General features: G+C 40.7%; 1 protein-coding gene across 1 annotated transcript; it reads right to left on the bottom strand.

Annotated features, from left to right (window-relative positions):
* Nucleotides 1–30,728: 30,728 nt before the first annotated feature.
* On the bottom strand, nt 30,729–69,666 carry LOC143718442 (membrane-spanning 4-domains subfamily A member 15-like). The gene is made up of 4 exons (XM_077209503.1): nt 69,481–69,666; nt 31,408–31,518; nt 31,245–31,322; nt 30,729–30,806 (listed from the first exon to the last, which is right to left on the bottom strand). The coding sequence occupies exons 1-4, from the start codon at nt 69,664–69,666 to the stop codon at nt 30,729–30,731; spliced, it is 453 nt and encodes a 150-aa protein (XP_077065618.1).
* Nucleotides 69,667–72,089: the final 2,423 nt, after the last annotated feature.

The raw sequence follows: 72,089 nt of genomic DNA, 5'->3' as shown, positions 1-72,089 counted from the left end.
ACTTGTCATGTGTGTCAACTCACTGGTAAGCCAAACCAGAAAATCCCTGTTGCTCCTCTCCAACCTATCCCAGCTATCTCGAAACCATTTGAGTATTTGCTGGTTGATTGTGTAGGTCCTTTACCTAGATCAAAGACAATGTGTTTATCTACAAGGTATCGAGACGCATATCCTGTCCGGTCCATTACTACAAAATCTATTCTAAGAGCATTAACCTCCTTCATGTCAATATTTGGCATTCCAAGAGTTATCCAGTCTGACCAGGGCTCTAATTTTATGAGCCGTCAGTTTGCTAAGGCCTTACGTCAATTTAAGATCAGTCACAACGTTTCTAGTGCATATCACCCTCAGAGTCAAGGGGCCCTCGAAAGATTTCATCAGACCTTAGAGTCATTGCTGCGATCCTACTGTGTGGAGCTTGGTTCTGATTGGGAGGAGGGGCTGCCTTGGTTGCTTATGGGAGTGAGAGAGGTTACTCAGGAAAGCATTGGATTTAGTCCAAATGATCTGGTATTCGGTCATGAAGTGCGTGGTCCTATTGCGGTTTTAGCTGACAATTGGAGTCCTTCTGAACCCTCCAAAAATGTTTTGGACTTTGTGAGCGGTTTCCGATATCGGTTACATGAGGCTCGAGCAATTGCTCAGAGGAAATTGGGGAAGTCACAGAGTAAGATGGAGAGGTTGTTTAACAAACGAGCAGTGGCTCGGAAATTTAAGGTTGGGGACCAGGTACTAGCTTTGTTGCCGCTTGTAAGTAATCCTTTTCAAGCCCGTTTTGCAGGTCCCTATCCGGTTCTCAAATGTCTTTCTGGACAGAATTATCTTTTGAAAACCCCAGAACAACGTAAGGGAGTACAGGTTTGCCACATAAACCTTTTGAAGCCTTACTTTCCTTCTGGATCGTCTGTGGGATTAGTGGCCATTGTGCCTGCTGATTCTTCACAGTTGAGCGTGGAAGGAACTCCATTTTCAGAGACATCCTCCTTGAATTGCATGAGGGATGATTCCATACATTTTCCTTCTCGAGGGGTTGTCGAGGGACGGTTGAATAACTCTAAGATGTATTCAAACCTGGTTTTTCATTTACCTCATCTATCTCCCTCTGAGAAACGCGACATTCTTCAGCTAGTGGAGTTTTTTCCTCAGTTGTTTTCGGATGTGCCCACTTGCACTACAGTGATTGAACATGATATTGATGTGGGTTCTGCTCCACCAATTAAGCAGCATGCGTATATGGTAAATACTGTGAAACGGGACTTGTTGAAAAAGGAAGTGACTTACTTATTAGATCACAACTTGGATGAGCCCAGCTTTAGTGCCTGGAGATCCCCCTTTCTTCTTGTAAATAAGCCTGACGGATCCTACCGATTTTGCACCGACTATCGTAAGTTTAATTCCATAAGTAAGCCTGACTGTTATCATTTACTCCGCATCGATGATTGCGTGGATAGAGTGGGGTCTGCAAAATTTGTGAGCAAGTTCGATCTCTTTAAAGGATATTGGCAGGTTCCATTAACTGATAGAGCAAGGGAACTGTCTGCATTCGTAACACCTGATAACTTCCTGCAATATCGTGTGATGCCGTTTGGGGTTCGAAATGCTCCCGCTACCTTCATACGCCTCATAAATAAGGTGTTTTGTTTGGATTACCTGACTGTGACGCTTATTTGGATGATGTGGTTCTGTACAGTTCCTCTTGGTCGGATCACCTAGTCCAAATAAGGGAGTTGTTTGTGCGCTTGTCCGACGCTTCTTTAACTTTAAACTTAGCAAAGTGCGAATTTGGGAAAGCTACGGTTACCTATTTAGGGAAAATAGTAGGAAACGGACATGTTCGCCCCATCGAAGCTAAGATTGAGTCCATCTGTGCTTTTCCAGTGCCTACAAATCGCAAGGAATTGCGCAGGTTTCTGGGAACGGTCGGATATTATCGGGGGTTTTGCCCAAATTTTGCCTCTATTGTATCACCTTTGACTGATCTCATAAGCCGAAAGGTATCCTTTAATTGGACTACAGCTGCCCAACAGGCATTTGAGGGAGCCAAAGCACTGTTGGCTAGTGCTCCTGTGCTTGTTGCACCCGATTTCTCCCAGCCTTTTTGTTTAGCTGTTGATGCCAGTGATACTGGAGCCGGAGCTGTTCTCCTACAGAGAAGTCAAGATGAAATAGACCACCCAGTCTGTTATTTTTCAAAAAAGTTCAACGTCCATCAGCGAGTTTACTCTGTGGTTGAAAGGAGACACTTGCTCTTATCTTGGCCATCCAACATTTTGAAATTTATCTGGGATCGTCCACAAGTCCAATTGTGGTTTACACCGATCATAATCCTTTGGTGTTTTTACACAGAATGAAGGGTCGTAATCAAAGGTTAATGCGGTGGAGTCTCTTCTTACAGCCATTTTTTCCTTGACATTAAACACATCCGGGGCACGGAAAATGTCATCACTGATGCCTTATCTCGAGCATGAGTATATAATGTATTGCGTTTTTCCCTTTTTCTCCCTTCTCTTTCTATCCTGTTTTCCTAGGGCCCAGGAAGCAGGAACCGAGTGGAGTGGGATAAACTGTGCAGTTTTTGTTGTTTTTTGTTGCATTCCTTAGCTTACTTAGAGGAATACTTTTTGTGAGGGAGGTGTTACGCCCGCCTGGTTGCCTCTACTGGCTCTGCTACACAGTGCAGGCGTTAGTTGAGCAACAGGTGTATTCCATCCCTATATAACTCCTTATATGGAGTAGTATAAAGATCTGTGATTGGGGAGTGAGCGGTCTCTCTTAGTCTCAGCTCTTAGTCTCAGCTCGCAGCTCTGAGGCTCGGTCTCTCTCGGGAGCTGAGTCTCTTTCACGTTTTTTTTTGTTTTCTCTCCCACCTTATTTCTCCTGGGTATTTGTTTGTTCTCCCATCTTTATTGTTAGTGCCAGATATTGTTTATATTGTGTAGAAACGCGCGTGTATTTACTTTTTCCCTAGACATCGATTTTTCTGATTAGTTAATAATTGTTTTGTTTGGTTTGTCAATAAATTGGTTTATTGTTCAAGTATTTGTGGTTTGCCTCTTTTATGTTGCGGTTTACGAGCCAGCCGTAAAAGCAGGAGACAGATTCCACCTGTAATTATACATTAGACATTAAAATCTAACATGTGAGCACAATACACAGTTTATGGATTAGTTAGTGCCATAGCAATAACAGTAAATTATGCACAATTAAATGCAAAAAACACTCAACCAAATCATAATCCTACCCTAAATACTATAAGTACATTAATTACTTAATATTACACAGTACGTATATAATTACACTGCAACTATGACACCTCAAAATAAAGTGTAACATTTTTTTTATTAAAATGTATTTATTTATTTTTCTCTCTGTGTGAATGTGTGAGAATTAAATCTTTTTTTTTTTTACAATTACTTATTTTTCTGTGTGTGTGTGTATGTGTGTGTCTGTGTGTGTGTGTGTGTGTGTGTGTGTGTGTGTGTATGTGCACGCGTGACATTTAAATGTATCTCTTCTTTTCACTAACCTCTTGTTTACTTCTCCTGTTCCCCAGGGGTGTATTCCAAAAAGCAAGGTTAACTTACCGTCAGATAAACCTTGAACTCTTGGTTGGTTAACCCCAAACTTGCTTACTCTGGGTATGTCGGTTCCAAAACACCTATGTTGAGTTAGTTTAATCAACCTCCTATTGGTAACCCAGAGTTAATGCGCGCGCACGGCCAGTACATAAAGACATTTTCAATGGATCGCCGATTTCAGGAGTCACCCTGGAAACCAAGGGAGAAAAAAAGCGAGCTACATACAATACTTCGGTGAAACTGAGTTGGAGGTTTTAATGCTTTCTTATGAAGACTATAAGCCCATTATAACATAAAACCCCCAAAAAAGCAATACTGCTGCATCAGCAAAAGAAAGTTGGCTTGGCAAATAATAATGGACCGAGTAAATGCGTGAGTTTAGAAAATTATAAATTGGGTATTTTCCCCTTGTGAGTCACAAAAATATGGGATAATACCCCATTTATAATTTGTGATGCAAAAATTCTTTGGGGGCATGTAGTAAAAATAGACAAGTATTTACTTGTTGGCCTCCATACATTCTTAATATTACAATAGTAATGTGCATAATTGGCTAGTTATATGTTGGCTTCTTGTTTTATCAGGTGTAATCCTTCTGGAGCCAGAAGAAGTGTAAACCAAGTAAAAATGAAACACAAAAATATTCTCCAGCAAGGTAATATTTTCTAAACTTACTAAACTTGTTACTGACGCCATGTAATTTAGTATTAAATGTAATTTAGTTTTCTATGTAGCCAATAGAAAGAAGGCTGAGACCAGTAAAACAGGTGGGGGTCCACCTCCCCCTCCCCCTCCCCTCACCCCAGCTGAGGAGCTGGCACTGTCTCTTAATAAAGGGCGACCTGTGGTCGATGGGATTCCAGGGGGCAGTTCGTCAGACTCAGCTACCAAGACAAGTAGCTTAGTAAAATGTAGGTGTACCATTTTAATAATTATTTTTATTGATAATACTTATGTTTACCTACTGTTTTTGTCAGTGTTTTAATAAAGAAAATCATCAACACTGTCACCATTTTAAAAAGGCATATTGAATTCATTTTACAGTCATTGATTCACTTGTGCAGTATGCATGCTGCTTTGACTGCATATGCTGTATACTTTAATCTTATTACTAGTACTTTGATGTTCCTAATGTCCTTCTTTATTAGTTGTATTTGTTTAAGAATATACATTGAGTATTGAATATGCATGATTATCTTATTAGTTTAATTATCTTGCAGTTGCTGATGGCCACATTGTATTGTTGGATCCACCTGCAACACCACACTCTGTCACAGTTGTAAGTGATTATTGTCTTTAGGTTTCTGTTTGCTAGACCAAGCATCCTTCCTTATTTTCACTGTAGGATGACGATGAAGAGAACACTTCTGCTGTGACAGAAACAGAAAATATGGGGAGGCCCATAGAGGTATATGATGCATAGAATGCATTCCCCCTTTTTTACATAAGAGAATAAATACATTGTCATTTTACAGAATATGGCAGGAGATTTTAATACAGATTAGGGTCCATCTACCTCCACACAGAATCTTAGCAGTGTAAGAAATGTTCTGCAGTTCTCCTTCCTCATTTAAATATTTGGTCTGTGTTTGTATTAAAGACTTTTTCAGTATTTCTAGTTGCCTGCCATAAAACTGTATAAGGTCCACCTTCAAAAGCAAATCAGAAAAAGTGACATGGAGATGGACCTTATACAGCTTCAAATGGCGGAGAAAAGGCTTAACCTAGAAAAGGCCAGACTTGAAATTGAATTGCTGGAGCACCAGCTTAAGGTGGGAAACATATGTGAACATTAATCTGTCATTTGTTGTTGAATGAAATCTAAAGCAATAAATACAAATGTCTTTTGTTACAGGAAATAAAGAAACAATGAACAACACTTGACTGTTAACTGGTCTTAATTAAAGTGATTTTGGCAAATCATGACTCATACCACCCTGCCATCTCTTTGGTCTACCGGGTTCACTGGGTTCCTCTTGGCCACATATTACCTAGTTAGTGGGGACCAGTATGGAGGGTGATTTAATGGTTTAAACACCCAAATATTTAGCACCCAAAAAATCTATTGTCACCTGCACATTGATGCTATGGATTGACTGACTTCCTATTAACAGTCTCCTTCATTGACTGAAGGAGCTTTAATGGGAATGTGGGTTCCATCAATGCACCCAATCACATTTGGGAACCCTGAAATTGAAAGTTATATAATTAGAAACATTTAAAATTATTGTGACTGTATAAAGTAGGGTTAGATTAAGTAGTGCTATGTAACTAAAATGGTCAGGGCACGCCATGTTCTGTCACCTCTCTGAAACAAACTAACTCTGGAACATAACCTGCTCCGTAGCAGGTTAAGTTCAGAGAGTGAGTTGCTATGACTACTAACATACCCTGAAAGTTACCTCCGTTTTTGGAACCGAAAGTTGAGGTTATCCGCTTACTTACTCTTAAACATACCCGGGTATGTCACATAACCTGCTTTCTGGAATAGACCCCAGGTCCACTCTCAGGAAATGGAAGAATCCCTGGAGAAGTGGATGGTCGATTGAGTGCTTCCTGTAGAGGCCTTTCCTTTTCATTTCCACGCCTACATCAGAGGTCCACCTCGGTCCCCCAGTGCTGAAATGAAATAAAACGGGTGGTCAAATGATTGTGTATGTGTTCAAGAGAAATCATGTCCAATCTCTGCATCTGCTCTCTGTGAATGTGATGATTCGAAACTGTACCTCTGATAGTACTCCTCAGAGCTGGTCTCAGACGCAGCGTCCAGTTCTGCGTCAGGTTCTGGCTCAGGATCTGGTGCGCTCTCTGCATCCCTCGTGGAGCTGTGAGGAACCGACGATGGCGCAGGAATGAATGGAGGTATGTTCCTCACCACCAATCCCTTCCTGTCCATTTCCTCCAACAAGCTAAGAAACGAAAAACAGTTAATACCCACACATTTGATGGAATATTGAGTATGGTACTGCAACAGGACAAAGCGGTTAGGCATAAAGGTAAGCTACAAACCTGGAAAGAGGATCAGCCGCTCCTAAAATGTCTCTAATCCTCTGGTACTCCCAGAAGCGGCCGGTGTGGGTGAACTCGGCCATCTCTTTCTTCGCCTGGATGACAGTATCACTGATGTCCCTCTCAGAGCATCCCTGCATGCACACCGTGCGAAGATGGCCTGGAAGGGTCCGTGGAGCCTTCTTGCAGTGAGGGCAGAGGAAGTAAATTCTGCTGTGGAACTTTCTGTATGGACAAAGAAAAGGTTATTTTACCACATACAAGTTAAATGAATTGTAGTCTGCAGCGTGGTAAAAAGCACCACCAAAAACAACCTTTCAGAGGCAAAAAACAAGACATAGTATCTTATTTAATTTTAGGACTTTAGTAAATGGATCTTGAATAAATGTTTGATATGTGGACTGTAAATAAGACTTTAAAACAAGTAAAATGATCTACCAATGGGGTAAGAAAAAAAATCTTGTTTCTGTTTGAATTGACATTATTTTTCTTACCCCATTGGTAGATCATTTTGCTTGTCTTAAGCATCAACTCACTTCATTTTGATTAATTCCCATGGAAAACAGGACAAAATATCTAACATTATTTTACTTCTTAAGTAAATGGATCTTGATTTAAGAAATGTTTCATATTTGGACTTGGAAACAAGACAAAAATACTAAGTAGGAAAAGCACCATCCCCAAATGGCAAAAGGAAATTTGAAATGTTATTTATCCCTTTTTTCAGAAAACAACAAGATACATAATGCTTATCTAGTAAATGGTTATTGATTTGTAAGACTTTTTAAATATCTGGATGGAAACAACATTAACAGACTCCACAAAATGAATGTTAAAGGTACATATGTGAAAATTCAGCTTTTCAGTCTTTTAACAATCAAAATCAAGTCAGCTTCACCCAACTAATGTAATAATAGTTAGAAATGACTCACCCTTCAGAAGCCATATCAGGTTTTGAGATTAAACTTCAGTTTTTTAGAAGGAAAAAACAGTGTTTTTGTCTCTAACAATTCAGGATCTTCAGATGAACAGTTAACTGTTGAAAGTGATGACCTGCAATGACCCTCTGATTCAAACTAACCTTACCTGAGCTGCATCCAAAGTAGCCAATCAGAACTCGCCTTGCCCCAGCCCACCCCAGGCCCCCACCAGCCCCCCTGGAGAGGGGGTGGGAATTCTGCCCTAAACGGTGTGAAATGCCTGAGAAAAACAACTGATGTCAAAAGGTCAACAGGTTGCAGTTCCAGGTAACACTATACACTATCATTACTAGGCAAGAAAATGTTAAATGGATATAAAAAGTGACAGTAAAGATTTATATTGTTGGAAAATGCAGTTTTCATTTCATTTATTTGTTTATTTTACAGGGACAGTGCTCATTAATTTACAGTAAAATAACTAAATGAGCCAGAGTTAGCTCAACAGGCTAATTTTCATCTGTTGTCCCAGTAAAAGAACGATAAGTGAACGACAGTTCTTTTTATTTTGCATTCATTTGGTCAAAAACACAGGACATCCTGATCAAGTAAATACAGGCGTGATGATCATAAGAGTCTTCTTTCAAATTGTTTTCTTTGTTTCATTGTAAAGATGAGCAGTGACAGCACTGTGAGCGACAGCGGTGTTGTCACATCAGGAGTGAGTGATGTGGTAAGTAGAAATAAGTATTGATAGAAAATGCTTAGTCGTTTAGCCAAATCTTAACCTTTATTAACTTGATTTATAACAAATTAAAAGCTTGTAGTAATCATTCAGATTTCATCAATTTTTTCAACGTTTTTTTTTCTTTCCCCAAGGCAACCACTGTGATCATTAGTCGCACTGTGAGTACACTTTAAACATTAAACAGTGCATCTGTTTTAGACTGATGTGCATGGGGACAGATGTTGTATTGTGTTTTTGTGCAGGATAGCGAGCACACGTCCTCCTCCTCCCAACAGCCCCAATTTGCCCCGCCATCAGCCGCCATCTCCTCCACGACCTCTTCCCCATCAGGAGGGTTTAAAAGTGTCCATGGACATGCAGGTATTCATTGAGGCTGTCAAACTCTCAGTTGCAATTGTGCCACTCTCATTTGCAATTGTGGTGTTAATTTTTCGTTTGATTTTTATTTCTCTCCAGTATTTTGCAGACGATGAAGAGGAGGAGGAGGATGACTGATTTATTTTAAATAAAAATGAATATTTTATATATATCATTCTGGTCTTCTCTTCTCAGTTTTTAAATATATTTCCAAACCAGTATACATTACAAGTCTTAAACCCCCACCAGCTTTATTTTGGTACAGCTATTTTCTGTTTGCATCTAAAAAAGACATTGAAATTCTAATGAGTTGGGCCCTGCGAAAGCTGCTGCTAGTTAAACTTGATACCAACTGTGTTTTATGGAAAAAAATGTTTAGATACCAACAGAAAATACCTTATAAACTTACTATAAGAGCTTCTGTGTGTAAATGAAATGAGTTTTTTTGTTGTTAAACGAACACGCCTGTATTTTATGAAAAATGTATAAAATGTATTAAAGTGGACAACAGAAATACACAAAACTCACTCCGTCGTGTGCTTGTCCACCCTGTCGTGGGCTCGTCCACCCTGTCATCTTGGTTTTTTAAAATAATATTTAAAATAATAATTTAATTATACCTTTATAATCCATTGTGCTAGTTGTGGGGGCAATAACATGCAAACTTACACAAACAATATAACAGCAGAAGAGGCTGAGGATCTACAAATCAGTTTTAATGACTCACCTGGTCCACTGTTGACATGGTTTTGCAGGACGGGGTCACTGCTCTCTACTGAGACCAGTAGCGTGTTCACCACACGGACTTGTGCGCCTCCTCTTTCTTCTGTGGCTCTGGGCAACTGGAATACCATTGAACAGTTGTGGAGTCTAGAGCACAGATGGTCGATATAGGTTAAATCCAAATCGAACCCATCCTCCTGGTACCTCCTCTTATTCCGAATGACTATGCAGTGGCACTCACACAGGATGGAGTCCTTCCCGAAGGCCTCCAGCTCTAGGACATAGATGTAATTTATTCAGACGTTACAGTTAAAGACTCAGAATTAATCAGACTGTAATAAATATCTATATGTTTGCCTAAAAATCCTAATAACTATATGATGTATTTCAGATAGTTCTGTATTTCCTGCTGTACACCACACAAACAACACAACACACTGATGTACACACCATTAAGTATGCAAAGTTATATTATTTGTGAGAACATTTATTTGTATTTAACATTTGTTCTCTTTAACTATATGCAAAGCATGCTGGGAATCTCGGGTTCAGGCGTGCGGCTTTCTAGGTGATATTTCTGTTTGCTAACAATATATGATTCATGATTTTGACTGGTGTTTTCGCGGAGATCAGTGGGGGGGCGGTGACGATCTCAGAAGAAATTTGGTGAAAACTGCTTTCAGCGCCAAACACAAGTGATTGTATGTGTTTAGGGAGAAGGTGACTACCTTTTTTCATTTGTAATGAACATTAATAACTGAAAACAGCTAGGTGATACAGATGATGATGACAATAACAGTGAAGCATATATAGACATGCAATATGTGTGTGTGTGTGTGTGTGTGTGAGTGAGTGTGTGAGTGAGTGTGTGAGTGCGTGTGTGTGTGTGTGTGTGTGTGTATGTGTGTGTATGTGTGTGAGTGTGAGTGTCTGTGAGTGAGTGTGTGAGTGTGTGTGTGTGTGTGTGTGTGTGTGTGTGTGTGTGTGTGTGTGTGTGTGTGTGTGTGTGTGTGTGTGTGTGTGTGTGTGTGTGTGTGTGTTGACCGCGTGGAGCAGTCTGTGAAGCGGCGCAAATTCAGGGCCGGGAAAAGAGTTTGGAGACTTGGCGTGGGGTTTAAAAGATGATGGACATCAAGTCCAATACCTGAGGCAGGTGAACCAGGCTGGATTGTGTTGCACCAGGCAATCGAACCATGCAGAGCTCAACGTCACAGCACATGCACAGAGATTCCAGCAAAGACTAGCAGTGACGTCCTTCAGCTAGCTTGTGTCCCACTCCGATAACCTACACGTTTGTTTGTTGTTGTTTTTTTATGCTCCCCCTCTTCCGTTTCTAGCCCTCTTTTATATTAAATTTTCTGATTGGTTTCCGCCCATTTAGGAAATTTGAAAAGCTGGTATGGATTTCTTCCATATCGCCACAAAATGGATTTAACAAAACATTCTAAAAACTTTTAAAAAGTCAAACTAAAAACCCAGTGAGTGGAAAGAGTGAAAATAGCATTCTAACCTCTTTGACGTGTCTTTGTTTCCATTTTCTTTGACTTCTTCCCATACTTTTTCCTTTTCCCCTTCTTTTCCGTCCTCTTCTTCTTCTTGTCCCCCTCTGATGAGGATGTAGAGGAGGAGTCAGACATGGAGGCGCCGCGATCACTTGCATTCTCCTATAAACAACAGTGGAAACAACTTAAAATACTCCATAATATCTGGTCATACAGAAAAGAATAATAAATCATTCGCATCCACTTTTATGTGTGTAAACTCACAATAACAAGAAAATGTTGTGCTTTTGTAAAATAAAATAAAACAATCAGGGCGCGTTTCATGGTCTTCCGAAAATTAAGGAACCCCTGAACCGCAACGTAAAATAATAAATATTAATCTAGCATTTCGACTTTATTTTCGAAATATTTCGACTTTATTTATTTTTTTACAGATTTTGTTAAATATAGTTACCAAAGTTATTGTTATTATAATGTATCAGTTTATGTCTGTGTTTGTTGTGTTTTTTCTCCATTAGTCTGGTAGAGGAAGAATGGCTGGTGGGTGTAAAAGACAAAAAAAGTAGGTCTTTGGGATGTTAGGTGTGAGGCATCATCAGCAGGAAAGATCTGGAAAACCTATTCTACGTCTTCTGGAGAGAAGATCTCGAAGTCATCTAGTCCCCTTGATTTTGCATCATGTGAGGTCTGGGTCATCAATTATTACTGACGAGTGGCGTGCCTATCGCATACACAAGGGTACAGCCATCACACTGTCAACCACAGCAGGTGGTATGTAGATCCCCACACTGGCGCCCATACACAGCATAGAGAGAGAGCCTGGAGATCCTACAAGGAGCAGATCTGGAGGCTTAGGGGAAACCGGACTGAGAGTTTGGTTACGGACCACCTTGCAGTGATTGAGTGGAAAGAATGGCTGGCAAAGAAACACTATGATGGTGCATTTGGCAGATTGATTCATGACATTTCTAGAAAGTACAAGTATATTAGAAGTCCAAGTCATATTCAGTCACTGTCACCAGTGTAAGAGCACTGAGATGGTATTTATAGAATTTTTGGCACTACTTTGTGACTTACTGTTTGAAATTAATTTTCACTCAGCCAGGGGCGAAAATGTCATCAAAATGTTGGGGAGGACAATAAACATAACAATTCTCAAGAGCAATTTTTGAAGGGGACACCAATAATACAGGCAAAATTGTACTTGCAAGGATACGTGTACACAGAGGAAAGCCTTACTACTATTATTAGTGTAGCATGGAGACGTTCCATTATCCTTCTTAAAATTTCTTTCTGGTTTAATGAAAAAGCGTACTAAATTGACCAAAAAATTCTTCAAAACCATATTTTTTTTGTAAATAAGTTTACACAATCAAGCCGACAAAATACAATGGAAATTGAACTTAACTTCAACTTTTATTTATTTATACATCACATTTAATAGCAACGTTGTTGCTTCACAGTTATAATTAAAACACACATAAAAACATTTACCATGCCTAGCAAATTAAGGCATGACTACAGTCTTAGACATATACCCTCACACAACTGTATAGTGAGATCAGTATAGATGACAAAGAGGGGGAAAAAATAAATAAAAATAAGTTACTTCAATTAACAAACACCCTTAACTAAAAGCTAAGTTAAAAAGATAAGTTTTCAACTTAAATTTAAAAGTAATGAAAAACATCAATATTGTGAAAGAGTGACCCCACTCCCCATATAAAATAAATAAAATGATTTTGTAACGTAAAAATATGATGTATAGTCACTGCTCTATATTAAGTAATAAAAAATTGCTGTAATTTAAATCAAACTTGCATGACAGGACAGGCACTAAATAAAAGAACCAAATGTATTTTTCCTGGTATCACTGGGCCCCACAAACTCTTGGCATATCTTGTTTATGTTAAGGCTGTCCAGCCTGTCTTTGTGAACATTGCAGACTAACAGACTGTTAAGTCTGTCTTGGCCCATTGTAGCCCTTAGCCACGTCTTCAGTCTCCGCGATGCACTGAAGCTCCGCTCAGCTTCACACGAGGACACTGGCACCACCAACAAAATTCTGACAAGAACCTAAACTTGGTCAAACAACCCCCGTACCTCCACTGGCATTCCCCTGAGGACCTCTGCTGCCTCTCCACTGCTGCTACAGGGGCATTTCTGGCGAAAGAGGGCTAACTGTACTGAGAGAGAACCTCTATGCAACTCAGGGTACTCAACTATCGCATCAGTTAACACCCCGGTCAGAAGGACACTCTCTATATTTTGCAGAGTCTTTAGACTGTTTTGATTGAAACGGTCACCAAACTGAACCTCCACACAATCCAATACTTTAAAGAACTCTCCCCTGTAATGATCCACTGCTCTGCCAGCAAAGCGCCTTGAATTTGTTGTCTCAATAGAGTCAACTGTTTCAGTGGAGTTAACCAATGCTGTAGCTTTCTCATACAGTTCAAGATAGCTCTTGTCATTTCTCTTTCCCTGAAGAGAGGATCGGACACAATCTACTGCAGCCTTCATACCAGAGACAGTCTGGGTCTTCTTCTGCAGTGAAATGTTTAGGCACTCAAGCTCTCCAACAACAGCAGAAGCAAGTGTGAGGCCCAACACAGTCTTACCTTTGCTGAAGTGCTCAAATAAGCCACTGGCAGTTGAAGCTGTCCTCGATGTACTTTTTGCCATCTCCTCTAGGCTGCCAAGTACCCGCTCATACTGCCCTAGCACAGCTATTATAGCAGAATTGCGCACAGTCCACCTGGTTGGACATAGCGGTTTCAGTGTAGTGATGGGTACATTTTCAGAGGTAACTATGTTTTCAAACATTCTCTTAAATTTTCCTGACTGACTAAAAAGGATGCCTAACTGGTGGACCCAAGAAAGGCAGTCCCGGATCATTGGGGAGGCTGAGCAGCCAGCCTGTGTGATCAGACTGACACAGTGTGCGCCACAATGCACATAGAGGGCTAATGGCTGCTGCTCTCTCACTATTGCCTGTGCACCGCTGTACTTTCCTGCCATGTTTGAGGCACCGTCGTAACTCTGCCCACGTAAAGCAGACATGGGCAGATTGAGCCTCAACAGCACATCAATTACCATCTTGGCAATGCCCTGGCCTGTTGTCTCTGACAAACTGTATAATCCAATAAATTCCTCATGTGGAACAAGGTCATGGTCCACATAGCGCAGACAGACACTTTCCTGCTCAACACCAGAAATATCCTGGGTACCATCAACTACTACAGAAAACTGAACAAGGGCTGGAGACCTAATCTCACTTGCAATGCCTCGGATTATTGTATTCGCCATAATTTTCAGGATTTCATTCTGTCATTTAGAGCTTGTGTATGCAATGGTGCGATCTGTTAACCATTTCAATAAAATGGGATCATCCTCTTCTGCCCTAAGTTTCAGGAGCTGATACAGATTCCCACTTTCATCAGTATGGCCTCTTAAAGATTGTCCCTGCCTTGCCACATGCCGTACAGAGCTAACAATTCTCTTCAAGCAATGTCTTGCCACCTTCTGCTGTTTACCCCATGCACTGGACAACTGGGCACTGACTGGGTTTGACTGATATGCACTCACAGTCACATAATGTCGGTGGGCTTGGGAGGTCTGGTGTGCTGTACATTTTTCAATGGCTTTTTTCCAATTTCTAAAGCCTGTACTAATGAAAGCAGCGTCAGGTCTATGACCTAAAGAGCACTGATTTGAAACACCTTTGCTGCAGTAAAAACACAAGACCCCTCTCACTGATGGACTGTAATGTAGCCATGGAAAGTCTTGGTACCATTTCTCTTGAAATGCCAATGACTTGTTTAGAAGAATTTGTTTTTCAATACACTGGGGATGTGGTTGGTATGGCTTTGTGCATTCACTGAGATCTGAACTAAAAACTGTGCCCCTGTCCCCTGTGCTGGTGCTGGGAATATCATCTGCTTGTGCTGCTTTCTCTGGCTCTCTCCCTGGTTCTGACCCTTCCGCTACTCTCAGGGTCTCAGGACAGTCTGACTCCTGGAACAGAAGATGTGTTGCACACTCCTAATAACTACCTCATCCAAATCAATAGCAAGACTTCTAAATAAAGACTCTTTTTTGGTGAGCCAGTGGTGCTCATCTGCTGAACTGCCACACCTCCAAAATACATTAACAAAAGCTCAACAGCAACACACTTACCCGAGACTCTAAACCTGACTGTCCCTGGTCTCCCTGTCCCTCAGTACTTTCTGTATCCTTTGCCTGTGACACCGTGACATTAGTATTTCCATAAGCACCCAATCTTATAAAGATGTTTTGCCTGCCTTCATTTTCAACTTACTTTGCGTTTTGGTGCACTGAAAAATGATCTTATGTCCGTTTTTCTTTTCTCTGTCATTTTATCTGGCCAAAAACACACAGCAATTGTTGTTTAAATAAGTTAGGTTCATAGGTTCACTACGCTGTAATATAATAATGATTCAATTATCTTGCGTCCTTCACAGATATTCAACTGCAGCAAGCCCACTGATTTGACACTTAACATTAGGGGTGTGCGATATTGACAAAAAATTATCTGTCTCTATTTTCTGTGATTTTATCGATAACAGTAATTAAAAACAAAAACGTTTTTGATATTCTTCAGATTCTGTGTGGCGGTCAGTTCACAGTGACAGAATTTTTTTTTCTAAATCGTTTCAATTGATTTTTACCTTTTATGGGCATTTTTACTTTCATAAATTTATTTTTAAACCTAATTATATGCATGCATGATCTTTTGTGTAAATTTCATAAATGTAATCAAATAAAATTATGAGAAGACACAGAAGGGCCGTGACCAATCAAATTAAATAAGTATCAACAAAATATTTGCAATGGAGAGGAAACACAGAAGCTGCATTTAAAGTAGCATTTAGATGTTTTTACACTGTTTTTACATTTGTTATAAAAAATAAAATGTTGAATATTTATATTTGAAATGATTTAAAACATGAAGATACTTTAAATGTGAAATTAAAACCGCCAGTAGGACATTTCAAAAACCCAAGTTCTCTGTATAAAATACAGACCAGCTGATTCAATCAGACGAGCTTACAAATTAAAATGGGATTCAGGAAAAATAAAATATTTAGGTGTTTATCTGACTAGAGAACTAAATACATTATATGAGGCTAATTATAATAAGATTAATGAAGATATACAAAAAGATTTGACAAAATGGGCAACACTAGTAATGGATTTAAGTTCAAGGATAGAGGTGATAAAAATGAATGTGTTGCCTAGATTGCTGTACTTATTCATTTCGCTGCCAATTTGTATACCAAAAACTCAATTTGATAAATGGGACAAACAAGTGAGTAGATTTATTTGGAAGGGGGAAAGACCAAGAGTTAAGCTTAAAACTCTACAACTAGAGAAAAAAAGAGGAAGACTTGCTCTTCCTAATCTTAAAGAATATTTCCTAGCTGCCCAGTTAAGATATATAATCTATTGGTGCTCGTCAGAATATTATTCCAAATGGAAACACATTGAGCTTAACTACGGAACATGCCAACCACAAACGAGGTTGGGTGAGAAAACATCTAACCAACCTATAGAACCAAATCCTATAGTAGACACAACAATTAAGATTTGGTGGGACATAATGAATAAATACAAATTGGAGGGGGATTGTAAATTGTTGATCTGGCCATTGTACTCTACAAAATTCAGAAGTGGACAGATGGATAGCACATTTAAAAGATGGACAGACAAGGGAATCACCGCAGTGTGTACATTAACAGAGGGTAAAAAGTTCAAATCTTTTGAGAACTTGAAGATGGAATTTGACCTGGAAAACTCTGATTTATTTAGGTATTTCCAACTAAGACATTTTTATAACACAGACATAGAAAATCACCTCTCTCAAGAGGGCAGTGATTTAATAGATATGATCGCGGGGGCATACAGACATTTACCCTCGAAAACAGTATCCAGGGTGTACAAATGTTTACAAAATTGCAATAGGTTTGATTCACTGTATATAAAACAGAAATGGGAAGTAGAACTGCAGCTTAAATTGTCAGAGGATGATTGGCATTCGATCTGTCTTTTTCAACAAACTTCTACTAACTCCAGACAATGGAGAGAATTTGGCTGGAAGAACTTGGTGAGATACTTCATTACCCCCCTCATCAAAAGCAAACAGTTAAAAAAAAAAAAACAGTGTTGGAGACTTTGCGGGGATGTCAATGTCAATCATTCTCATATATTTTGGTCACGTATAAAAATTTGCCCCTACTGGGAATCTATTGTAACAGAAATGGAAAAAATTTTGGGTTACAAAATACAGAATGACCCACAGTCTCTGTATTTAGGCCTGTTAACTAAAGACGCGTTTAAAGGGGAAGACATTTATCTACTCAAAGTGATGCTGATATCGAGTAAGAAAGGTATAACGAGGAATTGGTTGAAAAGTGAACCTTTGAGTCTGGACCAATGGAGGAATATAATGGAGGAAATATGTGCAATGGAAAAAATGACCCACGACCTGAGATTGGAAGCACATAAATGTAAAATACGATGGTGGAAATGGACTTGTTATGTAACGCGCTCAAAGGTATGAAACAAATGGAAGACCTGTATTTGTAGCACCCTACTAGTTGTTTTTTCTTTTTTTTTTTGTTTTCTTTTGTTTTTGTTGTTGCTGTATTTTTTTTTTGTTTGTATTAAAAAAAAAGAATAAAAAAAAAAAAAAAAAAAAACGCCAGTAGGAGGCAGTAAGTCACTGTTAATGAGTGAGTCATTGAAATTCATTCAACTGATTGTTCAAAAAGCTGATTCATTCAGTAAGGAAACACCTTGGTGTGTTTCTCACAGACGCAATTACAGTGCTGTGGCTTAGTTTTCAACTATTTTCGTTGGTAAAATGGAGCTAAAACAGGCAATATGGTGTCTAAAATGTACATCACTTAGGCTAATATTAACTTCATGTTTATTAAACTTGTATAAAATCACATTTGTTATCATGCTGATATCTGGAGAAAAACTGCACTCTTCGTGTGATATTAGATTAGATTAACTATATTAGATTAGATTAACTATATTAAATGATATAAACCGACTAAATCACAGTGAAAGCGTTAAAATCTAACGTTAATGCGCACCCGGACTAGTCTAATCTACAAGACTAACGTTACATCACGTAGTGTATGCGTAAGTTACACGAGTGTGATTGAGTGTGGGGATATACTCTACTGTATTAAACAAGCTAGGTAAACGCATAGACTGTATTAAACAAGGGTAACGTTATAATCGCTAACATAGCAGACTGCATCAGTGACAAAAAAGTACAATGGTACACAAATACACAATCATATTTTGTGTTTTGACATGATTTATTAATGACTCAGCATAATCTATATTAAAGAGAAAATAATCACTTCATCCGATGTTTAAAGTGAATAAAATAACATTGACTTACAGGAGTTCCACAACTACTCAAAAACTGTGTTCTTCTCGCCCGCCACCGGAATGTGTGTGTGTGTCGGTGGTGAGGTAAAAGGGGCGGAGGCAGTGGACAAAATCACTGTGAGGCAAGGGAGGGGGGACTCAAAATGTTTAAAAGGTTTTTTTGTTGTTGCACCGTTTGCATTTGTATTATTTCTTAAACAATTATTTTAAGAATATATCATTATATTATTTACAATACACATATTTTAATGATATTTTAAGGGGGGGACAACCCTCAGATGGGGGGGTCCTGACCCCCCTGACCCCCCCGCGATTTCCGCCTATGCACTCAGCCATGGAACTGAAACAAGAAAACATTCTTACTACACCAAAATTTTTTGCTTATTTTCTTCATTTTGTTGCTTTTTGTTAGTTTTGTTGCTTATTATGTTATTTATATTTACTTTCTTGCTTATTTTGTTGGTTTTTGTTCATTTTTTGCTTTTTATTCATTATATTGCGGAAGATTATTTTTCATTTCATGTCAAGTGTACAGTTGTACAGTTTTATTTGTTGCATCGTGAAATAAATATTTCTATGTTCTGTATCACTGTGTTGTGTTTGTTTCCTTTTTCTGTTTAGAAGATAACTGAGCTTTTAAATCTCCTTTATAAATGCTTTATAAGGCATAAATATTCCTCACTTTAGATGAGCTCACAAAAATAGTGAACTGACCACTACTAAATGCTTTATAACTACCTGAATTAACCATGAATTACAGTAGAAAAACATGTTAATAAAGCATTTAATAACACAAAGTAACATCACTGTATGTCTGAATAATAAGATGTATGTATGCACATTTAAATAGTTTATTAATAATTTACTCACACTTTCTAAGTGATCTTATGAACCACTGACAACTCCTAAATAACTGGTTTGTAAATAATGAAATAATTTAGAAATGATAAATTGATCGTTAATAAAGTATGAAAATACAATTATTAAACACATTATACTGTAGATATGCTTATAAATCAAGAATCAAGCATTTATAGCTGTATTGAAGAATTAACTGTTTACTAATGCTTAACTAATGATTAATAGCACGCAGTTATTACAAAATGTTACCCAATTTGGATACAAAACTTTATTTTTATACCAGTTTTAAAAATGAGGACATAACCAAACTTTATTTTTTGTAGATTTTGTCAGGTTTTTCTCACTTCTGGGTATATATTTGTGTGTGTGTGTGTGTGTGTGTGTGTGTGTGTGTGTGTGTGTGTGTGTGTGTGTGTCACAGGCTATGTGAACACAAAAAAATTTAGTGAAACGATTTGAACAGGCTAAATGGTCTTTATTGACAAAAATAGTCTTTGATTATTAATCCCGAAACACTGTCCTGCAGCAACTAGTGATTGCACAGCACTACATGGTATTACAAGTAATTTCCCCTAACCTGTGCCCACTTATTGTATTTTATAATATTTGTATTTTGTCGTAAACGTTTTATAAAAGCAATAAAGTACTCAATGCTAGTGCTGCATCTTGAATAAGTCCGCTTCACGCCGTCCCTTCAAACGTGACTCAAAATACAGCACAGCTGCTTGTACGTTATTGCTTACTTAAACACTGTTAATCTGTTTTAAAATTAAAACATAAGGAATAGTAGAGGGCTGACTAAGCTGAAAGATTGAAAGCATAGCTTTACCTTCACTTCGTGTTGTTTGGTCATCCTGGCTTGTAACAGGTGCTTCGTCATTTTGAGAGACCAATGTTAGTGTCACCTCGCAGTCAACTAGAAGATGATAAGTGTTACTCAATCTAAAACAGCAGTAGCCTCTAGTGTTTAAAATGATGCAAAAAAAAATCACTATCAAAACATTATTACTCATGAGACTGTCCAAACGGAGTTGATGCGACAGCGGTGGCGGAGCTAGACTTTTAAAACAGGGGTGGCAAGGTATTATTTTGGGGGGTCAATATACAAAGTGTTCAATTACACTAAAAATTAATTATTTTCCACAAAATGTATATTAAAAAAAGAAAAAGGGAGAGAGGCAAATTAAAAGGCCGGACAAGGATCACTATTGGAGGGAGAGCAAGACAGTTTGAAGACGGTGAGAGTGTGTGCGCACGCGACCGGCTCTCTCTCTCTATGCTCGTTCTTTCAGTAACATGCACCCTGTCACAAGCGCAGCAGTCAGTCATCTATAAAGTGTTTATACATTTATAAATAAATCAGGGAGTCAGGGAGCCGACTACCGCGCGAAATGTAAAAGGCTGAATAACATGGCCTGGCCATATTACGGAATCTATCTGGTCCTCCATTTATCTTCATGAATCAAGTAATGCTAGAAGAGTAGCGAATTATCAATCTGGTAGCTAGTAACGTTAAACACTAATATGCTAGTTTACGATGGTAATAATAAATAATCTTTCAGGATAACTATTCTAATGTCTGCAGGCTGATAGTCATGTTTGTTTATTTATTTTTCTGGTGAAAGTGTCTTGCCTCAGGCTATAATGCAAATCGATTTTCAAATATGCAGATTCATCTATGGTAGCTTGATATTATAATATTGACGATATATGGCTATCACCCAACACAACAATTGAATTGAATTAGCATATCCATTATGTAAAACAGTAGCCAATTATATTCATATGACATGCTGAAATATATGCCAATGTACCTGGGATGAAGACATATCACACGCAACGCTGGCAGTCTGCCCGCGAGAACTCAAGACAGTATCGGCTTGTCAACAAATGCACACGTGTATCGCGTGGTGTAACTATGACAGATTTTACGACAGTAGTAGAAGACAATACTGTTTCCCAACTGTAGGGGGACCCGAGAGCAAAAACCACAAAAACGACATAGTGTTGCTTTAAGCATCTTCACGAAGGCGTGACAGTCAGTCAGTTTCACGAGACTAGTAATGCTCATTTAAGTATTAATGCTAAGCACTACAGTGCAACGTCTCCCTTACTTCCCGTTAAAACCAATAATAACCAACTGCAGAACCATACGTCATAGCAGTGTGAGGACGACAGCGCCAGCCTAACAGTCTGATGCCGGAAGTGGGCGGAGATAACATACTTAACGTTATACGCTTATACAAAACGGCTCTAAATATTTTGTAAGTTAATATTCAACAATACTACTGATCTTTTTTACATGTTTGTCTGTAAATTGTTTTTCTTTTTTCCCTTTTCTTTTGAAGTTGACCCAAATAAAACGTAACTAACTAACTTAAATCTGTCATTGACACCATTATATGAGAACTGAACTGAGCTGGATGATGACATCACTGTTTTCTCCAGAATGGCTATATAGATTAATTAACTGAATTAATAACTTTTTTACAACATAAATGAATCAACACTGAACTGACTTAAGCTGTATTATGACACTATTTTGTTTTATATCTGCAGAGACAAACTTTGTTGCACTATTTTCCTATTATCCCTGTAAAGCTGCTTTGAAACAATCTGTATTGTAAAAAGTGCAATAATAAATGTGACTAAGTGAGAATTGTGACGAAGGCACTTGATCACGTATTGTTATTTTACAGTTGGATTGTATCACTTTGTTAGGTTACATATTCATGATTTGTGATTTAATTAGTTGTTGGCGTTGTATTTTACAGCATTTGTTAAATTTTCTGACCATGAGAATTGCATTAATTGTATTTTATTTCACCTATAGAAGCACATAACGATTCGAAGAGGTTCAGCACTATCAACTTTGGAGCAATGCACAACATGCTGCAGAAATACTCACTGCCCTTTTTGTGATAGCAGTATTTTTAAACTGACAAGTTTGACTGACAAATTGAATAATCACATTAAAATCCACTTTAAAAAGGCTGTTGTTCATGGAGGTATGAACATATGGAGTTATTTTTTAATATACAGTGGCAATAGATATTACTTTACATTTATGCATTTGGCAGACGCTTTTATCCAAAGCGACTTACATTGCATTTCAAGGTAGGCCTAGTCCCTTTGGAATTAGATGGTTTTCTGCATGATTTAGCCATAAACAATTCATTTATCTTCATTAACGTCTAAAGGTTACACAAACAATGCACACTGAAACTTAAGCTCACAAAACACAAACAATTATATATATTTGTGTATTTGTATTTTGTTATAATAATATTTCATATCTATGAATGCATCCCATTAAACATTTAAACACACAACTGGGATAAGTTTGGGTAGGGTTGGAGTTACACTCTGAAGCACAGGAACTGAGTGTTTCCTTTTTCCCGTCATATTTCACATTTCATCATATAATTGTTGTGTATGGTCTATGAAAAAAGTAGTTGGTTGAGTATTAAAAATTACTTTCAATTAAATCAAACGTTCAAACGCTCAAGCTTTGTTTTCATTGTATTATTTTTGTTTTTGTTTTAAGCTTTGTTCAATTTACATTGTTAGTCATTTGACTCAACAGAACAAATAGATAAAGTATAATTTTAACTTTTAAAAACGATTAACATTTGTTAATAGTTACATTGTTTTAAACTTTAAAACGTTCCAAAACACGAAAGTAGCGCAATGCCTTGCCGCGCCCACTTCCGGCATCAGACTGTTAGGCTCGCGCTGCCGTCCTCACACTGCTATGACGTATGGTTCTGCGGTTCTGCAGGTAGACCTATCTCGTTTAAACAGTGCTTCGTTTGATTTAATACCAATAAAAGCCGTACATACCTGCAAAACGCTCTTCATCGATCCTGTGTGTGCTGCCGCGTTATGTTTTGGAGCCGTTTGGATTACGAAGGAGGAGCTGCGTGTCAGCGTAACCAATGAAAAGTGTAGCAGCAACAGCACACGCTGCACTCTTGTGCGTGCTGTGCAATGATGCATTTACGTCCGCTGGGAGATTTAGGAAATGTTCGTAAAAATCAAACAGTGTAATGTTTTCAGCGGGGGGGGGGCAACAGGGGTGGCAAGGACTTCGTCTGGGGTGGCAATTGCCACCCCAACTAGCCCTCTGGCTCCGCCACTGGGTATGAGACTGTGTATCTTCCCCCGCTGTGGGTAACGTCCGCCCGGATACTCCGCTCTTGGGTGGATAAATATTGGATGGATAAATATTAAGTCTGCTGTATAAAACAAATAAAGAACCAATGTAAAAGAATAGTTAGTACAATATGCTCAGACAGCGAGACGCTCTGTATATTTGTGCAGTGTGTGCATGTCAAAAAATCTATTCCGATTTGAAGCTTGTGACATATATAAACACGCGCATCAACCGCGCATTCATCAGTCGGATTCAATTCAGTTCGATTGAAACAAAATTTGTGCATGTAAACGTAGCCGGTCATCCAGCGAATCGTATTTTCGAATGGTTGGTACGTTTGGTTGAATCATTATTGCCTTAACTTTCTAACGCTGTTTTTCAACTGTCCTATCACAATAATTTATTATTGCCGAGAGCGGCTCTAATTGGACAAGGTCCTACACTCTGTACGTAATGTTACACTCACTAGCCCTCTTGATATGCCAGACCTTATTATACTGTACGCAACCACGAAAACAAAAAGCAGGAATAGGCTGCCAACCGCTAGTTTGTGTGTGACACTAGGAGTCACACTTTTCCAAATTCCACCGCGTCTGGATATGATCATTTCAGAGCGGCAGTCTGAAGTGTCACATTAACGTGAGTAAAAAAAATCAATTTGCCTCATAGTCTGCCTAATTATTGAAATTATTTGTGTGTTTTCGTGAAATTAGTTATAATAAGCATATAGGCCTACGGTGTAGCCTAGGTCTAAAGAGGCATTTCAGTTAGGCTATTGATTTATTTCCTGCCTTAGTGGATCCTATGACTGGCATTCAAAACAAGTGGGTCGCAGTAGGCAAAAGGTTGAGAAACCCTGATTTAGACCATAAACAGTTTTTCCATTTCAATATATGCGTCACATCCTGTCTATTGAGATATCATCCTCTGATCAGTTTTTGAAGGTATCCTTCGCTGCTTAAGATATCCTACATTCCTGTGATTCCGTTATTGTTGAGGTAAAAAATAAAGGCGGCGTCTGGCAGTCGCAGTTAATGGTCAATTTATGTGTAAATGTACGTTTCTGACAAATGTTTTCCACTATTGATGTCATTTCTAGTGAGAAATTACTATTCTACTAATTTAATATTTACTTAGTTATCACCAAAGCTCGCTCTATTTTGCGTGAGATCATTAAACCGTGGGAAATTCAATTAAAGTTTCAAGAGGTCCGATCTCTACATTTCCTTCCCAGCGGAGATCTGGACAATATATATATTTATCATTTTTAAATCAAAAGAAAAATGCTATTATTTAAATGTATTAATAATATCCTTTTCAGATAATCCCAGGTTGCTATGTATTTTTGTTTACATATTAAACTCGTGGCTATGAGAAAAGGATGTCGTTCCCACAAGTCATGATGTCATGGCCACAACGTACTATGACATTCCCACGACTTACTATGTAATGGCCACGACAAAACTAAGTGAATTGAACATGTGCCTTCCTAGTCAACGTACATTTTAATCTAAAAAAATAAATAAATGCAGACAGTGGTAAAAGTATATAATATTGTTTTAATTAACTTTAAAAAAACCATCCAGTTCTTCTTTTGCACTTTGCTCTCTTGTTTTTAGTCTTCTGAGATGAGATAGGGCAAATTCAGTGTCATAAGTTGTTGTCATAAGCGTTGATACCGTGTCCCAGAATGAAGGGTGAAGCAGGTTGAGCTCCGGTGATTAGGAGGGATGGTAAAGCTGGTCACTGAACCAGGAAATCAAGCCCGGCACTATACAATACATTCCCTTTTATAAGATAATACATGTAAAAAGAACAATGTTCCAGTTTACAATAAGATCCATCAATACTCTTAATTCAAATTAACTTTTACTATTAAATAAAGTTAGTAAATAGCCTAAAAAAAACATTATTAACTCATTAAGTCATTTTTAATTAGGTCATACTTTTGGATAAGATTCACAAATCCATACATTTATCCATCCATTCTCCATACTGTCCTCTTTAGGGTCACTGGAGGGCTGAAGTCTATCCCAGGATCTCTGGTCAAAGGCAGGGGACACTCTATGTTACAGTGAAGTTTACAAAACTCATAATATTGTATAAGATATTTCATATTTGGATATATAAATATATATCCTGCTGAAAAAAACAGCATTGCTGGTCACGCTGGTCATTGCTGTTTTGCACGCTGGGACCAGCATAGGATGTTGGTGTACGCTCCATGCATGGTTGTGTATTATGATACTGTATATTCTGTTAGATGTGTGCTGGTGTTTTCCTTCTCTCTCTGCATGTTATCTGCCGCTCTACCAGATGCGGGAGAGAGAGAGAGAGAGGTGATCGCTCGCACCCGCTAGTCGTTACTGTGGAGAAACTACACGCTCAAAAGAAGCTTGGAGTGACGTTCAAACTGAAGCTCTTCCAGAGTGCTGTTGACCTGTTGTATTGTGTAGAGCTCAGACTGTGTAATATTATCAGTAAGTTAAGGCTTATTGTAGCCTTCAGAGGTTTACCATTAGTTCTCATTGTTGATACTACCTTCACATGCTCAAATCTGCAGGAAGCTGTAGGGAGGTGGCTGTATGTTTTATTTTAGTTATACATTTTCTCCTGTTTTCCATTAGTTAGGGAGTAAGTGTACATTTCTGTTGTTCATTTGTTTTCTTTTGGTAGTTTAAGTAGGTTTACTCCTTAACTTTAAGTCTGCTTTACTTCCTTTTTACTTTTTTCAATTATATATTTTGCTTATAAATCTTAGTTGAGCTGGAATTGAATGTGTCTGTAATGTGGGACAGGCGCACTCACTCACTCACTCCAAATCGTTTTATTTATAATTTTACTGTTTACTAAATTTTCCAAATTAATTTGGATAAATAATTTAATACAGAAAAAGGCATGTTGCTGGTTTCTTGTTTACTGGTACACAGTAAAATCACCAGTGTTTAATAACCACTGTTCAATTTTCTTATGATCCCAATCTATAGAGTGAAAGTAGAACTGAAGCAATGTTGCAGTCTCAGCTCTCACTCGTCAGTTCTTCGAAGGGAGCTAAAACATTGTTTTTGAGGTGCCGTATCAAACTGGTGGTATTGAACTCTGTTGCTACCACCTCACAAAATGCACGCATTGATATTGCAAGTGGCTGTTGCACTGCTTTCATATTCCAATAGAAAATAATTCAAACTGCAGATATTTATCCCCGTATTCCTGCAACAAATTGTGCGACAGCTGATGTAAAATAAAGGATCAGGCTTTATAGAGCCGATACAGATCTGTTAAATACCTTGATCGGCCCTGACACTTCAAGATCGGTGCTTGACATCCCTAATATCTATATTTATATCTGTTTACACAGTTCCATCACCCTTCTTTTAATAAAGTTTTAATTATAAATATGTCTGTATTTCCAACGCTATCTCACGACCAATTCGTACGAATTTGTACGAGTGATTAAAAAGTGGCTAATTCGTATGAATTCGTACGACCTCACTCGTACGAATTTGTAGGATTTGTCTAAACCCACGTGATGGGTAGGTTTAGGGGAGGGGTCAGGGGTAGGTCATTCGTACAAATTCATACGAATTGGGCAACTCGTAAAATATGTATGATTTAGCAAAAATCTTACTAATTTATACGTGTGAGGTCGTATGAATTTGTACGAATTAGCCACCTTGTAAAATTCGTACGAATTGCCATGAGATCGGGCTGGTATTTCCTCCAGGAGATTGATATTCACCTGCTAGGTTGTTGTTGTAAATACAAATGTTTCTTAAGTGAAATGCCTTGTTTAAAAAAAGTTGGAAAGTAACAAATAAGAGACATGAATAAGCCATTTTTTATTCTGTATACTTTATTCTTACAGATTATACTGTATTACGCATTTAGTTGTTCAAAGATCCAGTTTCACTGATGATTTGGCAAATTTCCTGACTTAACCAAAGAAAGAAAATCTCAAAATAGTGTTTATTCTTGAATAGTTATTGTTCACACATTTGTGAGTTAAGAATTATCTGATCAAGTGATTTTTGCTGTCATGTTCTCTTTTTTAATGAAAGAATAATGATAAAGAGATAATGGACAGAAAATCACTGGGAAACCCTTGTGTACCACCTACACTCTGTTTCAGTATTCATATTTATTTACATTTACTGTATTGTGGAGGAATTTCTGCAGGAAGGTGATGCATGGCAGGGTTGCTGACCACAGATATCTAAAAGGAAAAAAAAGTTATATGATCAGCTTCCTTGCTTACAGATAACTTATTTATTGATAATATTAAACAATTAATGCACCCATTCCAGTTCATAGAGAAAAAAAAATGCACAAAACAATGTATTTTTTAAATTTAGCGTCACTGAGTACCATTTTACTCAAAGTCTAATTAAACTGGGGTTACAAGGTTCTCTTACCTCTGAGTTGTTAAGATCATGGAAGTGATTGTGCCCAAAACAACGGGGATGTTGAGTCAAAACTTGTGGAACAAACGGCACCTTTGGAAAAATACACGTGTAGAGTTTCATTTACTGTGAAATGCCACACATGCAATGACACTGACAGACAGTTTCAGTATTACAGGTTTATAGACATTAATGTACTTCAAATGGAGTAGAAAAAAGCAAAAGACAGAAATACTTCTGAAATGTCCAGGGGCCTCATTTATAAAACTTTGCGTAGGATTTGCTTCAGAAGTGGCGTACGGATGAAACATAGGACGTGCGTACGCACAGAAATATTTGGATTTATAAAACCGTGCGCACGCACATCCTATGCAGTTTTCCCTTAATAAATCACAATCAATTCTAAATGTAGCGCAGCTTTTGCGGCTTCATGTCACTCCCATAAATAGTCCGTGAAACGCCCACAAGTTAATATTCATCGATTGCGAAATCATGGTAAACACACTGAGGAAAACCAATAAACGTAACTTCACTCAATGTGAAATAGAAATTATCATTGGCGAGGTGGAAAAGAGGAGTAAAATGTTGTTTGTTACATCATTACGCATTGTGATGGCATCATGGCATTTTATTACCATCCATTTGATTGCATCTGACAAGCTACAAATGTGTTATGAGGATGAATTGCATAACATGCCAATATTATTGCAGAGAATATTTCACTTTTATTTTTGCAAATATGTGTTAATTTGCATTTCTGTTGTAATCTTCGTTTGATTTTGTTTGTTTTACACTTCAGATCGATCAAACGGGTGTTTGTGTAGGCTGTTAATTGTAAGACTTGCTTTGTGAAGTCTTCATGTTGTTTATGAGAGGCAGCATTGCCATTTCTTTTACACAACGCTCTACAGTTTCTTCCAGCTGCCGATGGTGTCGCCATTTCTCATTTCACCCATTATTGTGCGTACGCCTGGGTCAGAGTTAAGGACCGCACATTTTCCCGTCAAGTTTGCTTTTTATAAATACCAACTATTGCGTAGAGAGCGGCGTACGCCTTCTTTTGTGCGTACGCAACGTTTATAAATGAGGCCCCTGGTGAGGAATCTTATGCTTTCATTTGGATTTCTTAAAATAATTTCACAACTGAAAAACTACATGATATTCTCATGGTAATGTTGCTGTTTTTAAAGCAGTTAAACTATTAAAGAGTTTTGCTATTAACTAGAGACGTTGCTGCTGAGCACTGTTGAGAGACACACACACACACACACTCAGGTAATTCATACTCGTTTAATATCTGCATATCAATGTCTCAAACCTCCATTACTAGCTCTAAAATCATGTTTTGGCATTAGTAGTTGCAAGAAATGGTGATTTAAGGAAAATTAATGTGTTGAAAAAATATGTGAACAATGATTTTACGTAGGGAAATATTCACTCCATTGAATTAGTAGTTGAATGTTTCAGAGTGAAAAGGTGTATTGTGATCATATACACGTCAGTCAAGTTTACATTTAGTAAACTGATTTCCAATAAAATATATAACAAACACGATAAATGTAACCATTTTAAAGAAAAAGGGATGTTTTGTTATAGCTTTTGGAGCAAGGAACAAGTCATCTTGCAATACCATAGGATGTGACATCACGGCGTTTGTTGTGTTGCCTGAGGTAAATAGATAAAGTAGAGGACTGAGAGTGCAAGTTAAGTAAAGAAATGTTTTTGGTTTTCAATATCATTTGGATGAATATCCAACATCAAACTGAAGTTTTAACCGTGGTATCCCAAACATTGTTTTTTGGGATACCAACAACACTTCATACAATATCGTTTGTGAGGCATCTTATCGTTATGTCTGACCTTTCAGACATATTTGCATTACACTTTTCTAAGAGCGGAGCTGTGCCGGGGAGGGCGTGGTTCAGCGTGGTCATAGATATATACACTAGATGTCACCTTGGCTACGGCAGTTCATTGGAACGAATGCGTCAATAGAGCCGCCATCATGGAACAGGGGAGCCCCTCCTCTTTAAGCATCTAGGAAAAGGAAAAGGAAAACATCTAACGGAAATAAAATCACCATAAATCGTCATGAACGCGATTTTCTAGTTGTTCTGGTTGGTTCCAACGGTCAGACATGTATTTATCATTGAGTCCAGAGAAATTTTTAAAAATGTACAAAATTTCACATTCTTGTGAAATGTAATCCCTTGCTGTCTGGTTTTTAGATTTCGTTCGTGTGAACATCCATACGCAGCACAAAAGTCCGGCATCATCCATGAATTCAGCTTTACCTAGCTACTTCCTATGACAAGACCCCTGTTCCAAGATGGCGGCGGTTTTGACGGATACTTAGAACCCCAAGGCGACATCTAGTGTATACAGTATATACAGGGAGGTTAATGGATATTTCAATGGTATCTCCTGTGAATATGTTTTACCATGCTTTGCACTAAAATGTTCAATAAATATATTATATTACCTAAAAAAAAAAAAATTTCCATTGCTGACTAAAAAAAAGTTTAGGAACTTGACGCAACAGCAGGAGGAAGCTTTACAGGCAAATGCTGACAGACAGATGGAGATGATAAACTGAAGGAAGGCGAATATCAGTGATACACTACTGATTCCCCAATAGAGAATCTGAGAGAGAATTCAACATTAGCAGAAATAATAATGACAAAATAATTGATGATTAGCACTCACATCTGTACACAGGCTGTTCAGAATCTATCATCCTTGAGGTTCATATAGTAATACAACATATTTATAGGTCAAATTGGACGGAGTTTAAAATTAATGTATAATGTTAATACATTCTTCAATTGTAAATGATCAGTAATAGTAAAATGTTTATAAACTACCTCTGAAATGTTGGGAAAAAAAGATAACTGTACTGACCACACAGTGATCTCATTATAATTATTAAATAAATGTGAATAGAAAAGTTGGTGACATACCGTATACTTTCCATCATAATCATAACAACCATAACCTTTGCAGTAACTGTAAAATGGCCCTAGAGTCAAATCAAATGAAATTACGATCAAGGGTTAGGAATGATGATCAAGGAAATCCCTGCAGTTATAGCACTAAAAATGTTCATTCCAAGTAAACCTTTCACCTATAGGTAGAAAGAAAAACATAAAATGGAATAATAAATTAGCAAAGACTTTTGCTTGTTAACATAGATGGAAAAGTATATGGAATATGATAAATAAAATACACTACTTGAAATCAGGGTCCAAGCACCAATGGCTCATGTGGATGATTAAGGGATACTATCATTTAATAAAATAATGTATTTTACAGCAAACAATACACATTTGGTGCAAATTCTCAAAATGTCTATTAAGTTTCATTATTTTGGGTGTTGCATTTAGGAGATAAAGTTGCTTTTCCTGACTCATTTTGGTTCACTGTGAATTACGGTCACTGATGCCCATACACTTATGGCAGAAAAAGGAAGAAGAAATCAGTACAGAAAATCAGTACAAACACAAAAATGTTCCTGTGCCTCTGGTGCTCAAACCCCTAAAAATAACAAGTGTTGTGTACATACCAAACACAAACTTGAGGGTGAATTCAGTTTGTTTTCTGCAGAAATGCAGAGTGTGCAGAGTGAGCCTGCGGTGATGTACTGAGAGCAGAGAGAAAGACAAAAGTCAAGGCTTCTGTTGGAAAATGTGACGTTAAAAAAGACACAACATTTAATTGTTTCTTACGATGAAAGATCCCCAGTAAGGAATACCACCAAACACAAAGATGGATTCTGCATGAATTGAAGACACGATTCCCAACAGGAAAGTCCACAGACCAATCATTATCTGGACAGTCTGTGAAGGACAAGAGAGTCTTTTATAAAGCAAGTAAAACAGTATAAAATTTTGGGTGCGAATATAAATTATACTGTTCATGTTATAACAGCTGTAGTTAAGGATTTATGATTGTACTACAAAATTATCTAGCTACTCTCATTGCATAAATTCACATACTGAGTTGCAGATAAAACAAAACATTTTTTTGATTGCAACTTCGAAAACATTCTTCTTCTCTGTTATGAACTGCTCTGCGACGGAGGTTGGGGATCCAAAAGCAGTATTTATAGTGATGGCAATTTCAAAACACTGCTTTGAAGCTTTGAAACAGTTACAAATCTTTTGTTCTGAATAAAAGGTTCAGAACGTGTATCAAACTGCTAGAGTCACATGATTTCAGTAAAAGAGGCTTCATTACATCATTACTGTTTCGAAATGTTTTGAAATGAGAACCAATGAACAAGTGTCTGTGGGTTTTACATATTACATACATTGTATACATTTATAGATGTTTTAATTAGACATTAGTATAATTTAAATGAATAATGGTAGTTAATAGTTTCTGATTGTCCTGTTTAGCTGAGCCATTCATAGAACAAACAAACCCTGACAATTGAAAAAAGAACATAGACACTTAATAATGTTATTTGATGATTAGATAATTGCATTTGAAATATTTTACTTTCAATCAAAAATTTGCAATAGATTTATAAAAATTGTTTGTATACATGTTTGGCCCTGCATTGACACTGTTCTGACCACTAGGGGTCACCGTGGAGACGGGTGTTGGATTGTTTTGAAGCCTCGACACAATACAGTAGTGATGTGACGTCCCCATATATATGTGGGACTGGCTGTCACGCTGCGCATACTTGCATCTGGAAGTGCCAAAAAATGTGTTGCCTCCAGCTACAAATTGGGATCGACCACAGTCTCAGTGATAGTGAGGTCTGCCAAGCAATATGGACTGCTTTAGAAGGTCGATTTTGTCTCTCGACCAAAAGGCAACGAGTGGCTTGACATCAAGCATGAATTTTGGAGAGTGTGGAACTTTCCCAACTTTTTGGGGTGTGTGGATGGGAAACACATCCTAATCAAGGCACCCCCAAATGCTGGAAGTGACTTCTTCAACTATAAAGGAACCCACTCCATTGTTCTAATGTTAGTCTGTGATGCCAAGTATTGTTTCACTATGGTGGACATTGGCTCGTATGGACGTGAAAGTGATGGTGGGATTTTCAAGTACAGTATTTTTGGTTCCAGACTTCTTCATGGCACTCTTGAACTCCCACAGCCTGAAAACCTCAAACTGCCACATGTGTTCCTGGCAGATGCTGGGTTTCCACTCCATGTGAACTTGGTGCGCCCATATCCAGGTAAAAACAAATTGTGCCACATTAACTAATATAACATGTATTTGATGTGAAGAATGTAAGAAAGAACATTAACTTAAATCTGTTCACTTATTTTTTTTTACAGGTGCCAACTTGGATGATGCATGTAAAGTGTCAATTATAGACACTCGCGGGCCAGGCGAGTCATTGAGAACACCTTTGGTATCCTTGCTGCACGCTAGAGGATTCTTGGACGGCCAATGGAGTTTCATCCTGAAAAAGCTGTGGATGTTGTGAAGGCTTGTGTGGCTCTTCACAATATATTAACTCTCACTGATGCTGCAACATCTCCTGGATCCAAGTACAATCCTCCAAATTTTGCAGATGGTACAACAGCAATCGGGGAACAGATGCCAGGAGAATGGAGAAGGCTTGTTTCTGGGGACAACAACTTGCTTGCTGCTGGAAGAATGTCAACTGCACGAGCATCCCGGGCTGCAATCACAGTGAGAAATGACCTGAAGTCATTTTTTTAGACACAACAGGGACTTGTACCTTGGCAGGAAACTGTCGTCAGAAGGGGCTGTCTACAGTAAAGTTGCAAACTAGTAACAAAGTAATTGAACAGTGGTGTTGTCTTGTGTTTGTTTTGTCCTTTACGGTACTTATTTTCATGTATATGTACTGACAACATTTGTAATAAAGTAATAACACGTAACGCACATGTTGTGTTTTCATTCTTGTTATATAAACAGTATCAAAATACCCATATACCAATCACTGATCAATTTAAAATGAGAACAAAATATATGGTGGTGAGAAGATATACATAAAACTCTATTGATATTTAACATCTCATAAATGTAATGTCATTTAATATAAATTCATCTTATTAACAGCTCGGTAACAATTTACAATGCACTTTCATTTGTTGACAATAATGTACAGTAGTCAACATTTGAAGTGGATCAAAACCTTTCATCAGAGTTATACATTAATTTTGAATGATACCCATTGTTGTCTTAGGACAACTTTGATAAACTTTTAAGATCCACTTCAAATGTTGACCACTGTAGTAAGTAGGGTTGGGAATCGGTTGGGTTTTATCCGATACCAGTACCTACTCTGTATTTTTTAAACGGTTCCGGTGCTTAAATGGTTCTTGAACCGGTACTTAAGAAAAAGAAACCGCACACACTTTCTCAAAAAATAATACCCTCTTATTTACAGGGCCAAACTGGACACAATATTAACTTAAATCTTTAAACAATATAAATACAAGTAACATATGGTAATAATAAATAAACCAATATAAAATAAAAAATCACATTTAAATAATATCAAATAAAACAATATTGTATCAAACAATGTAATAATACTTAAGATAAATAGAGATTACTACCAGGGTAATTTAATCTTGACATGGCTCCAGGTTCCCATGTTTTGTCTGCTTGAACCAGTCATGTAAGTTATCTGGTCCTTGTACTAGTTACGGCAGCGCTTAGCTTGGCGAGTTTCACTGTCTACGGCGAGTTTGGTATTTCGTTCCCACTGCGTCTTAGCTACGCAGGGTTGAGTGAACCTATATAAGAGATCGTCTCTGGTTACTGGTGTAACCTACGTTCTCTGAATTGGGAACGTCTCTGGTTACTGGTGTAACCTATGTTCTCTGAATAGGGAAAAATATTGCTCACCTCGACTTCCATTTTGGAATCGGTTTCACAGTGCTTTACAAACTGGGACAGCCAATCAAGTTCGTTTAATATCGGCAGATTGTCCTTGTATCCACCTGGGTCACTGCTTCTTCCATGGACTTTTTTCTTGGCTTTGACAAACCTGTCTCTGAGATTTTTCCTTACTTTGACAAAATACGTCTTCCTTCCCCAACGTCTTCGCAATTTCTCTCCAGGAATTCTGTGTCATCTGACTGTCTCTATGGTCCCGCATGGAAGGATCATAAACATGCTGGTACAGACGTACCAGCTCGGACAAAGTTGCCTCGAAGTCGTTCATCTTCCGATGCGGCGCAGCGCGCAATGTTACAAAAAGTGCTGTGCACACCAAATGGGGTCTTGCGAACCCAACGTGCACGACCACCCACACCGCAATGACGTCATTTTTGCCACGCTTACCTTTACGCTCGTGCGGACGCATCGAGTACAAAAAAAGCTTCACATGAAGTTTTATCAACTAAGTTCGGGAGGAGCACGTTCAGATAATTAACACGAGTGGACAGCACTTAGCAATCAATGTTAAGAGGGTATATATAGACTCAGCAGTCTTACCTCGATCCATTGACAGTTTGCAGCATTTAGTAGATTCTTGCTTTTTCACTCAGCTACTAGCAGGTATGTCTCAGACAAACTCCTCTTCCGACGAAGACATAAACACCACCAGGGATGCACCTTCACACACCGCCGGTCCCACGGTCATCCCTCCTACGCCAGTCGTCGCACTTGAGCTCGCGGCCGCACACCGGCCCGATCAGCCCGGCGCTCAACAAGACGCCGAGACCAGTCTTCGCCGCCCCAGGCAAGACTCCCATCTTCTTCCCCCAGCTTCCTCCTACCGCTCGGCCGTCCCGACGATCCCACCCATGGGGAAATGGACCGTAGCTGGACTGAGGCAAGCGCTGGGTAACTCAGACTTACAAGCTTCGAGGAAAATGAGTAAAGCGGAGCTGTATGACCTTTATGTCTTCTTAAAGTCAACTCCAAAGAAGACCCTCAGGCAGAGCAAAGCCCGCATGGCCCCAAATTCGCCTGCCCAGTCACCATCCTCGTCTTCCTGCACAGGACGTGGCTTGCTTTGCCCATCGAGCCGCCGCAGCAACAGGCCCTCAGCGAGCCAGGGCCGCGCTCATGATTTCGCCATGGCAGGTCCACTACCACCTTTCGATGAGGCCCAGCCCTCCACCGCTGCAGCAGCGCCACTTGCAGCCGGGCCAGCGGCCTCCCCACAGCCGCTCAGTCCTTTTCTCCTGCTGTTCATAACTCTTTTCCTTTTCAGTGGCCTCCAGCTCCCGTCGCAGACACTAGCGCGAAGCTATCGCCGCTAGCACCACAGACCCAACAATGTCAACAGTTGTACCCTACAGGTTACAACCCCGCCCACTTCCAGTGGCCTGCAGCTCCAGTAAATCGAACAAGCGCGTGTCCGCCTCCGCTTGCAGCTCAAGCTCACACTACTTTCTATCACCCCTCACATCCTCCAACTAACTTTCTTTTTCAATCTACAACAGGTCATCCAATCACAAGGGCACCGCTGACATTCGCAGCCCCGGATTATACCCTTCCCAGCTCTATTATACAAACTAAATCACCATATTCTCTCTTTACAGCCCCTCCGATGCCCGTGCCGCCCAATGCAGTTGCCATGGAATCCCCACCAGTTTCCCAATCCATCCACGCGCAGATCCTCTCAGGTACGGACGTAGACCTTTCATCTCTCCTGTCTCTCCTCCCCGCAGCTGAATCAGACCACCAAGTGGATTGCGGTGATTTCTCAGTTACCCTAAAAAACACAAACGCTCAGTCATCTCGCGTCCTTTTATTTCCCAAATTTACGATCGCCTTTTCACGTTTCACTGAAATCATCTGTTTAGCCTTCCCCCACAGGCGGCGCGGGCTGAACGATTATCAAGCAATCATTGCCGAACTCGTGCTGTCCTATGGGGGCGGGCATTTCTACACGTACCATAAACTTTTCTCAGCCAAAAGTGCCGTACGAGTCGCTCAATGGAATCAGTGCACATACTTGGGCGTAGCTGTATACTTGAGCTACAAAAGCTCTCCGGAACCACACCTGGGCGCACACAGAGCCTGAGAACGGAATCGATGCACTGCCGTGCTGCCTGTCGTAGGAGCATTTGCAGTCCAACCCGGGAATCAGAAGCGTTCCGCCTTTGTAACTCTGTTTGTATTTTGTGAACCTACCCGGTACTTGTTAACCGACCTACTAAATAAACATACCCCTAATTTTGACACGAGCTGGCCTGTGTGCGTCCCTCCTTTATGTTAGGGGTGGTGTCTGTCCGCCCGTAACATATTGGGGGCTCTTCCGAGATTAATAGTTTGATTAAATCGGACTTTAGTGTTTAGTGTGAATTGCGGAACTTTTGAAGGCTACAACATTTTGGTGAGTATTCTGGTGCGCAATCATGATTGTCTGTTCATTTGTTTATTCGACTGTTTATTTTATTTTTGGTGGATATCTCAGGTGGGGGCTCGGTGGAAGCCTCGAGCTGAGTACGCAACTGAAGATTGCGTAGATATTTAGTATTTTCTTTGGGGGGTTTTGTATATAGTTAGTTAGAGAAGCTGGACAACATTTTTGCTTATCAGAAAACTCTTTAGTTTAGTTGTATAGCTTGTGTTATATATTGGCATATCGCCTATTTGAGTGAGCGCTGGTGTAGCCTCCTCGGATTGTACTAGCGTATTAGGTAAATTTAGGGGTGGACATTAAAATTCGTGGTCGTTTGTAGCCTGTAATGTGCGTTCCGTTTGATCACTTTAGACACTTGCTACATTGTAGTTAGTCGCAGTTTAACCTGCTTTGGTGAGTTTTTTATTTATTTATTATTACATGATTTTGGTTTGATTTAAGCGTTTTTTCGCATTTAGAATGGCAAAAGAGGAAGCATTCGTTAAAGAGCACTCTACTGAATTATTTTTTAAACTTTCGAGAGAATAGTTGTTAAATTTGGCTGCAACTTATGAGGTTGAGCTCACTTCTACTGATAAACGCAGCAAAGAGACAGTAAGAACCGCTTTACAAACTGCTTTCCAGGGTAAGGGCATTTTTTCTATAGAGAAATCTCCCGTGTCGATGGAAGAATTACAGCTGCAGATTCGTTTGAGGGAGTTAGATATTAAAGAGAAAGAAATTGAGTATGACCGTGAGCGCATTCAAGCACAAGTCCGTGAGCATGAACGTGAAAATCTAGCGTTGAGGAAGTTAGAAATTGAGGCCCAGAGGGAAGGTATCGCTCCTTCTGACCCTAATTTATTTGATATCACTCGCCACATCCGTCTTGTGCCACCTTTTGTGGAAAGAGATGTGGAAAAATATTTTCCACACTTTGAGCGTGTTGCGACCAATTTAAATTGGCCGAGAACTGCGTGGGCATTCCTCCTACAATGCGTTTTAGTGGGAAAGGCACAGGAGGCTTACTCATCGTTAACGGTAGAACAGAGCGGTGACTATGATGTGGTGAAAGCGTCAGTTCTGAGGTGCTATCAGCTGATCCCTGAAGCATATCGACAGAAGTTTAGGAATTTAAAAAAAACTGAGCATCAAACTTTTGTTGAATTTGGTCGAGATAAGGCAGGCCTTCTTGATCGTTGGTGCTCATCACAAAAGGTTGATAGTCAGGAGAAGTTGCGTGAATTAATTCTTTTGGAATAATTTAAGAACTGTCTGCCAACCGCAGTCGCCACCTATCTAGCTGAGCAGAAGGCGGAGTCGATATCTGAAGCCGCTATCCTTGCTGACGAATACGTTTTGACACATAACGTTGGCAGAGAACGTTTTCGCTTAAAAGTGAATCCCTCTGTGCCCTCTGATATAGACATGAAAAAGAGTGCAATAAAACAAGAGGATAGACACTGTTTTTATTGTAAAAAACCGGGGCATATCATCGCAGACTGTTCAGTAGGGCTGGGCGATAAATCGATTTTATCGATTAACTCGAATGTGTAGTTTACGCCGGTTTTCTTTTTAACAACTGCCGACGCTCCCATCTGGGCTCCCGTAGTTCCGACCGGGCTCAGCGATTGCCATGATAGAGATACACAAACAACATGGCAAATGAGCAAGACTGCGGCAGCAGAAGCACACCCGCCGAAAACATTTAGGCTACAAGCTGAATCTGCAGGGCCGCCAACTCTCACGAGTTCACTGTGAGAGACGCAATTCTGTCACTTTTTACACGCTCTCACGCCACACATCCATTTTCGCACGCAGAGAAAAATCGCGAAGCAAAGAGGACACTGACACCGACAGACAAGACAGAGCAGGTTACTATCGATATGAAATAGATTCTCAGCTCTCAGATTCTGTCAATTTTATTACAAAATTCAAACAATAAACACCGTTTTGGCGCTTGTAAATGTGACGTGAAAGAACGCTGGCAGATCTCAGTTCAAGCGGCACGTGAACCGAACATCTGTTACTCTTTACTACAAACTTACCGAGATGTAATAAAATCGATCGATCAGTGTTTTTCAACCGCGGAAAGATGTCCATAAAACAGCTGGAGAACAACATATGTCACGTAACGTTACATTTACCTCAGGATGGCTTTTAATGACCCATAGCACGCATGTTAGTTAGACGCATTATAAAATAAAAAAAACGCATTATATTTAATTTGAGTTGGTTTTAACCTTTAATTATACAATCTGACAGGGCTCTCTGTATGTTTACAGCATTAGGTGATTTTTAAAAAACATTAATGTGTTAATTGTTCTCCCAAAAAAAAAAAAAAAAAATCACCTAATATATCTACTGTACCTATTTATCCAAAGGAATTTATATTGAATCAAGATCAGAATCAAATCACAAGAATTGAATTGAAATTGTGAAATTTGTGTTAAGCAATAATAAAAACAGTAGCATACGTGTAAACTTAATAAAATTATGTTTAGTTACCAAATAATTTGACAATCACAATACACTTATTGTGATGCAAGTTTTTTGTTTTTTTACACATCCCCCCAATCCCAATTGTACATTTTCATTGTTTTCAAAGACAGGGCCTGTCCTCTTGTCTTTTTGGCTTGTTGTTTCTGATTGCACTTTAATCGAGATCAAATCCCAGAAGGGAATATTAAAACAAAATAAAGTTAAAACTTGTTTTGAACAATTTCTTTGTCATCTGCAGATTGATTTTAAGTAGGGAGAGAAAAAATCGTTTTAAATCGTAAATCGGATTTTTTGTGAAAAAATCAGGGATTTTTTTTTTAGGCCATATCGCCCAGCCCTACTGTTCAGTATTAAAGAAAAAACAATCCACGAAGCCAATGGGTCTCGTTAACTCTTCTCCGAAGGTTTCACCTGTCCTCCATGCTGAGTTAACATCAGAGAAAACTCAGTCTATGTACGAGCCCTTTCTGACGAATGGGACCGTATCTGTGTCTGGCGAGGGAGCTGTCGCTGTGCGCATCTTGCGGGATACGGGCGCTGCGCAGTCTTTCCTCCTCCGTGGTAGAGGCTGAAATTTTTTCGGGAATCCCGTGACCCGCGGGATTCCTGCAGGATGGGAGTCATCTTTGCTATCAATCACGGGATTTGGACGGTACAGGATAAATGGTTAACGGGAGCGGGAATCAACCAATAGCAAAGACGACAAAAAAAGAAAAAAGTAAATGCATCATTTTGTAGTTTCCTTTTAATACGCCTACAATGTAACGCAATTAAAAAATAACTACACGACCCAGCCGTCCCAGAAGCCATCAGTGCTTTTTGTCACGGCTTACTGCCGAAATTCAAAGAGCAGTGATGGAGGGAGCTAACAGCCGCGGAGAAGTCGATGTGGCAAAAAATGATTTACAGCGCAAAGTCAGAAGTAATGACATGTCTATTAAGTTCACAGAACTGGTCGGAAAGTCTGAAATATTAATTAAGTTTATGAGAGTAGAATGTGACGGTGATAGCACAATGTACGCTGCTTGTAAGACATGCTTAGTCTTAGTCAAGTACGCAAGTGATTCAGGGACGAGCGGTCTGAAGAAGCACACTTGCAAGGCAAATTCGGGAAAGAATCAGCCAAGCATCGCTTCGTTCATCAAGCGAAAATTGCCGTATATGGGAGCGGTACAGGAGCGGGAGTCAGTTTAAACAGGAGCGGGATGGGATTGGGAGTCAATTTACCAGGAGTGGGATGGGATGGGATTATTTTTTAAACTTTGGTCTGGGAGTGGGACGGGACAAGATTTCTTTCTATGGGAGTGGGACGGGACAGGAGTGAAAATCCACTCCCGTGTCATCCTCTACTCCGTGGTTTGTTGCCGTTATCTGAGAAGACTGCAACAGGTAGTAGTGTCCTGGTTCGAGGAATCGAGATGGGTTTTCTCAATGGTCCCTTGCATTACGTGCATCTTGATTAAGATTTGGTGTGTGGTGACATGGTTGTTGGCGTTCAAGACTTTTTGCCAGTCCCCGGTGTCACGTTTCTCCTTGGCAACGACCTAGCCGGTGGAAATGTGTGGTGCCGTGGTGATGTTCCCCCAGAGGTTGTGTCTGTGCCGCTCAGTCTAGAGTGTACCGATAAGTGCGCACAAAAATTCCCAGAGTTTTTTCCCGGCAGTGTTGTCACTAGGTTACAGACTCGAAGGATGAGGGATACAGTACCTCCTCTTGGTGTCGACCTAAGTGACAGTTTCGTTGCTCACCCTGCAGAGTGTGAGAGGCTCCTGGAACCCACTTCCACTCTGTGCCGCAGTAGTCCTGTACATGTGAGGAACAGGGGAAAAACAAAAGAACCAGATATATTGTTGTCTTTAGAGAAACTTATTAGTGCTCAACAAAAAGACCTTACTCTTGTTTCATGTTATAATACAATTCAATCTGTTTTAGACCGTGCCAGCGAAAGTTCAGTTTTTTTTGTCCGAGACGGATTACTTATGCGGAGGTGGACGCCTCACAAAAGTAATGAATGGGGCGACATTGAACAAATCGTTATGCCGACTGAAAATAGACGTGCAATTCTGAGTATTGTGCATGATGGTGTTTCTGGTCATTTAGGTGTGACTAAAACATTCAACCGCGTTCTTCGTCACTTTTTCTGGCCGGGGCTGAAGCGTGATGTGCGGCAGTATTGTAAGACGTGCCATGTCTGCCAGGTTACTGGTAAACCAAATCAAATAATTCCACCTGCACCGTTGTACCCAATACCTGCCGTAGGTGAGCCTTTTGAGAGAATAATTATTGACTGTGTTGGTCCTCTTCCACGGTCGAAAAGTGGATATCAGTACCTATTAACAATCATGTGTACTGCTACTCGCTTCCCAGAGGCGGTGCCTCTGAGGAAAATCACTGCTAGAATTGTGTCCAGGGCTCTATTAAAATTCTTTGCTTTTGTGGGGCTACCGAAAATCGTTCAAACGGACCAAGGAACAAATTTTACTTCGCGTGTCTTCTCCCAAGTCCTAAAATCGCTCCAAATTAAGCACAACATTTCTAGCGCGTACCATCCGGAGAGTCAGGGGGCTCTCGAGCGCTACCATCAAACACTTAAATCGATGCTGCGTACATATTGTTTGGAGATGGGTACGAACTGGGAAGATGCGATTCCTTGGATGCTTATGGCCTCTAGGGAGGTCGTGCAAGAGTCACTTGGTTTCAGCCCTGCAGAACTAGTGTTTGCTTATGATGTTCGCATGCCTTTAAGCGTCATTAAAGATCAGTGGATGAGCAAGCCTACCTCTCGTAACGCAGTACAATTTATCAGCGATGTTCGCTCCCGTCTACACAGAGCGCGAATTTAGAAAAAACCCAATCTAGCATGAAAACGTGGTATGAACGCAAAGCCAGAGCCCGTTCGTTTAAACCTGGAGACCAAGTGTTGGTTATCTTACCCGTGCCCGGTTCTGTGTTTGAGGCACGATTCAATGGACCATATACTGTCGAAAAAAAAAAAATTGGATCTGAACTATGTAATTGTAACCCCAGACAGGCGAAGACAGTCTCGCGTCTGTCATGTAAATATGCTTAAACCATATTTTACACGTCAAGAGGTTAAAGCTAGCTTGTGTGACCTTAACGTACCCGGTCCTGTCGAGGTCCCCGTATTGCCGTCTTCACTGGTAGACGATGATGACGAGGTGACTCCTCCGTCGCGATGCGTGATTGAAGGTCGACTTAAAAACTCCACTATGCTGTCCGTTATTGTAAATCGTTTGCCACATTTAACACCCTCTCAAGCAGCTGATGTATCGTGTGTGATAGATGATTTTCCTGAATTATTTGGAGATGTTCCGACTGTGATCACCATTCTAGAACATGATTAAACAGCACCCATATAGAGTAAACCCAGAAAAGCGAGCTATCCTGAAACGGGAACTTGAGTACATGATAAAGAATAATATTGCTGAACCTAGTTCTAAGTCCGTGGAGTTCCCCGTGCCTTTTAGTTGGAAAACCTGACGGCACTTATAGGTTTTGCACGGACTACAGGCGTGTTAATGCCATCACTGTGTCAGACTGCTATCCATTGCCGCGGATGGATGACTGTGTGGACCGTGTTGGCTCGGCTACATTTGTCACTAAAATCGACCTCCTAAAAGGTTACTGGCAGGTGCCCCTTACACCAAGAGCAAAACAGATATCTGCTTTTGTGACCCCCGATGCGTTTATGGATTATAAAGTTATGGCTTTCGGAATGCGGAATGCACCTGCCACATTCCAGCGTTTAGTAAATATTGTTTTAGCTGGAATGGCAGATTGCGAGGCGTATTTGGACGACATAGTCCTATATAGTACACACTGGTCCGAACACATGACACAACTTCGAGAGCTTTTATTAATTAATCTTTAATTAATCTTGCAAAATGTGAATTCGGAAAAGCCACCATCACTTACTTAGGGCATATAGTTGGTAAAGGACATGTTTTGCCAGTAATGGCTAAAGTAGCCGCTATTCAGGAGTTCCCTGTGCCCTGCGACCGGCGTGCGCTACGCCGATTTTTAGGAATGGTAGGCTACTATCGCAGTTTTTGTAAGAACTTTTCGACTGACTAAGTTTGAATGGACGGAGTCCTGTAACCGAGCATTCGAAAACGTCAAGTCTCTCTTACTGACTACCTCTGTGCTCGCTGCGCCAGATTTCAATAGACCGTTTCAGCTTGCTGTGGACGCTAGCAACGTAGGCGCGAGTGCCGTACTGTTGCAGTCAGGTGCAGCCGATGTAAACCATCCCGTGAGTTTCTACTCTAGGAAATTTAATTCTGCCCAGCGAAGGTACTCCACTATCGAGCAGGAGACCTTGGCCCTAGTATTAGCTATTCAACACTTGCTACATCTAAAATAAATAAAACATATAAAGAATGTTTTTTTACACATAGTTGTGTATTGCCTATGAGTTGACCTTATACAGCAAAGTACTACGTTCCTGTGTAATTTTTTTTTTCATAGGCCTATACAGATACCTGGAAGCTGAACATAAAAGGCTCGAGTAAAAATAAATATTTCCCATGTTTAGAGTATGGCGACAAGTCACCATTTCGGGGTGTGGGTGTTACGTTCCCCAGCTCCGCTGTGTGTTTCTACATATATGTTTGACTTTCCCTTGCTCTTAATTACAGATGAGCCACACCTGAGCGCAGCCGTATACTTGAGCTACAAAAGCTCTCCGGAACCACACCTGGGTGCACACAGAGCCTGAGAACGGAATTGATGCACTGCCGTGCTGCCTGTCGTAGGAGCATTTGCAGTCCACCCCGGGAATCAGAAGCGTTCCGCCTTTGTAACTCTGTCTGTATTTTGTGAACCTACCCGGTACTTGTTAACCGACCTACTAAATAAACATACCCCTAATTTTGACATGAGCTGGCCTGTGTGCGTCCCTCCTTTATGTTAGGGGTGGTGTCCGCCCGCCCGTAACAGCAGGTCAGTGGCGCACTCAACCGCATCGTGTCCACAGGTCAACCCATCCTCTCTTCCCTACGTGGGAACAAGCCATGCTAAATCCACTAGCTATGTGTCTCGCGCAGCAACCACCAGCGCAATACAGGACTCTGCTTTTGATGAAAGCAGGCAGCCTTGTAATCATTTCAACGCGAGTAGATGTCAAAGAGCGCACTGCCGGTTTATGCACAGCTGCAGCTTTTGTGGCGGCGCCCATTCTCGCATTGTATGTCCGTCTTCAAGTCTGTGAATAAAAAATCAAAAATTATTTGGCGACTCCTGTGAATATTTCGCGCATGCACTTCTAACTAGCTCATCAGCCGAATGCCGAATTTACCGACTATCTGCTGTCAGGCCTAAAAAACGTCTTTAAACCCGGCTTAGAATGCCCGCTTTCCCAAAACATCATATGTAATAATCTCCAATCCGCCCTTATAGAACCCGAAGTTGTAGACAAACTGATCAAAAAAGAAGTTGAGTCAGGCTTCATGATCGGTCCGTTCGACAATCCTCCATTTCATCTGTTTCGTATCAGCCCCATTGGAGTGGCTACAAGGAAGTTCTCGGGTAAAAAAACGCCTAATAATCGACCTGTCAGCCCCGCACAATTCTCCGTTCCCAAGCATAAATGGCTTGATCCCTCTCGATGAATTTTACTCAAGTACCACAACATAGATCAGGCTATCGACATGATCAAAATCGCAGGTCGGGGTGGTTGGCTTGCAAAAATCTACGTTACAGCTGCTTTCAAAGTAATGCCTATCCATCCAGGTTCATGGCACCTCTTTGGAGTTCGCTGGCTCTGGAAATATTATTTCGCAGTACGTTTAACATTCGGATGCAAAAGCAGCCCTAAAATAATAGGGCTATCAGCTTTTTGTCATATTGACATTTTTGATAACATCATATTGACATGCTATCAGAAGGCGTTTGCTGGATCTTGTCGAACAACTACGCCATTCCTTACCTCATTCACCTGCTAGACGATTTTCTAATAATCTCGCCTCCCAATGCTATTCCAGCCGCGCACATCCTCACGGTACAAAACGTTTTCTCTGAGCTAGGAATTCGTATAGCACAGGAAAAAACCATGGGCCCTGCAACATCCATCGAGTTCCTAGGAATTAATTTGGATTCAGACAAATTCCAAGCATCCCTCCCCGAAGAAAAAATCGACCGAATAATCCTTGTCTCTTCTACTTTCCTTGAAAAATCAAATTTTTCAAAACGCGAACTCCTGTCCCTGCTCGGACATCTAAACTTCGCAATACGCATCATCCCGCAAGGGATGCCCCATCATCCCCCTACATCTCACATCTCCTCTTACTCGCGTCCTCTGTCCACTCGCTAGAAGACCGCATTTCTATAACTCAAGTATGTCGCGACGAACTCAGGCTATGGTTAACATTTCTAAAACAGTGGAACGGCCTATCCTTTTTGTACAACAACCTTGTTTCATCCCCCACTGACATCCAATTGTTCACAGACGCCGCCCCCTCAATCGGGTTCGGGGTATGTTATCAAGGTCGTTGGTTCACGGCTCCGTGGCCACCACAGCTCCAGGACATAACTCAATCCTCAGCTCTATTCGAGCTTTACCCTCTCATAGTAGCAGCTTTCCTGTGGGGAAAAGAATGGGCTACTAGCAGCGTTTTAGTGCATTGCGACAATGAAGCAACAGTGCATTGTATTAACAAAGGCCGTTCCCATTCACCCGCTCTAATGCCACTCTTAAGGCGTCTCACCTGGATTTCAGCTTGCGACCAGTTCATTATCATTGCTAAACACATCCCTGGGTCAAAAAAACTAATTGCTGACTCTCTGTCTCGTTTTCTGTTTCAGATATTCAGGATGCTGGCTCCAGAGGCGGATCAATTCCCAACTCCAGTTCCTAGCTATTCAGAACTAATATTCCCGTAACCCACCCGTTAAAACCCCTGCTTGACACATCACTCGACAGTATCCTCCAAGCAGTATCTCCCAGGACCCTTCAATCCTACATTCCATGTGTCTTATAACTTGCCTTTCCCTGATTTTTCTCTTCTTTCAATCACCTCTTTTATCTCCTACCTTAATATCATTAAGGGCCTACAAGTCGGGTCCATCAAAGGTTATTTGAGCGGCATCCAGTTTTTCCATAAATTGATGTACGGCGCTCCTTCCGCGGAGATAAACAATTCCCAAACCTCCCTCCTGATTAAAGGGATTCAAAGATCCCAGTCCTGCCGCCCCGACGCCAGACAACCCATAACGCTAGACATCCTCACCAAATGTATTCACGCCCTCCGCACAGGCTACCAGCCCCTCAGTTCCGCTCGCACACTCAACGCTATGTTTATCCTAACCTTTTTTGGTTTTCTTAGATCCTCGGAACTCGCCAACCCTTCCAAATTCGACTCAAAAATCCACCCCACCATCTCAGACTTATCAGTAATTGACGACGAAACCATTTCATATTTGATTAAACAAAGTAAGACTGACCAAACCAAAAAAGGTCATTTTATTTACATTTTTAACCTCGCTTCACAAATCCAACCATACCAGTCAATTCTGGCATATCTACAATGGAGAAGTTCCCAGGCTAAATCTCCTCTGGAATCCCTGTTTTTAGACGAATCTAAAAAATCCGTGACACGTTTTTGGTTCCAGAAACACCTCAAATCTGTTCTCCAACAGTCAGGCATTCCAGCAAAGAATTTTTCAAGTCACTCATTCCGCATCGGGGCAGCAACTTCAGCAGCCCAAAAAGGCCTCTCCCAACAGCAGATTAAATCCCTTGGGAGATGGTCCTCGGATGCTTTCCAAAGCTATATCAGGACCAACCAGTTCCACATTAAAAAAGCCCACCAAACCCTCATCGAGTAAAAAAAAAAAAATTAATAAAAAAATAAAAACAACATTGGTCTGACAGCGGACGGAGTGAGAACTTTCCCAGTAGAGCACTTACGTTTTCTCTGCCATCCAGCGAGCATTTGGTCTCACAGCGGATGAGTGCATGCCCAGGAGATTTTCTCACACTGCATTTTTTCCTCTTTTCAGTATTCCTCTTTCTGTCCAGCGCGCATTGGTCTCACAGCGGATGGAGTGAGAACTTTCCCAGTAGAGCACTTATGTTTTCTCTTCCATCCAGCGAGCATTTGGTCTCACAGCGGATGCAGTGTGAGAAAATCTCCTGGGCAAGCACTCATTTTTTCCTCTTTTTAGTTTTCCTCTTTCTGTCCAGCGAGCATTGGTCTCACAGCGGATGCAGTGTGAGAAAATCTCCCGGGCAAGTACAACTACAACTGCTCCCCGTTCGCAGACAAACAGGGGCCGTCAGTCCAGGCAGTGAGCCACCATCACGGGCCTCCCCGGTCAAGCATCCAGGCCCCTTCTCAAGATGCCAGGCCGCCAATCTCGGCACTCATTTGGGGGTCTTTAGTCCGGCGGCTGTCCTCTGCTCTTTAGCCTATTGGGGGAAGGGCTCTGGGTTCGGGCTGAATTCCGAGCTCGGAGCCCTCCCTCCGGACAGCACGCCAAATACGCATTAAAATCTTACTCCCTCAAAGTATATGTAAGTGTGAACTCGTGAAATGAAGTTTTAGCAACTAAGTTCGGGAGGAGCACGTTCAGATAATTAACACGAATGGACAGCACTTAGCAATCAATGTTAAGAGGGTATATATAGACTCAGCAGTCTTACCTGGATCCATTGACAGTTTGCAGCATCCCCCCACCACCCCTTCTCCACACTCCTAGTTTCAAAAAACACTTACATGCGGGGGGAGTACTCTGGGTTCGGGCTGAATTCCGAGCTCGGAGCCCTCCCTCCGGACAGCATGCCAAATACGCATTAAAATCTTACTCCCTCAAAGTATATGAAAGTGTGAACTCGTGAAACATCAAACTCACTACTCCTCTACAGACCCAGGCCATCAGCATGGTTTCATCTCTAAAGTTCCCCAATTAAGTAATTTTATGTTTGTCCAATTCTCAGTGCTATTTGAGTTCAGTTTGGAATCAAAAGGAGGAATACAGTGCAATAAGTCGGACATACAGTGGATACAGTTATAAAAAGAATAAAGAGTAATAAGATTATACATAAATAACTTCTCATCTGGCAAAAAAACATTGTATCATATTTTGCACAGCCTCTTGTTTTACTGTGAGATTTTCCCATGTGGATTGTACTGTATCTTTGGTGTTCATTTGACGTGCCCAAAAAAATCTTTTGGACGTCTCCAATAGACCAGATTTTTCCCTAAAATCGGACAGGAGGAGCTCTAGGACTGACTCACGTGGTAACCTCGGGTTCACTGCCTCTTCAGTCCGCACCCCAAAAACCCATTTGTTCAGAAGCTCTTGGAATGGAATCGATCCAGTCCGCACCCCACAGAACCTTGAGTTTAATCACGTCAAACTCACTACTCCTCCACAGACCCAGGCCATCAGCATGGTTTAATCTCTCTTACCCAATTCTCAGTGCCATTTGAGTTCAGTTTAAAATAAAAGGCGGACGTACAATAAAATACAGTGCAATCAGTCGGACGTACAGTGGCACAGTGCTCAATCATTAAATAGAGAGCTGAACAGATGTGTTTTGAGTCTGGATTTGAATGTGACTACTGTAGGAGAACATCTGATTTTCTCTGGAAGCTGGTTCCAGCTGTGGTTGGCATAGTAGCTAAAAGCGGACTCACCATGTTTAGAGTGAACCCTTGGTTTTTCTAGCTAATGTGATCCTAATGATCTGAGTGATCTGTCTGGTTTATATTCAGTGAGCATGTCTGCAATGTATTGAGGTCCTAGGCCATTGAATGATTTATATACCAGTAATGAAACTTTAAAATCAATCCTAAATGTAACTGGGAACAAGTGTAAAGATCTGAGGACTGGTGTGATATGTTCATATGTTCTGGTTCTGCTCAGCGTTCTTTATGAGCTGCAACTGTCTTATGGTCTTTTTGGGAAGGCCAGTGAGGAGTCCATTACAATAATCCAGCCTGCTGGTGATGAAAGCATGCACAAGTTTCTCTAAGTCTTGACTTGAAACAAAGCATCTAATTCTTGCAAAATTTTTGAGATGATAGTATGCTGATTGAGTTATTGCTTTGACATGACTACTGAAACTAAGGTCTGACTCTAGAGACACACCAAGATTCCTGACTTGATTTTTAGTTGTTTGACCCCTAGCATGAAGGTATGCGGTCACCTTGAGAACTTCATCTTTATTTCCAAATGCAATGACTTCAGTTTTGTCTTTGTTTCAACTGAAAGTTTTGCCACATCCAACTGTTGACTTCATCAATGCATTGGCACAGGGAGTCGACGGGGGCGCAAGGGCTAAGTAGAGCTGTGTGTCGTCTGCATAGCTGTGGTAAGCATTTTGGTTCTTTTTAATTATTTGGCTCAGTGGGAGCATGTGCAGGTTGAACAGGAGTGGCGCAAGAATTGAGCCTTGAGTGACTCCGCATGTCATGGGTGCAGCACTGAGGTCGAGTAGTACCTGAATTTATGTTTTGACTGTATCACTATTTAACTGTCTCTGTCTCTGTGCTGTGGTCTGAAACCAGGGGCCCGTTCTTTGTACGTTGCTTAAAACATCCAAGATCAAATGAGACATCCAAGATGATATCATCGTGCTAATCGTGATCCGGCTAATTGGGTTCTTCGAACACACCTGTTGTTTATGATTAGTTTCGCTGGATTGAGTTATCTGAGATAATTGCACGTTCATGCGTTGGTTTAAAAGGGGATATGTATCGATAGTAGAAACATTGATCAGCAACACTGCTATTGGCTGTTCACCGTGGCCAAAGAGCACACTCAGTTTTTTTACCGCAGCAGAGCAAGAGTTATTGCTTGAAGGATATGCAGAATTTGAAAACTTAATTAAAAGTTTTAACCTCAAAATGTGCAAAAGCCAGGAGAGAGGGCTGGCAAAAAGTACCAAATTAAGTGTAGTGACCATGTTAGATGTTTTATTACAGTAGGCATATATATTTTTGTATTTTAACATCTAAATAATTAATAACTTTGTTCATTGCAATGTCAGTCATCACCCACCCACTACTAGAACATAGGAACAAGTAAAAGTAAATTACTAGAATATTCTACTTAATGGTAATTTGTACTTATAAGGCACTGCTAATAAATGTTTGCCTGTTTATAAAAGCAACCAAGAAAAAAGAGCTGGCCCTTGGGTTAAATGTGAACCGACCCATTGTGGAGGGCATCCCTGGGGGCCGCTCTTCCTCAGACCCAGAGGCCAGTCGCAGCAACACCTTCATTACTGCTAAATGAGCATTAAATTATCCTAGTACACTGGAAAATAATTAGTTGCTGCATTAAAATTAAGTAGGCCTATAAGCCCAATGGCTGTCCAGTCATATCAACTGTTAAACGTTAAGTAGTAATGAATTGCTTTGACTTGTGAAACAATTGTGAAACTACATGTAGTTAATGAAAAAAAAAATGTTGCCATGAGTTATTGATCACATTTCCCCCCAGTGTACTAAATTGCAATGAAATTGTGTTTTCCTTTTTTGTGCAGTTTTAAACAATACACCAAGAATTTTATCTGTTCCCAAGAAAGTGTTGGCTGAAGCATGTGCAGGAAGACTTTTTCTAACTTTACATCAAAAGGGAAGAAAGTACAACACTTTGTAATGCCCATTTATCCCCAATGCAGAGGACAGTGAAGAAACCCACTCAGATGACTGTCTTTTTGAGAAAGTATCTGTAAGTGCTTAAATAACTTTACTTGATTTACACTTGAGTTACCTATTATTTCTGAATGCAATAGGAGTTGCACGAGTCCACATCTACTGAAGAGTCTGCACAAAGCAGTGATACAGAGGTGGCCAGTGTTGTACTTTTCCTTTTAATGTTTGTTACATAAGGCTTGTGTTGACAGGTTTAGTTGGCCAAAGTTAATTTCATTGTGTGCCCTTGTCCTGGCTAGAGCTGCATTGTAACTGGTCTGGGGTTTGGGTCAGGGAATGGGGTCATAAAACGTCCCGGGTTACGTATGTAACCCTAGTTCCCCGAAGGGACGGACGCTGCGTGTAATCGCAGTGGGAACGCCCCCCAGCGTAGCGCGTCTGAAGCATGAATGAAATCAGTCAATGGAGCGTCACAGCGGGTGACGTCACCGACCAGGAAGCTATAAATATCCCCTGAATACACAAGCCACCAGCTTCTAATGTTACTGAAGCAAGCGATCCAAGGGGATGCCGAGAGTATGGCAGGACACGCAGCGTCCGTCCCTTCGGGGAACTAGGGTTACATACGTAACCCGGGACGTTCCCCTTCAGGGACTACCGCTGCGTGTAATCGCAGTGGGAACGCAATACCCACATCCCCATACGACCAAATCCCCGTCGTGTGTCATAAGGAGACACAAGCCGACGAGAGAACCTGAGCCCCGGGAGTGGAGCTAAGGTCAAGGGAATAAAATCTGACGAAAGTGTGCGGTGAGGACCAGCCTGCCGCATCACAAACGTCCTGAAGAGAAGCTCCTGAAAGAAGAGCTGTAGAAGCAGCCATACTCCGGGTGGAATGAGCCCTTACAGCCAAAGGTGAAGGCTGATGGGCCGAACCGTAAGCAAGCGAGATGGCCTCGACCACCCACTTGCTCATCCTTTGCTTAGATGCTGGACACCCCTTCTTAGGTGACCCAAAACAGACAAACAATTGTTCTGATTTCCTCCACAGGGCAGCTCTGTGGACATACGCATCTAAAGCCCTAACAGGACACAGCAAATTAAGTTTCTCCTGGTCTGACGTCAAAAAAGGCGGAGGACAGAAAGCCTGCAGAACTATAGGTCTAACCGAAGTGGTTGGTACCTTAGGAACATACCCTGGTCTCGGACAGAGAAAAACTTTTACCATACCGGGAGCAAATTCCAGGCACGAGGGAGCCACCGAAAGTGCTTGAATATCTCCAATTCTTTTTAGAGACGAGATAGCAAGAAGAAGGATAGTCTTTAGTGTAAGGAACTTTTCCGAAACTTCCTCGATGGGCTCGAAAGGAGCTAGGGAGAGACCTTCCAAGACGATGGCCAGATCCCAAGCTGGTACCCTCGTGCGGACTGCAGGCCTCAGCCTCAAGGTGCCACGAAGGAAGCGAGATACAAGTGGGTGTCTCCCGAGAGAACCTCCACTCAAAGGGTCGTGGTAAGCAGCTAAGGCCGCCACATACACCTTCAGTGTGGAGTGAGATAACCCTGTGGAGAGCCGGTCCTGCAGGAAATCCAGCACTGTACCAACCGGGCAGTTAACTGGGTCCTGCTGGCGCTCTCCACACCAAGAGGTGAAAATTTTCCACCTCGCGGCATATAACTTCCTTGTGGCGGGAGCTCTGGATTGGAGGATGGTCTCAACGACCTCAGTCGAGAGACCAGAATCTATGAGCTGGGCCCCCTCAGAGGCCAAGCCCACAGCCTCCATAGTTCTGGGCGGGGGTGAAAGATCGACCCACTCGCCTGAGAGAGTAGATCTCTCCTGATCGGTATCTCTAGGGGAGAGCCGTCGAGGAGAGACACTAGGTCCGCAAACCATACTCGGGCCGGCCAGAACGGGGCTATTAGCAGAAGACTGAGCCCGTCCCGGCGAACCCTCTCCAGAACTCCCGGGAGCAGAGCGATCGGGGGAAAAGCGTACAGACGTGACCTCGGCCACGGATGTACCATCGCGTCCAACCCCAGTGGGGCTGGCAGGCTGAGAGAGAACCACAGTGGACAATGTGATGTCTCTCTGGAAGCAAATAGATCTACCTCGGCACGACCGAAATGTTCCCATAGGAGCTCCACCACCTCGGGGTGAAGACTCCATTCCCCGGGCCTCGGCCCCTGCCTCGACAGGATGTCTGCCCCCTGATTTAAGTACCCTGGGAGATAAATAGCTCTCAAAGAAAGAATTCTCCCCTGGGACCATAGGAGAATCTGACGTGCCAGTTTGTAAAGTGGGCGAGAACGCAGACCCCCCTGATGGTTGATATAAGAGACCACCGATGTGTTGTCTGTTCGAACAAGAACATGGTGGCCCCTTAGGTCTGGGAGGAAGTGTTTCAGAGCCTGAAACACTGCCAACATCTCTAGACAATTTATGTGCCATAGACGGTGATGGTCCCCCCACAGACCCCGAGCTGGGCGACCACTCATGATCGCCCCCCACCCCGTGAGAGAGGCATCTGTCGTTAGCATAACGCGACGACAAGGAGCTCCCAACACCGGGCCTTGGGAAAGAAACCGAGGATCTTTCCACATAACCAGGGCGCGAAGACATCGTCGCGAACTCATGATCATGCGAAACGGATTTCCCCTCGGGGAGAATCCCCTGGTTCTGAGCCACCACTGTAACGGTCTCATGTGCAGGAGGCCAAAAGGTATCACGTTGGACGCAGCTGCCATGAGACCTAACAGTCTCTGGAACTGTTTTACAGTGGACGACTGGCCTAGCTTGACCTGATCTACTGCGGCGAGAATCGAAGCAACACGAGCAGGTGACAACTGTGCCTGCATCGTCGTCGAATCCCACACTACACCGAGAAAAGTGGTTCTCTGTAATGGAGAAAGAACACTCTTCTTGGCGTTGAGCCTCAACCCCAACCTCTTGATGTGAGCAAGAACGACATCTCGGTGCCGAACCGCCTGCTGTTCTGATTGAGCTAGAATTAACCAATCGTCTATATAGTTCAGAATACGAATGCCCTGCAGCCTCAGCGGGGCTATAGCTGCATCCATACACTTCGTGAACGTGCGGGGTGACAGTGCTAGGCCAAACGGAAGAACCCGATATTGGTACGCTTCGCCCCCGAAAGCGAACCTCAGGAACTTCCTGTGTTGAGGGAGGATGGATACATGGAAGTAGGCGTCCTTTAGGTCTATCGTGACAAACCAGTCCTCGGATCTGATTTGTGACACGATCTGTTTGAGAGTGAGCATCTTGAATTTGAGCTTCCCTACAGTGCGATTTAAGAGACGCAGATCTAGAATGGGACGCAGCCCTCCATCTTTTTTCGGAACGATGAAGTACCGGCTGTAGTATCCTAACTCCCTGCTGGGCGGAGGAACCCGTTCTATAGCCCCTTTGTGCAGCAGAGTTTCTACCTCCTGTTCTAATACCAGAGCCTGCTCGGGGCCCACCACCGTGGGCAGAACCCCTCTGAACCGAGGTGGACGCGTTCTGAACTGAATAGCGTACCCGTTCTTTATAATATTCAGGACCCACTGAGAAACATTGGGAAGCATTTCCCATTCCGCCAGGAACTCTACTAAGGGAACCAGCCTCTCGAGGCTGGCCTCTGGATGAACATCCCGAGTGACAGACACAGCGCCCTGTAACATACTGGCAGGAAACAGCTGGTCTGAGCACTCCACAACCCTCCTCGGAGGGGGCGAGCGTCCCTCGGGAAATCGCTCGCCGAGTCTCTCTACGCCCTGTATAGGCAGGGTTAGTAGAACAGACCCCTGAGGGCATCGAGAAAGACAGGGCGCCGTGTTTTTGAGCGGCGAACTCAAGTCTTTCCCGATGGGGACCACCCTCAGAGTCCTGACGTTCAGCCCGTCAGGACTTTTTCGACGCGGCCTTCCTGGCGACAATGACCGACCTCAGATCAGTCCTGCCCCGAGAAGGCCGCGCCGGAGAGCGCCCCGCCTCGTCCCTCCAGTTTGTCTGCGGGGGGGCACGAGACGCGACACTCCGCTTCTGCTGTGCTCTTTTAGAAGATGAACTCGACGGCTGGGACTGCCCTCGCTCAGCAGCCCCAGTGACGCGCACTTTGAGAGGGATAAACTTATGAAAAGCAGCCGCCTGTTTTTTCTCTTCCTGGAACCTCTCAGTGACAGAGTGAAGAGCGTCACCGAAGAGGCCCGCAGGCGAAACAGGAGCATTTAATAAGAGAGATTTATCTTTTTCTTTCATAGAGGTTTGACTCAACCATAAATGCCTTTCTGTGGCCACCATGGCTGCCATAGACCGGCCAACAGATTTAGCTGTTTCCCTGGTGGCCCGGAGAGTGAGATCAGCAGTCTGCCTGAGCTCATTGATCATATCTGCCGAAATTTCTCCCCCCTCACACACATCTTTGAGCAGGTCAGCCTGATAAGCCTGCATAATGGCCATTGTATGCAAACATGCAGCCGCCTGCCCAGCCGCCGAGTAAGCCTTCCCCACCAGCACAGAAGTATTTTTCAGTGGTCTAGAAGGAAGAGCCGGTGCTTTAAGCGAAGATGCCGAGGCAGGAGAGAGATAGCTCGCGAGCGTCTCCTCCGCCTTCGGCATCGTCACATATCCAGCAGACTTTGCACCAAAAATATTACCATAAGCATTGGATTGATTGGTATATATTCTGCTCGAAACCGGTCTAACCCAGGTCTTTGAAACCTCAGCATGAAGGTCTGGGAAGAATGGTAAGCACCGGCGAGAAGGCTGAGGACGTGCAGAGAGAAATCTATCATCTAGTTTGCTTTTATTTCTAGATTCTTGTTTATCAGTTGGCCATTCAATACTGAGTTTTTCAACAGCCCGAGATAACATTAAACCTTCTTCAGCAGTATAATGAAGTGAGCTAGTTTCCTCTGATGCCAAACTTTCGACATCCAGATCCTCAGAACTGGATAATCTAAGTTCCACATCATCGCGTGCCTCCACCCGGGCAGAAGTAACCGCCGCAGCGCGTGCTTCCAGAGCCGGGTGAGAGGCACTGGATCCCGCCGGAGAAAGCTGAGATAGGGCGGGGCCCGTCTCAGCGTCGCCGGTGAGATCCATCTGCGAACCCCAAGTCAAGCGCCGCCGCTCTGCCTCAACAGAAGCGGGACCCGAGCCCTGGGGAGCTCGCAACAAACCACTCTCCTCAAAGAGCGATCGCCGCGAGCGCAGAGTTCTCAAAGGAAAACGCTCGCAATGCTCACAATCGACTCCCTCGAGAGCCGACTGGGCATGCTGAACTCCCAAACAAGCTACACATAACTCGTGAGAATCCCTACCCGTGATGTAACGTGTACAGGGGGGAACACACTTTCTATACTGCTCGCTCATTTTGGTTTTTTAATATATATATATATATATATAGTGAAAACTCCTGACAAATCAGACAAACACAATCGAAAGATATCAGACACACACAGAGCGCTGCTGAAGTAACAGAAGCTGGTGGCTTGTGTATTCAGGGGATATTTATAGCTTCCTGGTCGGTGACGTCACCCGCTGTGACGCTCCATTGACTGATTTCATTCATGCTTCAGACGCGCTACGCTGGGGGGCGTTCCCACTGCGATTACACGCAGCGGTAGTCCCTGAAGGGGAACACCTGTTTGCCTTTGTGTATAACACAGTGAGCTTGATATTTATATTTTTCCTTACCACATTCAAATGATTGAGTCATGCACAGATCCATTTTGCTTCCACATTTGTGATATGGAACATAGTCACACATAATCTAAGAGATTTTAAAAAAAAACTGCTATAGCCTACAAGTACAACCTTGGGTCTTAAGTGGCTTGGAAATGCCACAAAACCCCCCTAAAAACTGCTTGAGCGCCAGGTAAACTTTGCGAATGGCACAACAGACAGCACTTTTCAAGTTCTCCGCATCTCTGGATGAAAGAGCCACTCGCAAAGAATCTCAGGACAATGCACACAGTTTGTGCTGTTATTAAAGGACAACTCCGACGAGTCGAACATTTAATGTGCGTTTCCAAAAAATTAATGATGTAAACGACATCCTCACGAGTCTTGAGAAAAATTATCTTAAAAAAAGTACACTATCGCGCTGCGTTTAAAGACTTCCCATTTCACCTCCTGCTTATTAAGCCGCGATCTAATCCTGTTTACATGTGTCAAGTCCTACTCCAGGTCAACTTCCAAAAGACACAAGGACAACTCAAATTTCCGACTCAATCACTTTTATTTTTGCTTTGTCAGTTGATTGTTCTGTTCAGCAAATTAGGTTGTAAACCCTTAAAGACAGAGAACAAAAGTTACAATTTATTTAAACATTTTAATTCAACATTTTTAATGCATTTTAAATGAATTAACCACTTAAGCCTTTTACATGGAAAAAAGAAAAATGTGGTTTCATGAATCTTCCAAATTTGTTTGTAGTTACCATTTTTAACTTTATACCATCCTTTTGCATCTTATACTGTTCATTTTTACAAACTCAAAATCGAATATTATTTTAGCACAAACACAAAATAAACGAAGGAAATGCTGCAATGTCTTACTTAAACATCTACACAGCAGTTAAACATAGCTCGAACATATTAAGCAGCATTTTAAACACCATGAAAGTAAATAAAACATTTTACAGACCATTGGCGTCTTTGGAATGAATCTATGAGTGACTTGGAGCCTCTTCTCTCTGAAGTTTGTTTTTTGACTGGCTGTAGTGATGTGACATTTGAAGCGAGGCGTTGGAGCTTGTTTCGAGCAAAAATGGGCGTGCCAGATGAAGCCGCGATTCGAGGCTTGTGTTGTTAACGTGAAAATCATGTGACTAATGACAAACGAGGCCTCGGTTTGTGTGGATACGTCATCGGTTCGGTCTGAGTGTCGTTTCCGGATAAAGGGGGTTCGAAACTCGCGCCTCCTTGTGGGTGTTGCAGGAGTAGTAGAATCAGTTGTAGTAGTGTCAGAGAGTCAGAGTTAGAGAGTTGTTTCATCGTCGTTATTGTGCAATATATGTGTTAGGGCTGTATATTATTACATTATATCAGGTTAGATTAGTTATAGTATATTGTTAGTATTAATTATAGTAGCTATATTATAGTATTGTTATATTAATTAGATAAGATTATTTGGATTGCTTTGGATTTTTGGATTTGGACTGGACTGCTTTTTGATTTGGATTGCCCTTTTGGAATTGTTTGCTTTTTGTGACCTCTTCCTTTTTCCTTGTAATGGAGCCAGCAAGAAAGAGGAAATCCTCCCCTGTCTGGGAGTTTTTTGAAATGGTTGCTCACAATAAGGTACAAACACAATTTGTATTATTATTGTTATTATTATTATTTTACTGTCTTTATGTAATAATCCTCACTATATGGCTGTATTATATTTAATGTCTATTCATTTATGTTTCAAGGTGAAATGCTTGCTGTGCCTAAAGGAGCTGACATACAGCAATAACACGTCCTCCATGCACTGCACGAGCATGCACAGACTACTAACAATCCACAAAGTAGTCAAAGTAATTGATAATAATCATTAAAAAACATTATTTAAATAATGTTTTAGGCTCCTATAATACACCTGCATTTTATTTTATTATAGATTCCAAAAAAGAAATGGTGAATGAGGCCCTGGTGAACATGGTCATCAAGGACTCCCAACCCTTTTCCATTGTGGATGATGATGGATTTAGGGAGCTCCTGCATGTGTTGGATCCCACTTACGTGATCCCAACTAGAAAGGTATGCGATTAATAAAGTGGTTCATCCTTATTTAAGAAGTTAAAAGTAAGAGTAACTGCATTTATTTCTATCCACAGGCTTTGCAGGTCATGGTTGATCATGAGTACAAGGAGGCTAAGGAGAAGGCAAGAGAGCAGTTGCAGAACGTTCAGGCTATAAGCCTTACCTCTGACATGTGGACATCGCTAAACATGGATGCCTACCTAGCAGTGACTTGCCATTTTATAGACAATGACAAGCTCTGCACTATTTTTTTAGGTGTACAGCATTTCCCTAAGAGCCATACTGCTGAGAACTTGGCTACTGGACATATCAAGCTCATGGAGGAGTGGGGCATAAAGGATAAAGTTAAGTGCCTGGTAACTGATGCAGCAGCCAACATGATAGCATGTGTACGATCACTGAATGTTAGGCATGCGGTATGCATTGCACATGCACTAAACCTTATTGTGAGGAAATCTTTTGATGACATCAGTAGCTTCAACGACATTCGAACCAAATGTAGGAAACTTGTGACCTATTTCCGAACAAGCACTACAGCAAAAGAGAGACTGGCCCAAGTACAGGAGCAGATGGGGAGACCAGTTCTGAAAATGATAATTGAAGTGGACACTCGCTGGAACAGCACTTACAACATGCTGGAACGTCTCTATCAGCTGAGAGAGCCAGTGGGGGCAGCCCTGGCCTCTCTAAAGACCGACATCACCCCTCCTACAGCCCTGGAGTATGAGGCAGTCCAGGATGCTTTACATGTTCTTGCCCGTTTCCGCCAGGCTACAGTAGAGCTTTCAGGAGAGAAAAGGGTGTCTGCCTCCAAAGTGATTCCTTTGATGAAGATGCTTAATCACGCTGTAACGAGTAAGCTAGAAGACTTCAAGTCCAATCCAGCAAGGCAGCTGGGTGACAGCCTTGTACGGAGGGTCAGGGAACAAGCAGTACATTTAGAATCAATAAGTGTGATGACCATACCCACGTTATTGGATCCCAGATTCAAAAAACTGGGATTCTTAAGTCAAGGGAAACTGCAAGAAGGCATATCAAGATTAAAATCTGAATGCGCTACTGTAATCAGAAGTTCTGGTCTCCATTCTGCTTCCACCAATATACCCCCAACTCAGCTGCCAGCCTCTTCAGAAGCAGGCCAATCCACAGACAACAGTAAGTACTATATGTGTTTGTTGTGTGAATGTTCACATTAGTTATTTAGTAATGTGAACCATTGTTAATGGAGTATTTTTTCTTTGTACCTCTATTATTAGGTGACCTTTGGCATCTGCTGGATAGCACGGTTGAACACGGTAGAAGGAGCTCAAGTGCAACAGCAGATGCTACTGTAGAAGTGGACAGATATTTATCTGAAGTGAATCTCACAAGATCTGAGGATCCACTGGTATATTGGGCTCAACATAAACATCAGTATCCTCATTTATACCATCTGGCCCTGGCATTTTTATGTTCCCCCGCATCCTCTGTTCCATGTGAAAGGATCTTTTCCAAGGCTGGAGAGGTTCTGTCCAAGAAGAGGAATCGTCTAAGCCCCAACACACTTGAAAAAATTCTGTTTCTCAATAAAAATAATTTTTAATCCTTCCTTCGTTCCTCTACGTCCCCAGTCCCATAAGCACAACACTGCACAAAAATAGTAACAGTTCAATGCACAAAATCACCAGAAACAATTCTTAACCTTTACCACCCCACACTTTTCTGTTGCACTTTACTTTATTACACTCCCTCCACCATAAGCACTGCACTCAACACAGTGTCACTTTTGTTGTTCATACTGTCACTATCCAAACCATTTATGAATAATTAATTAACTCTCTCTGTGTGTGTGTGTGTGTGTGTGTGTGTGTGTGTGTGTGTGTGTGTGTGTGTGTGTGTGTGTGTGTGTGTGTGTGAGACAGTTGTCTCTGCAGAAGTAAATTCAGACAGAGAAATATACACCTGTTGCTATGACAGCAAGTCTAGCATGAGCTTCGAAGAACCAAACAATCACAGATCATGCCAAATCGTCAACAATCAAATCCAGCTAAGTGAGTTAGCGATGTACGAAGAAAGGCCCACAGATTGAAAATTGTCAAAGTATCCATTTGAGATTAGAAAGTTGTTCAGCTGATTGAAGACAACTCTTTCAATGATCTTGCCTATGAAAGGAAGATTTGAGATTGTTCTGTAATTGCTCAATATTTTGCTATACAGATTGCACTTTTTTAGGACGGGCTTGACAACTGCAGTATTAAGGGACTTTGGAAAAGTCCCAGAGAGAAGTGAGGAGTTTACCACTTCTACGAGATCTGCTTCTAAACAGTTAAAGACACTTTTGTTGTGGGACAAACGTTGTAGGAAGTGTGTCAAGAGTGCAGGTTGATGTTTTAAGGTGCTGTACGGTTCTTCCAAAGTTTTAGCATTAATTTCTTCTAAATCAGACATAGTAACTTTCTGAGGATGTGGTCTGATCTGTCTTACCTCAGTGCCACATAAGGATGTGCTGATTGCCTTTATGATTTTTTTTTTTTTTTTTTCTCAGAGAAGGAAGCAAACTCATTGCATTTGCTGTCTGAGAGCATTTCACTGGGAATCTGGCTTGGGGGGGTTGTTAGTCTCTCTACCAGGGCCGGCGCTAGCTATTTAGGTGCCCTAAGCACAAATGATTGGTGGTGCCCCCCGCCCCCACTCCACCCACCCACTCACCCAAGGAATAACAACCATTCGGAATTTCTTAGTTAGGTTCTCTTTACTTCCAAAATAACTGCTGCAAATAAATAATTTTACATTAACAATGGCACCAAATATGAAAAGAAATAATATAAAGGTTAAAATTATAAATACCAAGAACCACCAGAATTACTAAAAACACAGATTTGGAACTGAACAATGTAAACACAGAAAATTAAAAGTGCAAAAAAAGTTTATAACTGTACAAGTATGAATTTTAAAGTGCACATTTTAAACTGCAAATAACCATACATAACTGCACAATAGAATTTACTCAACAGAGGGACTGTCTACATCTCTATAAAGAGACCATTCTGCTATTCTATAGGGCTGGGAAAAGATTAATCGCATCCAAAATAAAAGTTTGTGTCTACATGAATGATATATAGTATGTGTGTGTACTGTGTATAATTATTTTGTGTATATATATATATAAATACACATTTGCATGTATGTATTTAAGAAATATTTGTTATTTATATATAAAATATTTAAATGTATATATAATATAAATTATATATAAATATATACAGTATATACATGCAAATATTTCTTAAATATATACGTGTATATGTGTGTGTATTTATATATACACAAAATGAAAATGATTATACACAGTACACACACATATATCATGTAGACACAAACTTTTATTTTGGATGCGATTAATCTTTTCTCAGCCCTAATAATTTGACAACTCTGTGAATATGAAAATATACAAACACTGAGATTGTGTTTTTTTTTTCTTTCTAATTGCAGTTTCACCAACAGATGTCGCCCTTGGGCCTTGGCCTATGAACCTCTTGAAAATGACCGCATTAACCGCATAGAACAACAACGAAAAAAACGTATCTAAGCGGTCTTCCTTTTCTTCTCAAACAAACTAACTGCATCTTAAACAGCCCAAGTTTCAAAATTTCCCGGGGGAGAAACCAGACCCCCGTTAAAATAAAATATTCAACATGCAGGTCTAAAAAAGCCTGCCCCGGATCATTTGCACTACTAGCGACGCCCCCCTGTACATGCATACACGACGCAAGGGCGCCCTCGCTACAAAACTAACATTTTTATTTAAAACATTGTCTTATCTGCAAGCGATGCGCGAGTATCATCCCGCTGTCTCTTCTTTTTCCTTTTTTCCGCCCCGACTCTTGGTGCCTTTTCGAGGCCATGTCTGAGGTCGGTGTCTGCCACATTTGACATTGATTGAGGCATAATCGAACAGACCACTGGGAGGTGGGGAAGGGGGGGCACCAGAGGGAGACTGGCACAGGAGATTCACCTTTTTCTCGACTAATTTGGTCTAGGCCTATATTATTTTCGTATTGCTTTTGTATATTAACATGCTTTAGACATATTTTATTTGTTATTTATACTAGTAGCCTATTGTGATGATTTTTCACGACCCAGATTTTTTGGTGCCCCCCCCAAGCACTTGGTGCCCTACGCGCAGTGCGTGATGTGGGTGTGCGGAGCGTTTATAATATTTGAGAGTAAAGTCTGTCTAGCTTTGCCTAGCTCTACATTGAAAGCATGAAAGATGTCTTTATAGATGTTGTAATGGACTACAAGTTTTGTCTTTGTCTCTGTTTTTCTGCATTGTCTTTTCATATTTTGCACTACTGTTGAGTTTCTCCAAGGTGCTTTTTGTCTGCCATTCTTCTTCCTGACTTTCACAGAAGCAATATCATCAATTACACTATGTACTTTTGAGATAAAGGACTCAAGGAAATAATCAACAGAGTAAGCAGATATACTTTGTAGCGACTGAACGAATCATGTTTTCCTTTCACTAATGAACAAATATGAACACATATATGTGACCCGTCACAGAAACCAGGGACACAAGTCGGCAGCACAACTTTCGAGCAAAATGAGAAAGAAGAGTTTTTTTTCAAAATTGGTGATTTTCAATTTTTTGGAGAATCTGTTAATTGAAATCACGAAGAAGCCTCTCCATGTTTGAGATAGCAGTATTGGTATATTTAAAAGCTTACATTTTGAGGTTGAAATCGGCTTGTTTTCGGAGATTCTAGTATGCAGTAGGGGCGTGGCGTGTCATTGTCTGTGTGTATATCCATACTGAATAACCCGGCGCTTTTGCCCCCGCCCTCCAAGTCAACCACATGGCTACTTATTATGCTGTGCTCTGGCCAGCTCTCTCTGATATCAAAATTCAATGAAGATGGATGCCGCAAAGATTGTCGCAGACGAGATGAACCGTCTGGCAGTTACACCGAAAATGTTTTCGCCGCACTTCGTGGGCTCGGGAAACTGAACCGGAGGTATGGGCGCAGCGCGCTCGCCCTCAGTGCTTCAATACGGCGGCTCGGCTCGCTGACAGCGTTGGCTGGCTGTTTCATATGTGACGGAGAATCGAAATAGAGGATGCAGTTAAGACATTTGCTGCTGCGATGAAGGCCTGCCGTGCGTGTTTCTGAAATGTAAGTTAAGCTTCATTTGCTCTTTAGTCGTTATTTAAGATGCTGAACCTGCTGATGATATAATGTGCTTGCGGACATTTCATTTGTGTGTGTATACGCACATAAGAAAGTGGTGTAAAGAGATTTGCAACAGTAATTTGAGGAGGTGAAATGTGATTATTTGGAAAATTGCAGAAATGACTGCTTAAAGAAAAATGCCAGCAGGCATTTGCCTCCTACATAAACTTTAATATTGTTGACATTTTGGGCACACGAGCGTTGCGTACTATTTGCGCTATATGTAGGCCTATGGCTTATTGGTCTTTGTTTGTTGTTGTTGGTTTTGCGTTATATGTATATGGCATATTGGTCTTTGTGTGTTGTTGCTGGTTTTGCGTTATACTGTATGTATATGGCATATTGGCCTTTGTGTGTTGTTGCTGGTTTTGCGTTATATGCAGGCTATATGGCATATTGGTCTTTGTGTGTTGTTGCTGGTTTTGCGTTATATGTATATGGCATATTGGTCTTTATGTGTTGTTGCTGGTTTCGCGTTATATGCAGGCTATATGGCATTATTGGTCTTTGTGTGTTGTTGCTGGTACGTTGCAAATAGAGGGGCAGCACAATTGTTTTTCGCCTAGTGCGGCAGAAGTGCACTCATTCGAAGTGTAAAAAAAGCTGTAAAGCACATGGAGGAGCTTTAAAGGGGGAATGGCTTATCTAAATGAGATGTAAATGAGCCCTATTGTCACCCCCAGCAGCAGAGACAGGTGAGAACTGCACAATCTTTTAGAGCTCGTTTTCTCCTCTTTGAGCTTTTTTAAGTGCCTACTTTAAAATGGCCACAACTTCTCCAAATATTATCAGATTTCCACATGTTACACATCGTTGGAAAGCTTGGATATTACACTCTCAGAATCTATGAATAACTCAAAATGCCCCAGAACCGACTTGTGTCCCTAGTTTCCGTGACTGGTCACATATGTTTAATTCACAAAACCTTGAATCATGTGAAATGGTGCCCCAATGTCTGCCAGCAGGTCATTGATTAACTCCATTTATGACGCATTGCGCAATCAAGAAACAGGTCCCTGTTGTTCTCGAAATCCTCACGTGGTACACACCACGGATGGACAGATGCTGAAAATAAGGATATCCACACATACCCGCACACAAACGTCCTTTGTGTGCAACTTAGGATAGGAATGTCCTTAATGTATATAACACAGAATTGTATCTAACCTTCCTGTATGCATGCATATCTAATTAGTTTTGTCTTATTCTATAGATGTAATTGGAGACTGGTCTGTAACTTCAAATCTTAAGTGTATTTCTAAAGAAAGATTACCTAACAGGATCATCTTCTGTAACTCTCCCTCTTGCTAGGTCATAAAACTTTATGACCCCCAAAAGGAATTCCAAGGGAATCACAGCTCCCACTTGAATTCTGATGAAGAAAGACTAATAGACTCTGCAATCTTATATTTTCTATAAGTATAAACACTTAAGAAATGTATAAACATGAATTTGATCTTCCCTAGGTCATGGTAGCCGGTATTATGGCTTTATAGTCGTGTGAGTGAACATTAAATGTGTGTAATTCTGCATATGAATGTAACTTTATGTTTCTTCTACTCTTTCCGGCCATTCTTGGTACCTGTTTGACCGTCTTGTTTTGACTAAACCAGTCATACATAGGATATTACAGTAAGATGTATTGTTCTGTGTGTACAATCTTTCTGGCTAGAAATGACAAAATTTTATAGCATCATCAATTATCCTGACAAGACAAAGAAGAACTTTTCCCGCTCGAGATGCTCTAAGATGATTGGTTCACATACGCGAAGCAGGCGTGAACCCCTCCTCTCTATAAGAGACTGACACATGAGTTTCTCAAGAAAGCACTTTCCCTGTGAGAGGTTTCCGGTCCCATGGCTCCTTAGGGAGCTTTACACCGCGTTTCTTTTCTTTTCCTTTCTTTACTAAGTTTTATTTTCATTCTTCGCCTCTCCCTCCCGAGGGAGATGAACTCTGAACTATTTCCTTGGTAACTTCACGTTCGGTGAACCTTTAAAACTTCCCGCGAGTCTGCTCACCCCGGAAGACACGAGAGAACAAGCCTATAGCGTCGAAGGACAAACACGCATACGACTCTGCTTTCCTCAGCAACACAAAGAGAACCATACACATTCGCAAGTATAGGTTATTGATTTGATTTGATTGATGTGATTTCTTGTTGCCTCTCTAAGGGTTATTGTCTGTGATTTTTGCCATGCTGCGATCACCCCGGTGATCTCTCTCATCCTGACCGTTAGTTTCACTTTCTCATCCTCTATCTCTCTCTCTCAATATATATATATATATATATATATATATATATATATATATATATATATATTTCACTCTCTCTCTCTCTCTCTCTCTCTCACTCAATCTCTCTCTCTCTCACTCCCGTTGTTATTCGTTTGTCTCGTTAGTTTTACTGTTTATTGTACATACATGTATCCCGGGTTTAAATGTAGAATTCTGTATCCGTAGTTTCATTTTATTAAAACCATTATATTCTTGATTGCTAATTGTCTAAAGTGCTCATTTTTACAAAGTCAATGAAGTGTTCGACCCTTTAGCTACAAAGCTTTACAATTCGTTACTATTTCAGTAACCTAAATTTTATAATAACAAGAAGGTGATTTTTCATTGCCAGAAAATAGCTTTTTTGGAATTATAAGAAAGAGATCATTTTTGTTGAAAATTGATGAGTTAATCTTACGGCCGTTTGCTGGACAAACAGATTGTTCGATAACTAAATTAATTCCATTTAAGGTTATCTCATATAATCGATCTGTAATAAGACTATTGATATATTAATGACGAACCATAACCCATTATGGTGATCATTCATATATACAATCGATCTATTTTCAGCTTCGATAATTTAACTGTAATATGCAATATATTAATCATTCATGATTAATTATTAAAATTCCCTATATATAATTTGAGCTAATTTAATGTAAGACTCATTGTCGCAACAACTTGGTGTTAAAGATATGGCCTTCATAAATAGCACACTAGTGTTCTCATTTAAGCATCTCTTCCTGACAGACACAGATCTTGCTTCAATAGATCAATAGATCAAAGAAAATACAGAAATGATCAGACAGTGCTACATCCATACTAACAATCGATAAAATGTTTAGACCCTTACTAATAAGTAAATCTAGAGTGTGTCCACGATTGTGTTTGGGTCCATGTACATGCTGAGTCAGATCAAAGGTTTTTAAAACGGTTTTCTGCATTATCTATCTGAATATTAAAATCTCCAGCAATAGCAAAACAGTCAAACTCAGAGGAAATTGTTGATAACAGTTCTGTAAAGTCCTCAGTAAAGGCTGGAGAGTATTTTGGAGGCCTGAAAATAATAAGTAAAATGCGTGGAGAACTTTTAACACAATCCCCAGATATTCGAAAGACACTGAGATCCGGACACAATGCTTCTTCGACTATCTCCAAACCTGGACACGCTGATCGGATAACATTCCGATCAGAAACTTGTCATTTCAATGTGTATGTGTAGTGATGTGACATTTGAACCGAAGCGTCGGGGCTTGTGTCGAGAAAAAATGGGCGTGCCAGATGAAGCCGTGATTCGAGGCTTGTGTTGTTAACGTGAAAATCACGTGACTAATGACAAACGAGGCCTCGGTTTGTGTGGATACGTCATCGGTTCGGTCTGAGTGTCGCTTCCGGATAAAGGGGATTCGAAACTCGCGCCACTTTCTGGGTGTTGCAGGAGTAGTAGAATCAGGTGTAGTAGTGTCAGAGTCAGAGAACTCTCATTGTCATTGTCGTTATTGTGTGTCATTATAGCCCTAACACATCATATATGTGTTAGGGCTGTATATTATTTCATTATATCAGGTTAGAATACTTATAGTATATTGTTATTATTAATTATAGTAGCTATATTACAGTCTTGTTATATTAATTAGATAAGATTATTGTATTGCTTTGGATTTTTGGATCTGGACTGGACTGCTTTTTGTTTTGGATCGCCCTTTTGGATTTGTTTGCTTTTTGCGACTCTTCCTTTTTTCCTGGTAATCAAGAAAGAGGAGATCCTCCCCGTCTGGCCTCAACAGAAGCATCAGTATCCTCATACAAGCTGGCAATGGCTTTTTTATGTTCCCCTGCATCCTCTGTTCCTTGTGAAAGAATCTTTTCCAAGGCTGGAGAGGTTCTGTCCAAGAAGAGGAATCTTCTAAACCCCAACACACTTGAAAAAATTCTGTTTCTCAATAAAAATCTATTGTAATCCTTCCTTCACCCACCCCAAACAGCAGTGTTGCAGTTTGCTCCTCTAAATCCCCAGTCCCATAAGCACAACACTGCAACTAAAACTAGTAACAGTTCACTGCACAAAACACACCAGAAACAGTTCTTAACTTTTCCCACCCCATACTATTCTGTTGCAGTTTACTTTATTACACTCCCTCCACCATAAGCACTGCACTCAACACAGAGTCACTTTTGTTGTTCATATTGTCACTATCTAAACAATTTATGAATAATTAATTAACTGTGTGTGTGACAGTTGTCTCTGCACAAGTAAATTCAGACAGATAAAGATAGACCTATATTTTATTTTATACCCAGGCAATGGACAAATGTCTGCTCAGGTCTTTTTATTATTGTAAATAAAAGGTTACAGACAATAACAGTGAGAAGAAAATAAATAAATAAATAAATAAATAAAACAGAAGGGGGGGGGGTATACGGACATCATAAGTCTGCTCAGGTCATTGGTTAATAAATGTATTTATTCGTCTGCTATCTCTTTGCACAGTAGCTAGGTGTCACTAGTGAGCAATGCTGAATGAAGCTTCGAGTAATGAACCTTTGGGTGAAGCAATGGGCTGCGAGGTCTCAGTGGTTCAGGAAGCCTCATTTTGCCATCACTATGTATGTGGACAACATCCGGATACAGGTCGCCTATTAATGCCTAGCGTAAACGCAGCCAGAGATGCAGTACCAACAGACATGCAAGATTTAGCAAGGAGTGACTGATAAACCAGACTTTATATAGGCAGGGATAACAAAGATGTGACACAGCTGAATGCAATCATGGATGATTAGACCGGGCAGTGAGTTATGGGTAATGAAGTCCGTGAGGAAGTATAAATAGTTTGAGGTAGAGTACCCTCTGGTGGCATTCACGGGCACTCTAACTGGTGACTGTGACTGATACACTATACATTTTTACTACTTTACTCTGTGAATGATCAACCATATCTTATATTGCTGTCTTTCCTGCATTGACACCAAGGCATTGACTCAAATTAATCATTAAAAAAATGTGTATGCTTTTGTTCATGCGTGTACCAACTACCACTTTAGAAATTATTCATGTTTTTTTCCTTACCTCACACTGACATACACACATAAAAATTATACTATTATTTGAATTTATGAACAATTTCTCACCCCAAGAGCTTTTGGTTGGCCTTTCAGAAATGTCTGAAGTCCATGAAGAGGTGAAACTCCTGCTAGCTGTTGTCCATAAACAGTCACAGGAACATTTGTCCCAGTTCCAGCTGCTGTTGTTTGTGTTGGTGGTTGAAACTGGATGACAAGCGTCGAAGAGTTCACGGGTATGAAAGTGTGCGACATTCTTCTTTCTGCATCTGAAATTGACCTGTACAAAATCATAGTAAATCGAGAGTAGATATGATTTTAAAATTGATTTTCTATGTCAAGTGACATTTATTTATATAGCGCTTTTTAAAATACAGAAAGTTTCAAATCAGCTTTACAGAGATAACAGGAAAATAATGCAACAGTTGGTTTCCAGAAGAAAATAGTGTTCACAGTCCAGCTTAAGTAAGTTTAGTGATGTTTCATTATTGTTCATTTATATATATAGCCGCTATGGAGAAAACCGTGATGTCATCGTCCAGTCCAGCTCAGTTCAGTTGTCATATAATGGTGTCAATGCAGGCAGATCAATAATATTGTTTAATATTTAATTAAATGTTAAATTGAATGTCCCCAACTAAGCAAACCAAAAGCCAATGGCAACAAAGGTGAAAAAAGGCAACAGTGGCAAGGAACCAAAACTCCATCAGTGACAGAATGGAGGAAAAAACCTTGGGAGAACCCAGGCTTAGTTGGGGGTCCAGTTCTCCTCTGGACAACGAACGAACAGTGTATGATTATGATACAGGCAACATTATAGGTCAGGAGTCAGATTGGGATGGAACAATCAGAATATTAATTATCAGAATATTATGTAAATAAACTTACCAGTTATTATTTTTGTATTTAATAATAAACGTGGTCTTCATTTTGTTAAAACACTTATTGAATGGAGTTGTCATTGTTATTTTCATCAAATAGAATTAGACCTTGAAACCAGAGAGTATGCAAACAGCTCATGTTTAAATTGACTAATTAATTTAACATTTATTAAGTATATAATTTGTTGTTTTACCAGAAATAAATCTTCTGTTCAGTTGATTTACCGCACTTTGCTCTGTAGTTCAGTTCACTCTCCTGAGATAAGCCGATGTAAGATGTTATAAGAGTAACTCCTGATACTGTTTCCCAGAAAGGGGAAGCAGGTGGAGCTCAGGTGGTTATGATGGGTGGTAACACTAGGCCTTTAATAAGATAATAAAACCACAAAATACAATAATTAACTAAAGTATTGTAGTCTTACAAATTTATTAAATGTTTCAATTGAGTCCAATACAATAGTATAGAAACTAAGACAGTTTCATATACTGAATTTAGCATTTAAGGTTATGATGGTGATGATATTTGCTGTGAAACAGTTTTCCAGCAAGAGAGTCCGGCAAATCCTGTTTTTCTGTATTTGGCAGATTGGCTCTCTATCCAGGCTGCTTTTCCTGTTTCTCTCTATTGTAAGCAGATTACCGAAACTTTGGTAGTCTTTGGTAGTCTCACTGTTTAAATAGTTATGCTGATTGGATTGGAATTGGTAACACTCTATGTATAGGGCTGGTTCCTTAACCGGTATACATCATTTATATGCTTTGTTCATCAAACTGTTAAGCCCTGCCCCTAAAATGTTTATAAATTGCAAGGGAACGCTTTGACAATTTTCAATCTGGTTTCCGACCGCATCACAGCACAGAGACAGCGCTCATAAAGATAATAAATGATATTCGCTTAAATACTGATACAGGCAAATTATCAGTGCTGGTACTACTCGACCTCAGTGCTGCATTTGACACTGTCGATCAGAACATACTTCTTGACAGGCTGGAAAACTGGGTCGGGCTTTCTGGGATAGTCCTAAAATGGTTCAGGTCATACTTAGTAGGGAGAGGTTATTATGTGAGTATTGGAGATCATATGTCTGAATGGACACCCATGACATGCAGAGTCCCTCAAGGCTCATTTCTTGCGCCACTCCTATTCAACATGTACATGCTCCCAATGAGCCAAATAATGAGAAAGAACCAAATCGCTTACCACAGCTATAGAGACGATACACAGCTCTACTTAGCCCTATCGCCTAACGATTACAGCCCCATTAACTCCCTGTTCCAATGCATTGATGAAATAAACTATTGGATGTGCCAAAACTTTGTTCAGTTAAACAAAGATAAAACTGAAGTCATTGCATTTGGAAATAAAGATGAAGTTCTCAAGGTGAACGCATACCTTCAGTCTAGGGGTCAAACAACTAAAAATCAAGTCAGGAATCTTGGTGTGTCTCTAGAGTCAGACCTTAGTTTCAGTAGTCATGTCAAAGCAATAACTAAAGCAGCATACTATCACCTGAAAAATATGGCAAGAATTAGATGATTTGTTTCCAGTCGAGACTTAAAGAAACTTGTGCATGCTTTCATCACCAGCATGGTGGATTATTGTAATGGATTCCTCAATGGCCTTCCCAAAAAGACCATAAGACAGTTGCAACTCATACAGAACGCTGAGCAGAACCAGAAAATATGAACACATCACACCAGTCCTCAGGTCCTAACACTCGCTGCCAGTTACATTTAGGATTGATTTTAAAGTATTATTACTGGTATATAAATCATTCAATGGCCTAGGACCTCAAT

Source organism: Siphateles boraxobius, unplaced genomic scaffold (genome assembly GCF_051911475.1).
Source record: "Siphateles boraxobius isolate OS27281-9 unplaced genomic scaffold, OSU_SipBor_1 61, whole genome shotgun sequence".
NCBI lineage: Eukaryota > Metazoa > Chordata > Actinopteri > Cypriniformes > Leuciscidae > Siphateles > Siphateles boraxobius.
This window is presented reverse-complemented; position numbering and strand designations above follow the sequence as displayed.

Bases quoted from the DNA above. Each gene is read 5' to 3' on its own strand.
- LOC143718442 (XM_077209503.1), bottom strand. From the start codon at position 69,666: ATGTCGCACACTTTCATACCCGTGAACTCTTCGACGCTTGTCATCCAG. The intron at 31,323-31,407 runs GTAAGAAACAAT...CTCTGCTCTCAG, and splicing joins CTTACTGGGGATCTTTCATC to TACATCACCGCAGGCTCACT. The intron at 30,807-31,244 runs GTATGTACACAA...TTCTACCTATAG, and splicing joins CACCCTCAAGTTTGTGTTTG to GTGAAAGGTTTACTTGGAAT.